Genomic DNA, 71570 nt, shown 5'->3' on the forward strand with positions numbered 1-71570 from the left:
CTAGTTTGAGAGATCTTATTATAAAAATGTATGACTCACGTCAATGCAATATGGTCACATGAATAAATTATATCCCCAAAGACCAAGAAAAGTTTTTCAGCATGCTTTAACCTCACTTGCATGTATCTCGAAAAAATTCTTCAAAGGTCACCCAACATAGTATAGCTCCAAAGAAACCACAATTAACTTTGGAGTTCTTATGACTGAATCACTCAAAATGAAGGTGCACCTTTGTTGGTATTGCCACTAACTTTTAATTCTTTTAAACCTTTCTTAGACATTCTGTTCTTAAGATTGCTGTTATTTGAACGTGATCTTAGTTGATTCATGTACCTCTTTTTCTTGAGTATCACAATTAAAAAAATAATAATAATAATAATAAATAAATAAATAAAGAGAATTTTGGTAGAAAAGAAAAGGCAAATGGTCTTTGATCTAGTCACCTAAAGGCATTTTTCTTTCGAAAGCTCATTGTCCTAATCAAGAAAACTAGGAAACAAAACATTGTCATAATCTAACATAGGACTATAAAATAAGATGAAATGCAACTAACTTAACATCGGTTCCTTGATCTTCAAGCATTGTGTCTGTCATTCGTACATGGAACTCTTATGCCCCTCACACGCAAGTAGAAGAAGCAAACTCGTGCATATGCGCGGGTTAGGTTCATCAGTTGGGTCGAGTTCTCGTGCAACCCCATGCACCTTTGAATCCAGACTAAAGTGGAAATAGAAATTTCTTCCCCGTTTTTCTCAATATGATGTGTGGCTTCACTAGCACCCGATACATGTCATAATCCTTGCCACTTATGATCGTCCATTCATCGTCTTACACATTTCTCTCTATTTTTTTTTTTCTTTTTTTCATAGCTTTTACCAGGTAGCTCGACGAATTAACTTGATTGTTACATCAAAGTTGGAGAGTTTTAATTCATATATTTAAAGAGATTTTCTTGTAATTTTTAATCAACTACAATAAGAAATAAATGTGCTCAAAGTTGATCCAAAAATAGAAACCATACAGTTTTTAACTTAAGCGGGAACTCAAACTTTTGATCCCAACTCTAGCTTCCTTCGCAAAACTACAAATTTCTTCCAATAACAACTTATCAAAAATTTAAAAGAGTTGCTAATTTATTCGGGGATAGTTCAAACTCATCTCTTGAAATCTAAGTCAACCTATATGAGTTCATGGTGTTAAACGTAGAATAGATCATATATGTATATAGTAAGATAATCTAGTGATATACTAGTTTGTTACCAAATCTATGATTTACAGGTTTGTTACCAAATCTATGATTTTATGGTTTTGTAACCAGATCTATGATTTACTGGTTTGTTACCAAATCTATGATTTAGAATATAATGTTCATTATACACATCTGTAAATACATGAGGTCGTGACCCTAGGTCATTGTGCCATTCAACCTAACATGGTATCAAAGCCAAGGTTTATTTTTTAAATGTCTATCATATCTTCTTCCTCCTCTCCATCCACCATCTCCAACACCGTCTCAACTACCATGGCGACCTTTGGCCCAATCCCTCTACACCATGCTGTCACAATTCGTCTAACCAAAAACAACTTCATCATATGACGCGCCTAGCTCCTCCCCTACCTACGGAGTACGAAGCTTATGGGCTACCTCAATGGCACCAATGTCGCACCTGCCAAGCTGGTCCCTTCCTCAAATTCTGCTGATGTTGACCTAGTCTCTAATCCGGCCTATAATCAGTGGTATGATTAGGATCAACAGGTCCTTAGCGGCCTTCTCTCCTCCATGTCTGAGGAGATTCTTCACGATGTGGTTGCCGCTACTACGTCCAAGGAGGCGTGGAATACCCTGCAACGGATGTTTTCGTCGTCAACTCGTGCACGCACTATTCAGATTCGTGTTGAGCTCTGCCTTGCAAGATGATGATGTGATCGCGTATCTTCTCACTGGTCTTGGCCCTGACTATGATCCCTTCGTCACTTCAATGACTACCAAGAGTGAAGCCCTCAGGCTTGATGATGTGTTTGCACATCTAATGACGTTTGAAGCTCGCCAACTACAACACCAGGCTGAACTTCAGTTAAATCCGGGATCTTCTGCCAATTATACTGGTCGTGCTGAACTTCAGTTAAATCTTGGATCTTCTGCCAATTATGCTGGTCGTGGTGGTCAGCGAAGAATCGTGGGCGTAGGGATCGTGGTCGTGGTCGTTGTCAAGGTTATGCACCCTCTCGTCGTGCTGGTGATCGTCGTGGCACTTATGCTCGTCCTTCCTGCCAGATCTGCGGCAAAGTGAGGCATACTATTATCCGTTGCTGGCATAGGATGGATGAGTCCTATCAAGATGAACCTTCTTCTGCTCCTCCTACAGCACTGGCGGCTACTTCCTCTTACAAGATTAACCCAAATTGGTACAGCGACACAGGCGCTACGGATCATATCACCAGTGACCTGGATCGTCTCGCTGTGTGTGAACGCTATCATGGAGGTGAACAAGTTCAAGTCGGCAATGGAGTAGGTTTGCGTATTTTGCATACTGGTCATTCTTTAATTAATACTGCTACTCGTTCTCTTGCATTGCGTAATATTTTGCATGTGCCTGAAATTTTCAAACATCTTCTTTCCGTTCATCAATTTTCTCGTGATAATGACGTATTTTTTGAATTCCATCCTTGGCATTTTTCTATTAAGGATCGACGGTCGAGGAAAAGTCTTCTAGATGGGAGGTGTGAATCTAGTCTTTATCCTATTAAGCCATCCGATATCGATGATCTCAAGCATACCTTGGTGAGTAGATCTACTACTCACGCCCATTGGCATGCACGTCTTGGACATCCTTCATCTCAAGTAGTAAAATCAATTTTGCGTCTCAATAATATGTTGTGTGCTAGTGAGTCACCTTTGTCAGTTTGTAATGCGTGTCAGTTAACAAAAAGTCATCAGTTACCATATACTAGTTCTTCCCATAGGTCTTCGTCACCTTTGAAACTTATTTTTTTGGATGTTTGGAGCTCGCACCTCCATCTGTTGGGGGCTTTAAATATTATATTAGTTTCATTGATGATTTCAGTAAATTTTCGTGGATCTATTTGATGCATGATCGTACAGAAGCTCCTCGTATATTTTTGCAATTCCAAGCTCATGTTGAGCGCCTCCTAGATACTAAAATCAAGTGGGTTCAATCTGATTGGGGTGGGGAATATCAGAAAATTCATAACACATTTTTTCGTTCCCTTGGAATTTCTCATCGTGTTTCGTGCCCTCACACACATCAACAAAATGGGTCTGCTGAACGCAAGCACCGTCATATTGTTGAAACTGACCTAGCCCTTCTAGCTCATGCTCATGTACCTATTAAATTTTGGAACGACGCGTTTCTTACAGCCACATATCTCATCAATCGTCTTTCTACTCGTGTCATCGATAACAAAGGCCCCTTAGAGCATCTCTTTCATACCCCACCAAATTACTCCTTATTAAAAAAAATTTGGTGTGCTTGTTGGCCTCATCTTCGTTCTTATAACAAACAAAAGCTCTATTTTCGATCAAAGAAATGTGTCTTTCTAGGCTACAGTTCTTTACATAAAGGGTAGAAGTGTCTTGACACCGATTTTAGTCGTGTCTATATGTCTAGAGACGTCATATTTGATGAAAATGTTTTTCCGTTCAAGAGAGCCCCCACTTAATTCTTCCCCAATCATGCAGTCGACGCATAATGCCCCTGATTTGTGCACCTTGCATTTGGGTAATAGCAGTACTAATTTGGAGAATGATCACATGCATATGTCTGTGCCTACTAACTCTTTGGATGCAGAAAATTTGGTGTCTACATCAGCTTCAGAATTGCCACATCAATCCTCCGCATCGCTGCCGCGCGAATCGGCGTTGGTTGTTCCGCCAATGATTGGGGCCTCAACTCCTCCGCCAGCATATGATATTGCACAATGCCCGGTCGAATCCTCGGCCGCTGGTCAACGAACTGCTGTAGTATCGGTTGCTCCCCTCACAACGGCTGATACGGCTGTCCCCTCAAATGTGGATCCTGCACCTACTACTCATCCGTATGGTACTCGATTGAAGCACAATATCAAGAAACCCAAGGTGCGTACAGATGGAACAGTAACATATCTTGTAGCTCGGTCTTCTGCCTCTGAACCTACTTCACATATTACTGCTATGGAGCATCCCCTCTGGCGTCAGGCAATGAATGATGAATTTCAGGCACTTCAAAAAAATAAGACATGGCACTTAGTTCCTCCTCGTGCTGGTCTTAACGTTATTGATTGCAAATGGGTTTTCAAACTCAAGCAAAAGCCAGATGGCTCTATTGATCGCTACAAAGCACGCCTGGTTGCTAAAGGTTTTAAACAGCAGTATGGCGTTGATTATGATGATACCTTTAGTCCAGTTGTTAAGCCCACTACCATTCGGCTCTTATTATCTCTTGCTATTTCTCGTGGTTGGGCTATTCGGCAGATTGATATTCAAAATGCTTTTCTTCATGACTTTCTTAATGAAGATGTTTATATGAAGCAGCCCCCTGGATTTGTGGATTCTCAACACCCTGGTTATCTCTGCAAGCTGGATAAGTCGCTTTATGGCCTTAAACAAGCATCGCATGCTTGGTTTTCTCGCCTTAGCTCCAAACTATTACAGCTGGATTTTACACCTTCAAAGGCTGATGTTTCTCTTTTCATTTTTAACAAGATGGGCATTCAAATGTATATCCTCATCTATGTTGATGACATTATTATCATCAGCTCATCTTCTACACCTACTGAGAAACTTCTTAGCAGCTTCAGGATGATTTTGCCGTCAAGGATCTTGGAATTTTAAGTTATTTTCTTGGGATTGAGGTCCGCCATACTTACAATGAACTTATTCTGACACAACATAAATACATTCAATATTTATTGTCTAGAACCAATATGCTCACCTCCAAAGGTGTGCCCACACCTATGCTTCCTAGTGAGAAGTTGTTATTGGATGGTGGTGGAAAGCTTTCGCCTGAGGATACTACTCGCTATCGGAGTGTCGTTGGTGCTCGCTAATATTTGTCTCTAACACATCCTGATATATCAATCTGTGTCAACAGAGTGTGTCAGTTCATGTCCTCCCCGACATCTATACATTGGGCGGCAGTCAAACGAATTCTCCGTTATCTACATGACACTATTGATATGGGTTTGTTTTACAAAGTCCAGCACTAATTTGTTGAGTGCCTTTTCGGATGCTGATTGGGCTGGGAATCCTGATGATCGTCGAAGCACTGGAGGCTATGTGATCTTCTTTGGTGGCAATCTTATCTCTTGGAGTTCGAGGAAACAATCGACAGTTTCTCGTTCTAGTACGGAGGCCGAATATAAGGCAGTTGCTGATGCCACTGCCGAATTAATTTGGATCCAAGTTCTCTTGCGTGAGCTCGGCATCTCGCAAGCGCGAGCGCCTAGCCTGTGGTGTGACAACATTGGTGCCACCTACCTGTCCACCAATCCAATCTTTCATCGACGAACGAAGCATGTTGAGGTTGATTATCACTTCGTTTGTGAACAANCGCCTGAGGATACTACTCGCTATCGGAGTGTCGTTGGTGCTCGCTAATATTTGTCTCTAACACATCCTGATATATCAATCTGTGTCAACAGAGTGTGTCAGTTCATGTCCTCCCCGACATCTATACATTGGGCGGCAGTCAAACGAATTCTCCGTTATCTACATGACACTATTGATATGGGTTTGTTTTACAAAGTCCAGCACTAATTTGTTGAGTGCCTTTTCGGATGCTGATTGGGCCGGGAATCCTGATGATCGTCGAAGCACTGGAGGCTATGTGATCTTCTTTGGTGGCAATCTTATCTCTTGGAGTTCGAGGAAACAATCGACAGTTTCTCGTTCTAGTACGGAGGCCGAATATAAGGCAGTTGCTGATGCCACTGCCGAATTAATTTGGATCCAAGTTCTCTTGCGTGAGCTCGGCATCTCGCAAGCGCGAGCGCCTAGCCTGTGGTGTGACAACATTGGTGCCACCTACCTGTCCACCAATCCAATCTTTCATCGACGAACGAAGCATGTTGAGGTTGATTATCACTTCGTTTGTGAACAAGTATCGACTCGTCAGCTTGATGTTCGACTCATTTCTTCCAAGGATCAGCTCGCCAATATCATGACAAAGCCATTACTAGCTCCTTCTTTTAGCAATTTTAGGCGCAATCTGAACTTAGTAGTACATTGTCCAGATTGAGGGGTGTTAAATGTAGAATAGATCATATCTGTATATAGTAAGATAATCTAGTGATTTACTAGTTTTTTACCAAATCTATGATTTACTAGTTTTTTACAAAATCTATGATTTACTGGTTTGTTACCAAATCTATGATTTCATGGTTTTATCACCAAATCTATGATTTCATGGTTTGTTACCAAATCTATGATTTAGGATGTAATCTTCATTATACACATCTATAAATACATAAGATCGTGACCCTAGGTCATTGTGCCATTCAACCTAACACACGGCACCAGATTAGAACACCTTGATCAGCCTAATCTACCTAGCATTCATAATTAAGCCTCCTATTTAGCTTACCATACTTAATTTGGCTAAACAATGGTTGTACTCCTTCCAAATGCTTTAAAAATGCAAAAATCAATTCTTAAATGGTCAAAAAGAGTAGAAAAGAGATCCAAAATAGGGGAACATGGTAAAAATTGATAAGCTGAGCCGACAAGCTGATCAGAGTTGCCGAGAGCTAGCAGAAAGTCACCAGGAAGCTGTTGAGAACCCGTTGGGAGCGGTCAGCTCAGTGAATCTATGGATGCGTCGCATGTGAGGGGTTGCACTGGGCCGACAAGAGTTGTTTAGTCGAGGAACGAGTTTTCAAGGTTAGTCCGGGTTGTCGAGTTGATCTAGGTCACAAGTTGGCAATGCGGGTTTAGGCTGCGGGCTGTATATGCGTGCGGGTTACGCAGGTTATGGGTTTGGGTTGAGCTGGGTGCCCCTCCTTCCAAAGCTTAGTTCGGTTTCCAAACATGAGGCTTGAACCCGCACATTTTTCCTTTTCCAAAATGCTTCACATTTCTATTAAGTAAAATAACTCCACGACTTCATGAACATATAGGATGTGTGAGTGTAATCGATTTTATTTCCGCTTCAGTTCAACCATTATTCACTATATGAATGTGTGGAAATGGGTCGAATAACTAGAGACATTACACGATCATTTATTTCTTGGTACCCCATGCCATGTCCATCTCCGTATTGGTACATGCATTGAGCCATTCTAGCAAGATTTTTAGCTCTCTCGATGAACAATTGAGGAAAGATAGAATTCTCAACTTCAGCCTTATTTAACTTCTTCCATGTCTCATCAATCAAACGCCTTACATGCTCACGAGCTTTACTCTCTGAGGCTCCCGTGTCATTCATGTAACATTGTATCGATTTCGGAATATCACCTCTTTCTAACTCATCCTGAATGACATTTATCCATCATAGGATCATGTTAGTTGATAAAAGTTTCAAAATGTTAAATTTAATAACTTACACAGAATTTCATTAACTCGAAGATAGTTACCTACTCACATACTTAATTTTTAATTATGGCAGTTAAAAAAAAGGTTTCTTTTAAATAAGGCTTGTTTACATACCGATGATGTTCCTAGATCATTAGCAAGTCGCAAAATTGTGGAAGACCAACGAATTATATCAGCATATTCTACCAAGCTCTCCATGTCTTGGAGCGTTGGGGATGTCACGAAAGCATATGCATGAACTAATATAACTGGTCCAGATATTGAAATCCATGCATTGTCTAAATATTCTTCCAACATTGGTTTATAGCTAGTGTGATACCACTTAGCCTCCAACATATAAGCTTTGCACAAATCTGCCCACTGTAAAATTATCTTATAAAGTAAATTACGTAACAATTTTGTTGATCTTAATCAAAAGAAAAATTAGAAATACTTATCATAATTAAATAAATACCGCTTTCTTAAGGTATTTAAGCACGTTAATTCCTTTGTCTCTTAGTGCTTCAAAAGCCATTTCATTGATAGAATTGTGGAGACTAAAAAAACATATTTTCATATAGTCAGGTAATTGATCCACTGCACCAACGTCCCACCTAAAATCATATTTTAGAAGAGGATTATATATATAAAAAAATCTTCCGATTTTAATCGAGAAAATTTAATTATCTATTAAAAAATAAATGAATTGGTAAGCAAAATAATATAACAAATAGAAATTAACACCAAGATTAAACTTTTACTTATTGTCATAGATTTATCGTTTGCTTACCTCTCTACAGCGTCGGTAAAGAGCTCGAGTTCATCTAATGTGCCATAGAAATCATAAATATCATCTATTGTTGTTACTAATGCATTAACTTTTGTGGCCATTCTTCTAAAATATGAGAGCTCGGGTTCAAATCCAACACCCACGGTCCAGAAGAAATTTTCCATCAATCTATCTCTTGCAAAGCTCAACTTTTGGCCAAATCCAGTTCTCCTCCACCAACTGTGTAAACATGCTAATATAATTAAATTTATTATAACATATCAAATAAAATAAAAAGATTTGTGTATATATTTTATATATTTAAGTTGTCACAATGATAAGCCTATTTTTCGACTGACCCGATACAAATATGGCCCAAACGAATAAGACTAACTATGACTCAACACGCTCTGATCTAAAATCCAATTCAATGAATGAATGAATTAGATTCAGATTGCGTAAAGGCTATATCGAGATTGGATTAGCCTTTAAGAATTTCCCAATGATGAGGTTAACCCATAAATAAGAGGGAACGTTAAAGTATTGATATAATTAAATTTATAGCAATCTATAGATTTAAGGCTTTTTTTTCCGTAAAAATATGATCAATTTTTTCAAAGGAAAAGGAAATTTTTGAGTTGATATGTGATTTAAAAAAAAATCGATAAAGTATATCATAGCTCATTATTGTCTATGCTCTAAATATGTTTATAATAATCTTACCTTGATGCATATTTCAGGTCTTCTTGGTGGATAGATTGAACTCGATTGAAATCTAATTTGGCAATTTCAAGAAGAATAGGATTCATATCCACTTTTCTCTCGTAGATATCAACGAACCATCTTGTATCCAATCTTGACATTCGCCAATGTAAGGGAAACTCCAATGCATGTCTAATAATGGACGCTTCATGTTCATCCTTGCACGATCTCATATATTTTTTCAAATAGTTGATTGTGAAATGTTTTGCTGTCTCTAAAATGTTCTCACCTTCTATACATAAGAACGAAGCTTCATACAAAGATAACATTCCATTTAAATCTTCATAGAGTCGTGTGCTAAAGTTTTTCATCTCATCGTTGTAGTTATTGAAAACCTCTGTAAGTAAAAAAAAATAATGAAAACATCATACATATTCACAAGTAATATTAAGTGTTCGAACAAAATTAATACCTTGTGAAACTTTGAATCCATGTTGTCTTAGTAGTCTAAATTCAAGTGATGTTGCATACAAATTATTCTTTTTCCAATCATCACCTTCATATCTCTTTTCATATGTTCTTTTCAACACATCCTTAATCTCATTCTCAAAATGATATGAGATTCCAAGTCGTTGTAAAATATCAATCAGCTCGAGTTGCTTTAAAGGGTCGTCTATTATTTGGCTCATGATAATACCAATCTCTTCCTTTAGCTCATTCAAGCGTTCTACGTACATTTCTCCCTAAAAACATCATACATATCCACAAGTAATTGTCGAATTCTTTTCAAAATTAAATGTAAATAAAACGAAAAGAGTAAACAAACAAAAGATTTCTATCGTTCATACCTTGAATTCACTTTTTAATGATTCAATGAACTCAGGTTTCCAAATAGGAGGTTTGTAATTTCCTGACCGTCGTACAATAGTTTGACTTGACATTCTTACACTGCCATGTACTTTAAGAGCGGGAGGGACAAATGAACAATTGAGATCAAAAGAGACTCGTTTGATGAAAAGACTCGTCGTAAAAGAAGTAAAAGATTGGTGAAGAGCCATTAACAAAGAAAAACGAAGATCAATGAAATCAAATTTTGTTAATTTATTTAATGGCGGTAATTCTTTAAGCGAAACGACCTAAAATATATAGATGATCCAATTATTGGTGTGATCTTCCATACTAGATTTGAGGCAATCTTATTTATATTATTTTATTATCAATTCATTCTTCAAAATAATATATAATGTTTTGGTTCGAACTCATCATTCTCCAACTTGCTATATTTATGAATTAAAAACAATATATTTACGTCGGCTTTCTAATTTTATGAATAAAAAAGGCAAAGATATTTATGTCAGGCTTCCTATTTTGTCGGCATGACACTGTCGAACTAATAAAACACATAATCATTGATGAACTTTAATTTTGTAAATCACAATTATATCCTTTGAAATGACTCCATCATATGGGTGTCAATCCCGAAACTCGAGAATCCAATCCGACTAAACTCGAAATATAAGGGTTGGATTGAGTTGTATTGGATTTCGAATTTGAGTTGGGTCTATTTTTTTAACCCGATCTGATTTGGGTTGGGTTTGGATTTCAAAAGAAAATGATTGGGTCAATCCGATCCAACCCGAAATTGAAGCTCAAAGGCCCAAAGTCAAAACCTAATCTGTCCTCTCTACTCTCAGTTGTGGCACCTTCCCTTTCTGCTCTCTGCTTTAGGCACCCTCCCTCTTTTGATTCTCTCTCTGGCCTCTGCTCTCTACCTCTGTCTCGTTATTTTCTTATATGATTCTCTTAGCCTCTTCTTTATCTGTTTCTCTCTCAGCCATACAAACTTCTCATCCTCTTCTCTCACAACCTCACCTCATTCCCTTTTTCTCTCTTTCATAGCCTCACGCCAAAATACAAACCTTCAGCCAAAATACAAATCTCTCTCGACACTCGGTCTCTAACAAGGAATTTGATCTCAATAGCATTCTCTCGCATTCTTTGTCTTGTTTCTCTCTCGCGCGCCGTCTTTCTCTCTTTAGTCTCCTGGAACGCCATCATGAGTAAGTTTTTTCTCTTTTTGTTATATCTTCTTGTAAAGACTTATTGTATATTTTAACTGTGATGCATTCTATGGTAATTGTTCATATTGGGTTGAATGTTTGAATGATAATAGTTCTATTTATTTTTTATGGATGGAAAACAATAGTGCAACTGTATGTGCAAGTAGCTCTAGTAATTACAATGCATCAAAGCCACCTTTGGCTGCACAATCTGAATTTAAGAAGAAGAAACCCAGTAAATCAACCGTGTGGGATCACTTTACAAGATTAGAGAACAATAATAAGAGGTGCAAGTACAACTATTGTTCTAAGGAGTATGCTTGTGACACTAATTCTTGTGGAACTAGCACGTTATGGAAGCACTTAAAAAATCAATGTAGAAAGTACAAGGTGGAGGACAAAGGACAAAGGACAAACCACTCTAAGTTTTCAACCTTCAATAGATGGAAGGGGTGATAGTAATATTGTTACTTCATAATTTAGTCAAACAAGATGTAGAGCATCATGTGCCAAGATGATAATTATGGATGAGTTGTCCTTTAAGTTTGTAGAGAAGGAGGGTTTCAAATTATTTTGTAGTATTGCATGTCCTACGTTTGACCCTTCGTCAAGAGTAACCATTGCTAGAGATATATTTCAGCTCTATCTAGAAGAAAAAAAAAAGAAGTTGAAAATTTTTTTAGTCCGTCATTCCAAGCGGGTTTGTGAGAAGGCTTAGAAGTTGGAATTCATTTGTCTTAGATGGAGAAATATTACACATGAGGTGTTGTGCTCACATAATTAATTTGATTGTAAATGAAGGGCTTAAAGAAATGCATGACTCCATTTCTAGTGTTGGCAATACTCTGAGGTACGTTAGATCATCCCCAAGAGATTGACAAAATTTAAAGATCGTGTTGAACAATAAAAAAATTAAATGTAAAGCACTTGTTTGTTTGGATGTGGCTACTCGATGGAATTCCAGTTATTTGATGTTTGATCATGCCTTGAAATTTGAATAAACTTTCAAAATAGTAGAGGAAGAAGAATTATATTACGTTGATTACTTCAAAGAGGGGATCATGGAAACAAAAGAATAGGGCCACCAACCATTGATGATTGGAAAAACTTTACTGTATTTGTAAAGTTTTTGAAGGTTTTCTATGATGTCACTACGAAGATAAGTGGTTCTTTACATGTAACTTCTAATTCTTATTTTCATGATCTTTGGAGTATTCAAAAACTTTTAATTGAGTAGAGTACAAATGTAAACTATGTTAGTAACATGAGTTCAAATATGAAAGTTAAGTATAACAAATATTGGGGCTCAGTGGAAAGAATTAATAAGTTGATATTCATAGCAGTGGTACTCGATCCTCGTTACAAATTGGATTACATATCATTTTGCTTTTCAAATATTTATGAAGATGCTATGGCTAAAAGTGATGGTGGATGACATAAAGAATTATTTAATTCTTTTATATGATTACTACAAGTTTTATGATAATGCTCAAGATCATCACCAATCTGAATCAAGACTCACTTCTAAGTCCATGAGTATGGAGATAGACACAATTGATGAAGTGAATTTGAGTGGTTTAATATTAGTATTATCAAGATACGANGAATCAAGACTCACTTCTAAGTCCATGAGTATGGAGATAGACACAATTGATGAAGTGAATTTGAGTGGTTTAATATTAGTATTATCAAGATACGAACGAAGAAGAGAAGAGCAAAATTCACTCGAGTTAAAGAATGATGTGGATCGATATTTATCTGACCCTAGTGAAAAACTTATGATAATTTTGATGTTTTGGCATGGTGGAAAGCAAATGAATTTAAATATAGAGTTTTATCGAAAATTGCCCAAGATGTTTTGGCCGTTGCAGTGTCGACTGTAGCTTCTGAATTAGCATTTAGTACGGATGGGAGGATTCTTGATTCTTTTAGGAGCTCTTTGACACCTAAAACAGTGGAAGCTCTAATATGTACACAAAATTGGATCGGTAAAAAATCAGCATCGTTAATATTCCTCAACAACTTGAAGATTTGGAGATTTGTTCTAAGATTGAGACAGGTAACTCCAAATCTATTTACTGTCTATTTGTTAAGATGTATTCTATATTGTTATATCACAATTTATATTTTATTTTTGGATGATTTAAGACCCTCAAGCTCTAGCAATGTCATGCAAGAATAATTATTTTTCAATGTAAGTAAAATATTTGAAATTATAATATGCTCTCTCCGAACAATCTTAAAACGATACTAACTTTCAAGATATATATATATATATATATATATATATATATATATTTTCAGGAATTAAGAATGCAATAGAGGGTTGGATAGTTTTAAATTTTTAGGCATTTTGTTGAAAGTTTAACTTTAGAATTAATTCATTGAATATTATTTACATATTTATAGGTGAATTTTTAGGCATTTTGTTGAATGATTATATATTGTGAACGTAGATAATTTAATTAGATGTGGTAATTTTGAAATTGATTCATTGCATATTCTTTACATATTTATAGGTGATAATATGAATGCAAACGAGGGTTTGGTACTTTTGATCTACAACGTATAGGTAGTAATTGTTTTATCATTTTAGGTCATATAAATTAAATTTTTTTTGGACCAACCTGAAAACAGAGGGTTGAAATTTTTTTGGGTTGGAACCAACTCGAACTTTTAGGTTGGGTCAAAAAAATCCTTCAACCCAACCCAACCCGAACCCAACCCAACCCGGACCATATACACCCTTACTCCATCATATCAAAAAATTCACTTTTTTTTTTTAATTATATTAATAACTATTTCTTGGGATAAATGTTTTTTCTTTTTTCTTTATACTTTTTCAATAATAAACATCGAGATGACTCATGGTTATCTTAAAATATTTGAGTTTAATTTCTATTTGGTTGTATAAAATTTTAGTTTTAGTTTTAATTTTCATTTAATTTTCTTGTCTAAGAAATGTCACTACATGCATGTATTTAATAACATACGTGAAAATTTAAATAAAACGTTTCAAACCAAACAATGGACCTATACATTTAGTTTAAAGCATGAAATGAAAATAACTTCGTCAAAATAAAACTTTAACATAATGTTTGAGTGCGAAAATGAAAAGTCACATATAAAGCTACTAACCGAAAACAATGCATACTGTTATTCTATCTTAACTTTTATGGTCGGTAATATCCCAAAATGAAGATAATTAACTTCAATAAGAATAAGTCACTCAAGTAAGACTTAAAGAATCCAAAGAAAGGAATTACCAAATTGAAGCGACTAGGGTCTTAAACAAGCCATTGTTATACCCTAAGAGTAATTTTAAGAATTTAAGACTTTTGGAAAAGGATCGGCAAGGGAAAAATAAATAAATAAGTTTAAAGGACAAAAAGGTCATTTTACCCACCGGTAAGGAATTTTTTAGATTTTTAATTCCTTATCTAAAAAGAAATTTAAGATGCTCAAAAACAAAAAATGATGATCAAGAATTTTTAAAAAAAACTTTGGATATTTTTGGAGAAAAATAATAATACAATATTCGAAAAATGGAAAATTACCAAAATGTCACTTAAGTTCCACTTAATTATGAAAACCATTGAAGAAAAACTGCAAGCGGGTTTGGGTCCAGAACCGTCCATTCTAATGAAACGATCTGTATTTTTATATCGAACCATTACATTAAACGGAAATTTGGATATGTTCAACAGCACTCTACATTATTTAGATCCAATGGTAGAAATTTAAAATAAATGTCGGTAGCACCCTCATCGGAGTAGATATTTTTTACGCAACTTCTAGAAACATTTAAAAAAAGGAGAAAAATAAGCACGCTCCTAGAACAACCAATGGCAGTGCAAACTTGATTTGCAGATAAAAAGTTATGAACAATGTTTGAAGACAAGAATACGTGATGAGAATTCCTAAAACTCTATTTTAAATCTTTTTCTTCCTTGGATTTCTTCTAAATTTAAGGGGTATAATTCCTAGGCATTCTATATGGTTCCAACAAGTTTGGCTAAAGAATGGACTAGAAACATGTTTTCTGCTAATTTTTGAAGGTTATAACGTAAGCTATAGATCGGTATGAAATTGATCTCTACTTCTTTTTGATTCTTCATCTCTAAACGTTTTATGAAGAAATTGAATCCATTCGAGGTATATATAGAGCTTTACAAGGGCAAAACAAGAGGTATATGATAATACAAATATGTGATTTTTCCAACAAAGCCCAAAGTCAAAGGTCAAACTTTGACCAATAAACGTCAAAGATAGCCACATGTTGACCTTTCTACCCTTTGTGATCAATTTGGACCCCTTATAAACGGGTTCTCATGAATTTCTTTATGGCTCCGAAACTAGACTAGAAGTTGAATCTAACAAAGAAAATTTGGAATAATTTGGATACCGGAAGCTCGAGAAAGAAGGTCTTGAACGTCAACGACGAGATAAGTAGCCATCTTAGACTTTTCTTAAAAAATACTCGTAGAAATCATTTGGAGTTTTGTATGAACCTTAAACATATGAATTAAGGATATAGGAAAGAAAAACTCAAAGAACATAGAGTTAAGGCTCATCAAATTTCTCAGATTTAAGTAACATTAAAATAACTGAATAAATGAGCTCCGTTCCCCACGAAATTTTAATATGGAGCATATTATAGCATGTTAAGATTATATATGAAATTTGGTTGTCATTGAATAAAGATAAGTAGCTAAACCAAGTAACGGTGTAAAATGATCATAATGTCCCTAAGGTAATTTATGTTTGATTCATGATCTAAATGACCTCGAAATGCTATAAAACTTTTTATTAGACCTTCTTTTATGGTTTTTGATAATGGAGTGAAGTTTGAAAGATATTGGAACATGTTAAATAGCTAAACCAAGAATTAGAAGTAAAATGATCAAAATACCCCTAAGACACTATATGTTATTTTGAGTTCTAAACATACTCTAAATGACTCGTTACTTTTTATAAGGTTTAGGTTTTAGGTTTTGCTGGTACATCACTATTACCGCTACATCAAAATACCCTTAGGTACACTTTGTAGTAGGGGTGTACATGGTCCGGGTTGGGTTGGGTTGATGGATTTTTTTGACCCAACCCAAAAGTTCGGGTTGGTTGGATTTGTAACCCAACCCAACCTAACCCAAAACTTTTCACAACCCAACCCAACCCAACCCAACCCAACCCTCTATTTTCGGGTTGGGTTCAGGTTGGGTTGTCAAAAAAAAAATTTTAAGTTTTATTTATCCACAATTTATAATTATTTGGATACAATCTTAGATCAAAGATATTAAAAGATCATAAACAAACACAAATCAATCCATAATTATTCACACAAAAAAAAAAAATCAAATAAAAACAACACGTGAAAATTGTAACATACTAACATAGTTCAACATTGTTATAAAACTAAAGATGGTGAAATGCCAACATAAATTGATTAAGGTCGGAAAAATATAAGGATATATCATGAAATTAAATAAACAATCAAAATGATTAGTTTAAAGATATGATATATAACAAAAATAAAAGAAAATATAAAAATATTTTAATTGAAATATGCTTAGTTATGCGTGATCTGATAAAGATAGAGAGCCCAAAACTATTAAGAAATATATATATAGTGATATAATATTGTTTGTTAGTTTATTTATCTTAAATAATATATTATAATTTATAAATATTGAATTTAACATTTGTTTCAAAATAACTTAAAATGTAGGTATAAATCATAATTAATAAATTCTCATAAACCATATTCCTAAATTAAATGTGTGTTAGTTTGTTAATTTATTAAAAATAGTATAAAATGTGTGAATAGTATTACATAATTAATAAACTTATCATAAACCATATTTCTAAATTAAATAATTGTTTGCGAGTGTTTTATCATAAACAATATATTTAAAAATAGTATATAATGTATGAATAGTTGTATTTGTTTCGAAATAATTTAAATGTATGTATAAATCATAATTAATAAATTTAACTTAAACCATATTCTTAAATTAAATAATATATTTAAAAATAGTATAAAATGTGTGAATAGTTTTGCTTCAAAATAACAGCATGTATAAATAATATTTTTTATCGAAAAATCAATTAGATTTCGTACCTTTCGCTCAATCAATGAAAAAATGGGTCAGATTCTACATGATCAAACCTATGGGACTTAAGTAAGGAATGATCGAAGGGAATCAAAAAAGAAAAAGAAAGAAAGAAAGAGGAGGGAGAGGGAAAAATAAGTAAATCAAAATGACAAGAGCCCAGATTACAAATCAATGAATGAAAACGTGACGAAATTGGTCCCGGGCACTCTTCGGGACGGAATAGAAGAGGGGAGGAGANGCGAGTTCAGTGCTTTGCTGCTTACGCTCCCCTTTCTCTTCTTCTCTGTCGGAGTGGCCAACCCACTCAATCTCTACAACTAGCTCATTTCTCGATGAGAGGACTTTGAACCTGACTGCTCAATCCTCTGCTGAACTCCGGCTCCTGAACCTCGTAAAGTATTGGTCGAGCGTCTTTGATCCTACACCTATTTATTTCGGAACAGTAAACACTCAATCAACTCCTTATGAATTAGGCGCTTTACTGTCATCCTTTGACAGTTAAAGAATAGAAATTCATACGGCTCAACCAACAAAGAGTCAATTCTTTTGCTGTCCAAACCATATGGAATCTAACTGAATGAAATTTCTCATAGATCTAGTAATAGCCTTTTTCTCGAGTTATAAGCAAAAGAGGTGAATTATCTAAGTTTCAAACTTCTTGCTTCATAATTCAGTTTGATCTATCTCTCATCTATCAATTGATATAGAATCCTTGAACAAAGCCTTTCGTTCATAAGACGGAAAAAGAAGCTGGAAACTCAAACTATTGAGATTTAGTAGTAGCTGAGGATCTAGAGATTCGAAGAACCGTAACCTAAAAGATCTAAAACATCAAGGAGTTGACCAAACAGTTACTTTGACTAGTTATTCAAACACAGTCAACTCTATGGCTGGCTTTCTTTAGTCTTGACTTTCTGTATCCGTATCACCTACTCCGTAAACTATTCTTCTATTTACCTACTCAGTAAAGGGGAATGAATTTCTCTTTTTGGGAAGTCTCATGATCATCCAATTCTTTGTATAGGGAAGTTTACCTCCTTCAATCAAAGAGCTACTGAACCTCATGGAACCAAATATTATTAATAATTATATATTATAATATAATATTATATATAAATATTTTATATAATTTTATCTTATAAGCCGAAGCTGAAAATAACCGCATGTATAAATCATAATTAATAAATTTAGCATAAATCATATTATTAAATTAAATAATTATTTGTACGTAAACAATATATTTAAAATAGTTATATATATTAGATTATTCTAATATGTTTTATTTAAAATAGTTATATATTAGGTATTCTAATATGTTTTAAAAAGAGTCCTATATTATCATAAACCATATTCCTAAATTATTAAATAATTGTGTGTTAGTTTATTTATCATATATTAAGTTATTCTAATATGTTTTAAAATAATATGAAATATTAAGGTATTTTTAAAATATATATATATATATATAAAAGAAATATGAATTTACTTGGATTGGAACTTGGCGTAAGTCTTCTTAGATTGACCAAAGTATCACTCTGGCAAATTCAATAAGGAAAAATTCTTAATTTATTTTATATATTTAAATTTGGCTCGGGTCAACCCGATGGTTTTGCCCATGAACCCGAAAACCAAACCGATTCAGTTCGGGTTCAAAAAAATGAACTCAATCCTACCCGAAATGCTAATCCAACCCAACCCAATTCTTATAGTTCGGGTTGGGTTGGTACGAGTTGTTGGGTTGTCGGGTTGAATGTACACCCCTACTTTGTAGGTACACCATCACTATTTCTAAGGATATAAAGATAGGTTTAAGATTTCAAATTGAATAGAAAGTTTGGAACTGTTAAAGATATTTAGTAATAAATTATAGTTTACCATATATATTATATTTGATATTTTATTATAAGGCAAATATCTAATATTTGTCTTATTGCCATAAGTATCTTTTCATTTATTGTTATTTCTATTTATTACTATTTTCGTATCCTTGTAATTTATTTGATTATAAATAATAACTCTCACACCATTTAGGTGTGAGTGGATTCAGCAAACATTCTCATGGTATGAGAGCTATTTTGGTTTAGCAAGCTGGATCCTTTCTTTTCAATGGCTTCTGAATCCTCTACTGTTCTTCTCCACCACCCCTGCTGGCTTTGACGCTGCAGGGGCAGTCTTCATGGCTGCCGCAGGCGGAGCCAATTGATTACTCTTCGGCTCCACCCTTTTGACCTCCAAATCATCCTTCGCCATACTCTGTACATACAACCTCACCTTTTCCTCTTTCATTTTCTTCCCAATTTTTCCTTTATCCTTCCTCCTTCAGAAAACCCTAATCTTAGTATCTTCGTCAGCATTCTCTTCGGAAATATACAGAATCTCAATAAGCCCATCGATCTTATGCAGAGATTTACCTTTGAAATTTGGGCGCCGCACTGGCCTCTTCGCCAACCAAGTTGCCGCCGCCCTTCTCGCCAATATTGGCTCCTTCGCCCAATGTGGCGACTCTTCCAGCTGCCCTTCTCGCCAAAATTGGCTCCTTCGCCCACTGTGGCGACTCTTTTGGCTTTAACATTGTCTTTGTCCCTTGCTCTTGGTTTCCCCTTCTACTTCTTGGGGTTAGACATATTCTCACCTAAGCCAAGGCAGCATCGTCGCTAAGCGACAATCCCTTTTTATGGGTTAGACATATTCTCGACGAAGCCAAGGCAGCATCGCCGCTGAGCGACAATCCCTCTGCAGTTTTCGATGGGCAAGAAAGCGTTTCTGTACGCCTCCTCTGAACCAGGTTGTTGACATCTTCACGAAAAGTGTTTCTCAACTTCTTTGAATTTTTTAGATCCAAGCTTCACGTTCGTTCAAATCCGACGCTCAGTTTGCGGTGGGGTGTTAAAGATATTTAGTAATAAATTATAGTTTACCATATATATTATATTTGATATTTTATTATAAGTCAAATATCTAATATTTGTCTTACTACCATGGGTATCTTTCCATTTATTGTTATTTCCATTTATGGTTATTTCCGTATCCTTGTAATTTATTTGATTATAAATAAGATAACTCTCACACCATTTAGGTGTGGTGGATTAATGAGATATTCTCAGGAACCTAAACTAAGCTAGGGACTGAGAAACACCTAAAGAAACCTATTTCCAATCACGCTGTGCTTTCAGAGGCCTATGTTTTCATCTTCTAGGTGGGTAGCCATTCTTCAAACCTCACCTGCAGAAATAAAAGTGTGGTATACATAAAGGAAAAAGGAGAAGACGAACGACGGTTAATCCCTCGAAACGCGATGTCGGTGAACTTCGATTTGGGTTTTACGATCAAAGGAGGACTTACTCACGCCATAGGAAAGACGACCAACGAATCCAAGAGTAGAGAGGGATTTGTGGGCTTGCCTCCTCGTAATTATTTTTCCATCGGCATGTTTGGGGTTATGGAAAATTGAGGTGTAAAAAGGGATTTGTGTTTATAGGTACGTCTGAGACACTAAGGCATCATGGAAGTGTGAGGCAAGCCAATAGGACTCACGGTGGTCGAGATATGCAGCAAATCCACAGCCAAAGCCAAACGGCCCGATACCCTCAGCCTAATCGCGCAGCAGACATGTTCATGAAGCCCCAGCCGAGGCCTATTGCTACCCTTGCCTTTGGGCCCACGCTCAATACGCGCGACCTGTGATACCGAGAACCCGACCCGAAGTTCGCGCCTCAACGTGAACTGCAACCCGCACAAGTCAGCTCCACACCGGCACGTGTCTTATCCTCAGCCACTCTACTCGATCAGCTTGGCTCGGCTCCGGCTCAGCTCCGTCTCGTACCCTATGTTTTGGAGCCTTCTAAACTGAATTTGACCTTATTTAAGGCAATTAAGGTAAGTATGTAAAGCCCCTAGTTTTCTCTAACCTAATTAGCGACGTTACCTTGTACTTGTATAATGAAAGAGCGAGAGTTTACGTGAGACAATCTCAATAATGAGAATATGTTCATTATTATAAGTAGTTCATACCAGCCTAACCTAGAAAAAATCAACAGATAACTAGAAGAAATGGAGTTATACTGACCTCAGATGGTCGGAACAACGGTGGGAATGGCTCCAGAAGGGTCGGAAACTAGGAATTGGTATATTATTCATACGTCGAGCCGCTAAGCCACGCCGCTGAGCCGTGTCAAGCCTGGAGTGCAACGGAGCCGCCGATGAAGCTGACCACTGACGGCTGACGGCACAGGGTTTCTGGATGCGTCTAGGCGTCACTGGTTTTGGGTCGAAATGGGACGCGGCCCAGTGGTGGTGTCGGTCGAGACGACTCACGGAATACTCGAGGACCGACCCGTGCCTGCCGCTTTGTCTTCCTCGCCCGAGCCTCGACAAACCCTGATCGCAGGTCCTGGTTACTGTCGTCGGTGGAATCATCGTCATCCGTTCGTCCCTGATGTTGCGTCTATCCTTCCTTGCCCTAACATACCTCAGCGTCGGTTTGCTCCTATCTAAGGACTCACAGAAGTCTAAAGTCTCGCGACATTTTCGATTCCTCGCCTAAACCTTTCGGCTCCTCTCTCACAGGTACGATAGTGACTCGAAAAAAAAATACGGCTACTAAGGTGCCTATGGTTTAATATGGTCACTCAAGGCATTGCCCTTGCTGGCAAGGCATGCCTCACAGGAAATCTCGCGATTTCCGGCANTTTTTTTTTTTTTTTTTTTTTTTGTGAAACCCTTATCGTTACAAAGTAAGAGCCATTTTTCTTAGTTTTAAATTAAGTTAGGAATTCGACCTTTACTCGAGCTATTGAGTGAATATTCAAATAGGTGAAACCTCAATATAAGTGAGAACGAAATTGAAGGACGAGAGCATGCTAAATTAGGAGGAGAACTTGGCTCGATTGGAAGACTTATCTTATATATGATAGCACATGCCCAATGGCCCTTGCACATGTCATGTACGTTGTTATGGTATTAAGATGTGTTATGATGATGCTATGATGATATGATGATGTGATTTGATATGATATTATGATGTGTTACGATGATACTATGGTGTTGTGATGATGTGGTGTACTATGTTACTGTGATACATTAGGATGTTGATATGATGTGATGACATGAGATGCATGATGATGATATGACATGATACGATGATATCTCGTGTTACAATGATGTACATGTATGAAATGTCATATTGCATGATGATGAATTTTCTAATACATAACCACTAAATGATATTATAAATGATGAATATGTTGGATTGGCATGACAACCGGTTAATAGGGTTTTAATAATAAAATTATTTAATTTATAATTATTAAAATTCTTAGAAATAACTCGAGGATGTAATTATTACTAGTATATAAAAATAATTCAATTCAAAACAATAAACAATTATGAAAAACTTAGAACATACCAGAAATCATCATAGTAGTTTTGAAATTAAATAGGAATAAGTTAGAAAATATAACTTCGTAGTTTTGTAGTGGTTAGGTCAAACTCGACCTACTCCACTCTCAAGTGCCTTCTAGGAATTTGAATGAAGAACTTTCTTACTCTTTCATCGAATCAGAGCCTAACTGTTACACAGCTCTTTTTAGGAATTCGAGAGCAACCCCAATCCTTTGCACGATGTTACAGGTATTGGAATTTTGTAAGAACACACTACATTCTCTAAAAGAGTAGATTTACCCGTTTAGCACGGGCAACTATTTCCTTACAATACAATAAAACTCGCAACTATTTCCTTCACAATACAATAAAATTGGAAGGTCGGAGAGAGCCACTAGAAGAATTTACAAAATTGAGAATTAAAGAATTATAACAGCTGCGTGTAAAGACAAGACACCATACACCGTTGATAGCGACATCACAATAAAAAAACCATAACACATGCATAGCAATTGGATTTAATTTTGTAGATCTTAAATTATTTCAGAAATTACTGGGTGACATTTTAAATTATTATTTTTACCGATTAATTTATGCGTATGCAGCTATTTTAGGTCAGTAAAAAAGTCTACTAGGTTAGTTACGTGAAAAGTGCATTAAACACAGGTAAAACGGAAGTAAATCTCTTAAACTGTGGCAGTTAAAACGGAAAGGTAAAACTACTCCAAATTTTACGGTGGTTCTTATGGTTAACCGTGGGCCCTCTCACTCTATATAATCCCACCTGCTCCATGCAATTGAACGTACTCCACTCTTCTCCAAAAATCCAAATTTAAAAAATTAAAATTTTTTTAAAAAAATAAATAGAACAGAAATATGAAATATTGCATTGATGCTCTCGCTCTCACGAGCTCGGTGATTTTCCTAGCCGCTTTTGCAAGCGTCTTTGCTGCTACACCACCTATTCCTGCCGAAAAATCGAAACTAGACGCTTGGTATTCCAAAAATGTGAAGCCCTTAACCGATCGCAAGGGGGAGCTTGATCCAGCCCTTGTGGCTGCTGAAGAACGCGCTACCGTGGTTAAAGTAAGAGCCGATGGAAGTGGAGATTTCAAGACGGTCACCGAAGCTATCACTAGCGTTCCTCCTGGTAACACCAAACGTGTCGTGATTTGGATCGGAGGAGGAGTTTATAAAGAGAAGCTTACGATTGATAGGACTAGGCCATTTATTACCCTTTATGGCTCCCCTAATAATATGCCTAACTTGACATTTGACGGAGATGCTAAAACATACGGCACCGTTTACAGTGCATCTTTGAGCGTTGACTCTGATTATTTCGTTGCTGCCAATCTCGTCATTGAGGTAATTTGTTAATTAAACGTACTTTTGGTTAATTGGGTTTATAAGCTAGAAATATATCGAGCTTATACTCAAAATGGACAATATCATATCAATACTATACCACCATATCATTGTGGAGAATTGTGATTCTTAACTCAGTATTAGAGTCATGCCCTTAACTTATCCATGTTAATAGCAAAGAAATTATATGGGGAGAGTCATTCATACAAGTAACTTAGCCATATCAATAGAATCCTCAATTTTCACTTCATGCGGCTCGAGAATCTCCTCCCCTCTTCCATTCAATCCCAAAGAGTGATCGGGACCAATTCAGTCACGTTTTCATTCATTTGGAATCTGTGCTCTTCTGAGAATCTCCTCCCCTCTTCCATTCAATCCGAAAGAGTGACCGAGACTAATTCAGTCATGTTTTCATTCATTTGGAATCTGTGCTCTTCTAAGTAATTTTTATTTACTTATTATTACCTCTCTTTTTTTTTATTCCATTTGAACAGTCCTGAAGTCCCATAGGCTTGATTGGGTAGAATCTGACCCATTTTTTATTGAGCTTGATCGGGTAGAATCTAACCATTTTTTGAAATCTTTGCTTTGTCGTGCCCTTAACTTAACCATGTCAATAGAATTATAAAAGTGTCCAACTAGAAGTTGTTCTAATCATTTTATTAATTGGGTTTTTGTTATGATCCATTTGAGTCATGATTCCTAACATTCTTATCGGGTTTTCGTTATAATCTATTTAGAATTCATCTCCAAGACCAGATGGAAAAAGGAAAGGAGCTCAAGCATTAGCAGCTCGACTAAGAGGGAACAAAGCCGCAGTTTACAATTGCAAATTCATAGGGTTTCAAGACACCCTATGCGACGACGATGGCTTACATGTCTACAAGGACTGCTTCATTCAAGGCACCGTGGACTTCGTCTTCGGCAAGGGAACATCGCTTTTCTTGAACACGCAGCTCGACGTGGTGGTGACCGACGACGAATTGGGAGTGATAACAGCGCATTCAAGAGAAAAGAAAACGGACCCGAGCGGGTATGTGTTCGCGCATTGCAGCATTACAGGCACGGGCGGGAGGAACACCTTTTTGGGAAGATCTTGGAGGCCATGGTCTAGAGTTGTGTATGCCTACACCACCATGGCTGACATTATTAACCGTGAAGGGTGGAACGACATGAGAATCCCGGCTTTCCACAGTACGGTGTTCTTCGGAGAATATAAGTGTTCGGGGCCGGGATCGGAGACGAGCGGCCGAGTTGATTTCAGCAAGCAGTTGAGTAATAATGAAGTGAGGCCGTTTATCAACCTTGGGTTCGTGCAGAGTGAAAAGTGGCTGCTTCCTCCTCCCCAACTCTAGTGGCTTACATATTTTTAAGACTGCGGAGTGGCAATGTGAGTTTTGTGGGAGTTTTTGAGTTTATTTTTCATTTAATTTCTAAATATTAAAATCTTCAATTTTGACTTTAATTTTGAGTTTAGCTTTGATATTTTACATTTTTACTATTCACTATAGTAAATTAATTTAAAATACTGATCAAAATGAAAATAAAATATAAAATAATATAACATTTTAAAATTAAATTTAATAACAAATTGAAATTAGATACCAAACTAGTTAGATTTCGGAAAGCTAGAGTTCCTTATAGAATCCTTTTACAAAGAAAGCACTAACGAATTGATTCAAAATGGCTCTTAGATCGAATTTGGAATTTATACCAAGACTCACTGCAGAATTCTTGCTTAATCATGGCCAATCCAATGAATCGCTTGATCATGTCTAATCTAATTAATCTTGGTCATGGCTAATCCAATTAATCGATTTTAACATCAAAGCAAAAGTAAGAGCCATGATTTTAACAGTAAGAGACATGATTTTAACATTAGAGTGGCAAGAGTTAGAAATGTACGATTAATTCGGAAATTGCATCATTTTCTTAAATTTTCATTGAAAACATATATATAGCTATAAAATACATAGCTACATCACAAATTTTCATTGAAAACATATATATAGCTATAAAATACATAGCTACATCACAGGGAACGCATGAAGCCTCGAGTATGCCAGGGTTGATTGTTCACTGACCATAAAATCCCATAGGTCTCCAAGGGGAAGCCTCGAGTATGCTATTGTTCACTGACCATAAAATCCCATAGGTCTCCAAGGGGAATGTCTCAGGACAAGAACCAAGGTCTTCGATACAAAATCATGCCCAAAGTGGGGCTAACCCTCAAGAAAACGACATTAAAAGAAGATAGCAAGTCATCCCAAAGGAAATAGAAAAGTTGGGAATTAAGGTTGAATTAAGTATTAAGGTTTTCTAGCCATAAAGAGTTGAGGCATGAACCCACTTCAATTTTGTAAGATTATGGATGGAACGATGGAGTATAATTAAGATAGAACAAGTCATAGATATGCGAGCTACCAAGTCAAGAACATTAATGTTTTCGGTTGAACGAATTAGTTTTGATCGTGTAAGAGGAAATTAGTGGGTCATGTAGCAATGTATTGAATTTCAAGGACTTAGAAAAGGTACGCTTTTAGAAGTAAAGGTTCTCTCGAGTATAGGAGCCAAGAAGGACAATATATCAAAAATTTCCCGAAGTTTCAACATGATTGTTACGAGTGATTGTGAGGTATTTTGATCACTACTACCCACGACTTATATAATTTTCATGAACTAGATCTTCAAAGAATTTCTTACACGGTTTGTAAAAGTGGATATCCTGAATTAGAAGTTTAATTAAGCTTTAAAAAGAGTAATTGAATGGACCCTTAAGCTAACTTGATGTTCCTATATAGTAAGCGTCACGTCAAGCCCTCAGAGTACATAGAAGATTTACGCTGATGTGAGGTGTAGAAATTTGAAGTTCGAGATAGGTGACAAGGTATTCTTGAAGGCGTCCCTGATGAAAGGTTTTCTAAGGTTTAGACGAAAGAGTAAGTTGAGCCCACTCTTCATCATACCCTTCGACATTTTGGAACAAATTGGATCAGTGATGTCAGATTACCGGTTCCTCTCTATGGTACATGACCAGTATTCCATATAGCCACGCTCTATAAGTACTTGACCGACTTGACACATGTGATAGACTATGAACCTCTGCAGATAGATGAAGATTTAAGTTATGAAGAGATGTCAGTAAGGATCTCAAGTTCCAACCACCTATTTAATACTTGAGATTTTTAAAAAGCCGTAGATACCAAAATTGCGGATGAGACCGAAGAGAAAAATGCTTTTAAAAATTTTCAGAAACTCAAGAAAATAGTGAAAATTAAAAAAATCAGTAAAATTTAAATAAATGGATGTTAAAATTTAAATAAAATAGGAAGAAATCGTAAATCTGATCAGATTCTAGAAAAAAAATTTAATGCATGTGAAGGAGACCAACCAGACGACGAAATATGTCACACAGAGATGAGGAGAGTGTGTTGGTCGTCGACGATGACACGTATCAAATGGTGAGACTAACAACGCATTGCAAGGCTAGCAGCAACCCGACTACTAACCCGATCCGACTCGCTCGCCCAATTTGAGAATCGAGGTGCGATCATGTTCAGCGCCCACAACCGATCCGACTCACTCACCCAAAGAGAATATGCATGACTAGAATACAAGTTAGAAAATATGGATAAGTATGTTATGAATGATGTAAGAAATTACCAAAATGCCCCTATGATGAGATTTGTGATAAATGCTGCTTTATATGGTTTTCGTTGTGTTAGAAGGGAAGATGGGCTATTGTGATATGTGTTCTGGGTGATTGATGAATGTTATCTCCCCGTTGAGACTGTTGTATGTGTGCATGATAGAATATGTGTAATCTCTAAGTGTTTGACTGGTGTTCTTCTTATTGAGCGTGCTTATCTGCACAAAACTAGGGCGTTAGAGTTAGGTTGGCTAAACGATGACTTAGGTCTAGAATCATGAGCAATGACTAGAGGATCTAGATCCTAATGCTCCTGGACTAAAAAAAACTTGAGAAGTCAAAACAGAGTAGCATGGAGTCAGGAGTTCACATTAAGCCACGAAGCTGCCTAGAAATACAATAGACCTCCTCAGCTCCAAAATTTAACTAAGGTAAAGTTTAAATTGTGGATTACGTGGTTAGGTGATCGGTAGGAATGTCTCCCTAGCAAAGCATGCATGAGAACTCAATTAAGATTAGGGCTCTATAGCTAGTGTGGTTTACATGTTGATCCATGAGTGATAAGAGGTTTAGACCCGTGTGCACCTAGAGATTGGTTTAGCTCGATGAGCTAACCCTAAACATACTGGAAACGAGAGATGAGATTTAAATGGCCTTTATGCCCATGGAAACGAGAGATGAGATTTAAATGGCCTTTATGCCCATAAGTATCTAGCGTACCTCTACAACATTCAGGAATAACAAAGGTAGCTTTCTAAGCCGACGGCTTGAGTTCCGTATGCATCCTCCATGATTTCTTATTTTAAGGGAACTTACAAAAGTAAATAAGGGCATTCAACTTTAAAACTACTTGCTGAAATAGCTCAAATCCATATACTGGTCTGACCTCAGATAGGTTCATTTTCACACATGGAAAGTTGCTGATCTAGTGTCACCGCCTTGTGGTCAACTCTAGTGTGAAAATGAAGTAAATTGTCCATTGTTGACACGAGACAGTTCGTTCACTCGACGTGGGTGCATGACCCGAGTGTCCTGCTGATCATAGGAGTCACACAAGTTGTGTTGGCTTGCTACGAGAGGAGGGGTTATGCTGAGGGTGTTTGAACCGTGTTGTGAGATCCCACGTCGGTTAGAAAAGAGAACGAAACACCCATTATAAGAGTGTGGAAACCTCTCCCTAAGAGATGTGTTTTAAAAATCTTGAGAGGAAACCCGAAAGGAAAAGTCCAAAGAGAACAATATACATGTCATGATGTTTCAAACGAAGCTTCTCATTCAAGAAAATTGTTCCAGCAGTAACAGATGAAGCGATAGAAACTATTATTAGCATAAGGAAGACAATGCACCAGAACCATTAGAAATGTGACAGTAAAAGCATATATTCACCAGAACCATCAGCTTCGTTTCTGGTTTGGATGACAATGCAGCCGAAGTTTACCATCTATTTGAAGGAGTTTCCGATGTCGATCACAAACCGATATCGAACATCAGCTTTTGCAAGCCTTTCGATGGCCGAGTTAATGTTGTCCATCTGAATGAGTTCAATATCTGCAGTGATGTTGTTCTTAGCACAGAAATCCAACATCTCTTGTGTCTCTTTCAGCCCTCCAAAGTTGCTACCGCCAACCATCCTCCTGCCTGTAACCAAAAGTTGAAAAAAGGCAAAGATTTTTCTTCAGTTTAGCACCAAAAACTATGAAACAATTTCGGTTTCTACACGAGACATCGATTTCGCCTCACCGAGAACTAGAGAAACAACTGGCAGCTCTAGAGGCTTGTTAGGCAAACCCACAGTGACCAACTTTCCATTCAGCTTTAGCAGGCTGAGCAACGGAGCAAGAGCATGGATAGCGGATACAGTGTCGATAATATAATCCATCGTCCCCATGGCAGCCTAAACAGAACGAAGAAGCATTACATATAACTAAGATCACATTCATATTTCAAGAACAATGATAAATCCAAAGGACTAGACTGATTAAAAAATGGTATCGACCATTCGAAGGACTAGACTTATAACAGCTCAAACCCACCGCTAATAGATATTGTCCGCTTTGGCCTGTCACGTATCGCCTTCAGCCTTACGGTTTCTAAAACGCATCTACTAGGGAGGTTTCCACACCCTTACAAGGAATGTTTCGTTCCCCTCTCCAACCGACATAGGATCTCACAAGACTGATTAAAATAACGTGCAGACAAAAAAGGGAGTAAATATATAATCCAAGACAAACCAATGGATCATTAGTAACTACTTAAGAGTTGGTTTAAGAGAGAGAGTGTGAGATCGCACATCGGATGGGGACAAGAACGAAGCATTCTTTATAAGGGTGTGGAAACCTCTCCCTAGAATACGCATTTTGCTCAAAAAGGACAATACCTGCTAGCGGTGGACTTAGGCTGTTACAAATGGTATCAAAGCCAGACACATGACGATGTACCAGCAAGGAGGTTGAGCCCCAAAGGGGGTGGACATGAGGCGGTGCGCCAGCAAGAACGTTGGGCCCCATAGGGGTGTGGATTGGAGGGTCCCACATCAATCGGAGAAGGGAACGAGTGCCAGCGAGGACGCTGGACCTCAAAGGAGGGTGGATTGAGAGATCCCATATCCGTTGGAGAGAAGAACAAAGCATTCTTTATAAGGGTGTTGAAACCTCTCCCTAGGAAACGCGTTATAAAAACCTTGAAGGAAACTCAAAAGGAAAAGCTGAAAGACGACAATATCTGCTAATGGTGCACTTGGGCCGTTACATCTAAAACTTTAAAAGCGAAATCCAAACATAAATGAAAAATCGAACCTTCAACTGTTCGGGATCACTTGAAACAAGAAAAGCATCAGCACCGAGCCTGTCGATGGCCTCCTCCTTCTTTCTTGGAGAAGTACTAATGACAGTAACTTTCAACCCAAATGCCTTACCAAACTTAACAGCAACATGACCAAGACCACCAAGTCCAACCACACCCATATGCTTACCAGATTCAGTCATTCCATAGTATTTCATAGGACTATAAACTGTGATTCCAGCACAAAGAAGTGGAGCTCCAGCATCAAGAGGTAAGTTGTCGGGAAATCGGAGCACGAAATGCTGATTGACGACGATCTTATCAGAATAACCACCATAATTCTTCACTCCATCATATGAATGTGAGTTGTAAGTATATATCAACTTGGGGCAGTAACTCTCCAAGTCCTGATCACAATTCTCACAACTTTTGCAAGATCCAACTATGACACCAACCCCAACTTGATCGCCCGCTTTGAATTTCTTCACATTATTCCCAACAGAGGTCACAACACCAACAATCTCATGCCTGAAAAACATCAATCCTAATTCTTATCAAATTCTTCTACGAAGAATCTAATTGTGATTTGAGTACAAACTAAAAGTAGACACAAGTACAAAGAACTAGCTACCCTGGGACTATTGGATAATTTGTGATACCCCAATCATTCTTGAGCAAGTGCAGATCAGAATGGCAAACCCCACAGTAAAGGATTTTGATGCTCACATCATCAGCACCATTAGATCTGCAGACAAAACAATAATTCAAATGATACCAACTATTAGCACGGGGTTAATTAGTTTACGTCAGAATAGCACAATAAACGTTCTAGCATCAAGAACAGAGTATTAGAATTGCTTTTGAAGGAGTAAAAACTGCTTTCAGCTAATCAAGAACAGAGTATTAGAATCGCTTTCGGAGGAGTAAAAACTGGTTTCAGCGAATCAAAAGAACTTCTAAAAAATTTCGTGGTGTTTAAGAGGAAGAAATTAAATGGAAGATCTGAAATATGTTTCTGTAAATAAAAGTTATAATCGAAATGCTAAATCGTCGAGAAAACGTGATCCCAGTCAAACTCTACCTAAGATCCAATAATTTAAAATCAAATTCTACCTACGATCCAATCATTGAATATCACAATTAATTAATAAACTACGAACACGTACAAACGCAACAGAGTACAGAATCTTCCCAATCCTTCGGAGAGAAACAAAATGAAACGACTGAATCGTTAAATAAGTGATCAAGAACACAAGGAGGTGAAGAGGAATTGACCTTCGAGAGAAATGAAATGGAGAGAGTAATCCGGATGTATCTCGGGCAGCCCATCCAAAAGCCTTGTTTGGGTGTTCATCTTCCGGAGATTTCGCCATTTTAGCGTCGGATTTGAGATTCCAGAGTTCGATTTACAGTGTTTTTTTGGGGCTAAATGGGCTGTGCTTATAATTTATGAGTGTGCCCCCCCCCACCCACTCGTGTCAATTATTAATTGGTCCACATTTCAATAAATATCATTTAATCGGACAAATATTTGTTCTTCATGTGTCCTATCTTCTTTTCAAAAAAAAAAACAAAACAAAGATTTTTTTAGTTCCAACAGATGGAAGACTCTGTGTTTCGTTACGATTATATATATATATATATATAGAAGAGATTATATATATATATATATAGAAGATATTTTCATTAATGGCTAAAAAAGACTCCAGAATGCAACACTCGAAAGAAACACAGGTTTATGAACTTCATATTTCATAACTCAACTCAGTTCCCCAAACGATTTCTACAAGTGCTCTAAAGCAATACGTGAGTTCAGTTCAAAACATTTTGAGACAGTTCAGTCTATATTCGATATGGACACTAGAACATTAAGAAAATCGAGAAGGACGCACCTCTAATGGACTAGTTATTGTGCCTACGACAAACGTCCGGTACATTGAATTGAATTGAATTGTTCAACCATGGTAAATGCTTATCAATGAAAACATATTATTATAATATAAAAAAACATAATAATAAAAGGTTTCAACGTGATAGATCTTTCATGAGAGTAAAGCACATAAAATGACATTTTCTGCATTATTTTCTTCTCATTGTAGCCCAAACCTATTATTGTACCGTCGATTTGAACGAGTTTACGATGTCGATCACGAACCGATATTTAACATCAGCTTTCCCGAGCCTTTCGATAGCTGAGTTAATGTCATCCATCTTAATGAGCTCAATATCAGCTGTAATGTTGTGTTTTCCACAGAAATCCAACATCTCTTGTGTCTCTTTCAGTCCACCAAAGTTGCTTCCAGCAATCAATCTCCTTCCTGTAAGCAATTTTGAAAAGGAAAAAGATTTAAGGGGTAGTTTTTGTTAGCGTTATATCAAACTAGTGTCACAAACGGATCGATAAATTTTCTCTACCAGAGACTAGGAACCCGAGCGATAGTTCAACTGGTTTGTTAGGTAACCCGACCGCGACCAACTTTCCGTTGAGGTTTAGCAGACTAATCAATGGATCAAGAGCATGAACAGCAGATATTGTGTCCAAAATGTAATCCATAGTTCCCATGGCAGCCTACACCAAATGAAGTAAACGATGATTAACGTATACGACATGATACTTCGTGAGTCGGTGATTTAGACGAGAAATAAAGTCATCGAAGAAAAGAAATGTTGAAATATCTACGACTTCTTAGAAATTTGAGTATCATGTTCGGGAAGGAAAATATATATTTTTGCCTAACTAAAATTAAAATCATCCAACAATCTATAGTCAACTCATGATAAAGTAGGAAGATCATCCCTCGACTCAAAAGCTTAAAGTTGATATCCTTAACACTTCCCCACGAACAATTTCTGTTTGAGTTGATATTTTCAACCCTTCCTTTCAACAAGCCTATTTGTGAGATCCCACGTTGGTTGGAAAGGGAAACGAGTGCCAGTGAGGATGTTGGGCCCTTAAGGGAGGTGGATTGTAAGATCCGACATCGGTTGGGAAAGAGAATGAAGCATTCTTTCTAAGGGTGTGGAAACCTCTCCCTAGCAGACGCGTTTTAAAAACTTTGAGGGGAAAGCCGAAAGGAAAAGCCCACAGAGGACAATATCTATTAGCATTGAGCTTAGGTTGTTACAAATGGTATTGAAGAGAGGGACGAGAGCAAGCAAGAACGCTGGGCCCCGAAGCAAATGAATTGCGAGATCCCACATCGATTGGAGAGGGAAACGAGTGCCAGCAAGGACGCTGGGCCCTGAAGGGAGGTGGATTTTGAGATCTCACATCGGTTGAGGAGGAGAACGAAGCATTTTTTATATGGGTGTGGAAATTTCTCCCTAATAGACGCGTTTTATAAACTCTTTGGGGAATCCAAAAAAAAAAAGTCCAAAGAAAACAACATCGTAAGTTTGGGCTATTACCCTATCAATTGATACTATTGTAGCTCAAACACGACGTTTGACTCTAATACAATACTAATCTATTACTAGAACAAAAAGATTAAGAACTAGGATGAATTCAATCTTTTATTTATAAAGTTGGTTCGCTCACGTACCTTCAATTGATCGGGATCACTCGATACAACGAAAGCATCAGCCCCGAGCCTGTCGATTGCTTCCTCCTTCTTCCTAGGAGAGGTACTAATAACAGTAACTTTCAACCCAAATGCCTTACCAAACTTAACAGCAACATGACCAAGCCCGCCAAGTCCAGCCACACCCAAATGCTTACCAGGTTCAGTCATTCCAAAATATTTCATTGGACTATAAACAGTAATTCCAGCACATAGGAGAGGAGCCCCAGCATCAAGAGCTAAGTTCTTAGGAAATCGAACAACAAAATGTTGATCGACGACGATCTTGTCGGAATAGCCACCGTAATTCTTCGATCCATCGATTGCAGGAGAATTGTATGTATATTCCATCTTGGGACAGTAACTCTCCAAGTCTTGTTTACAATTTTCACAGTTTCTACAAGATCCAACAATGACACCAACCCCAACTTCATCGCCTGCTTTGAATTTCTTCACATTTTTTCCAACAGAAGTCACAACACCAACAATCTCATGCCTGAAAATCATAAATCCTTTCAACCAATGTCATATAATAGTAAATTTGAACTACAAGCTAATGTACAACTAACAACAGAGCATATACCAATCTTTTAACAATTGTAAACGGACTTATGCATTAAAACAAGTCATAAATAGCATCCCAGTCCAAGCCCACCGCTAGCAGATATTGTCTGTTTTGGCCTGTTACGTATCACCGTTTGCGTTACGGTTTTAAAATGTGTTTGCTAGGGAGAGGTTTCCACATCCTTACAAGGAATGCTTCTTTCCCCTCTCCAACCGATGTGGGATCTCACAATCCACCCCCCTTCGGAGCCCAGCGTCCTCACTGGCACACTAACCAGTGTCTGTCTCTGATACCATTTGTAATAGCTTTAGCCCACCGCTAGCAAATATTGTCCACTTTGGCCTGTTACATATCGTCGTCAGCCTCACGATTTTAAAACATGTCTACTAGGGAGAGGCTTCCAACATCTGACAATGAATGTTTTGTTCCCCTCTCCAACCGACGTGGGATCTCACAATCCATCCCCTTAAGGGTCTAACGTCTTCGCTAACACAACGCCCGGTGTCTGGCTCTGATACCATTTGTAATAGGCCAAGCCCTCTGCTAGCAGATATTGTGCACTTTGACCCGCTACGTATCGCCTTCAGCTTCACGGTCATAAAATGTGTTTGCTAGGGATAGGTTTCCACGCCCTTACAAGGAATGCTTCATTACCCACTCCAACCGATGTGGGATCTCACAATCAACCCCCTTTGGGGGCCCAGCGTCCTCGCTGGCACACCGCCCAGTGTTTGACTCAGATACCATTTGTAACGGTCCGAGCCCACTGTTAGCAGATATTGTCCACTTTGGCTCGTTACGTATCGTCGTCGGCCTCACAGTTTTAAAATGCGTCTGCTAAGGAGAGATTTCCACACCTTTATAAGGTCTGTTTCGTTCCCTTCTCCAACCGACGTGGGATCTCACAATTCCACGAGCTTTTTTCATCCAACTTCTTCTAATACTCCACATAACAAATCATTAAAACATTTTTTTTCTTTTCTTCTATCATACCCAGGGACTATAGGATAATCTGTGGCCCCCCAGTCATTCTTGAGCATATGCAAATCAGAGTGGCAAACCCCACAGTAAAGGATTTTGATAGAGACATCATCATCACCATTTTCCCTGCCAAAAAAACAAAATATAATAATGAGCTCTAGAATAAAGGAATAAAAAAAATTACAGAGTAAACTTTAGCTGATTAAGAGTGATCTTCAACATTTAAACCTGCTTAGTTACCTTTCTAAACTTCTGTTAAAAAATTTAAAGCATCTAATCAGAGGAAGCAATTCATGGAATGAGTTTAGGAATTCTAGTACACAAAATTGGAAGTAATGCATTGATTTTTGGAAAAACAATCATCACACAAATAAGTAAAATGCTAAACCACCTACTAAAATTAATCATCTATCAAAGATCTAGCCGAGATTATTTGTGAGATCCCACGTCAATTGAATAGAAGAACAAAACATTCCTTATAAGAGTGTGAAAACCTCTTCTAGTAGATGCATTTTAAAACGTTGAGGGGAAGCCCGAAAGGGAAAGCCCAAAAAGAACAATAATATCTACCGGAAGTGGGCTTGAGTTGTTTGAAAATGACATCAAAGACAGAAGTCAAGCAATGTGAGCGAGGATGTTGGGCTCCCTAAGGGAGTGGATTGTGAGATCTCACATCTTTGGGAGCGGATTGTAAGATCCCACATCTTTAGGAGCAATTCCTTATAAGAGTGTGAAAACCTCTCTAGCATACGCGTTTTAAAACCTTGAGGGAAAACTTAAAAGGGAAAGCCCAAAAGAGGACAATATCTACCGGTAGTGGGCTTGAATGGTTACAAAATGATATTAGAGACAGAAAACAAGCAATGTGTTAGTGAGGATGCTGGAGGGCTTCCAAAGGGGGTGGATTGTGAGATCTCACATCTTTGGGAGTGGATTGTGAGATCCCACATCTTTAGAAACGAATTGTGAGATCCCACGTCGGTTAAAGGGGGGAAAACACATTCCTTATAAGGGTGTGAACGGATGTATTTCAAAACCTTAAAGGGAAACCCGAAAAGAAGAGTCCAAAGATGAAAATATCTACAGATTTGAGTTATTACATTTTGTTGGATCAACTAAAGTATAGTTTAATAGGTCATAATATCATCAACCAATAAAGGAACAGAAGAAAACAAGATTTAATGAGTAAGAAAAAGGTCAGTAGAAAAAGGGACTGAATCTCCCATTATTTCGGGTCAATTTCTCCAAAAGGAAAAACCCTACCAAATAATTTAGAATGCCATTAACGACTAAACTAAGGAGCTTAAACATCCATTTCATCCATTTTAAACACACAGAAATTTCCAGGAAGAGATAGCAAAATCTAGAGATTATATTTCCATAAGAGCAAGAAATCGACCTTCGAGAGAAACGGAAAGGGGAGAGTAAGCCGGAAGAATCTCGAGCAGCCCAACCAAAAGCCTTGTGTGGATGTTCATCTTCCGGTGATTTCGCCATTGTTTCCCCCCAAAATTTGAGGCGCAGTTTTTTGAGCACAGAACAGAGTTCTTTCTGTAAATGAGGGCCGCATGTGAACTGTTTTCTTGACCCATCTTTATGATTTTTTGACGGAGGTAGGTGTAAATCAATGGTTGTACAAATTTTTAAATAAAATATTATTTATATAACCTACCTCACGTGTAATTGAATTCAAAAAATATTAAATTTGTGAGATCGATATAGTTGAGAGGAGAACCGAGTAAATCTCTTTCTAACAGACGCGTTTTAAAATTGTGGGGATGATAGCAATACGTAACGGGTCAAAATAGACAATATCTGTATGCAGTGGGCTTGAGTTATTACAAACCTTACAAATGGTATTAGAGCCAACCACGGAGTGGTGAGCCAGTGAGGACATTGAGCGCCTAAAGAGAGTGGATTGTGAGATCCCACATCGATTTGAGAGTGGAATGAATAGTATCAAAGCCACACACCGAGCGGTGTGCCAGCGGGACATTCGGCCTCTAAAGAGAGTGGATTGTGAGATCCCACATCAGTTAGAGAGTGGATCGAAGCACTCCTTATAATAACCCAGTATTGAGAGGGGATTAGGGAGCACATGAGTAATTCAGCTCATAATGAGTGTCACTGACATGTGTAAATCTCTTTCTAACAGACGCGTTTTAAAATTGTGAGGATGATAGCGTAACGGGCCAAAGTAGACAATATCTGTATGCAGTGGGCTTGGGTTATTACAAACGTTACAAATGGTATTAGAGCCAAACATTGAGTGGTGAGCTAGTGAGAACATTGAGCCCCTAAAGAGAGTGGATTGTGAGATCCCACATCGATTTGAGAGTGGAACGAATAGTATCAAAGCCACACATCGAGAGGTGTGCCAGCGAGGACGTTCGGACTCTAAAGTGAGTAGATTGTGAGATCCCACATCAGTTGGAGAGTGGATTGAAACACCCCTTATAATAACGAGTATTGAGAGGGGATTAGGGAGCACTGAGTAATTCAGCTCATAATGAGTGTCACTAGCATGTGTAAATCTCTTTCTAAGATACGCGTTTTAAAATTGTGAGAATGATAGCGTAACGGGCCAAAGTAGACAATATATGTGTGCAATGGGTTTGGGTTATTACAAACATTACAAATGGTATTAGAGCCAAACACCGAGTGGTGTGTTAGTGAGGACGTTGAGCCCCTAAAGAGAGTGGATTGTGAGATCCCACATTGATTTAAGAGTGGAATGAATAGTATCAAAGCCGCAACTGAGCGGTGTGCCAGCGAGGACGTTTGGCCTCTAAAAGGAGTGAATTGTGAGATCCCACGTCAGTTAGAGAGTGGATCGAAGCACTCTTTATAATTACCCAGTATTGAGAGGGGATTAGGGAGCACATTAGTAGTTTAACTCATGATGAGTCCATTAGCATGTAATGAGTAACGTCACACTACTGTAAATTCGTTTGAGATAGACAAGACATCATACAACTAACTTAGTAGTTGGAGGGGACACGGGATTGCTCCCCCAAATTTAGTGTGACTTTATGGTTCGTTACTAAGGGTTACCATTTAATCTAGGATATCAATCATTTATTATCGTGGCAATGCAAGTGTTGTCTAAGCCAATACCAACTTCTTGCCGACAAAAAATGAAACGGATTCCAGCAGTGGGGCCCACAAGATTAACGGACCATAACTCGTGATAATGAACCGGAACTCGGCCGTGGGGCCTACTAAAATTTTTAAAATTACAAATTTATTCTCGAGCTTTGTTATAATATTAAATTTTGAATTTTTAAAAATTATTTTGGTAAGATTTTGTTTATGAAATATATTAATTTATTAAAAAAATTATAATCCTTTAATGAATATTATATTAAAAATAAAAAATTTAGAATAACTATTTTTTAAAAGAATAATAAACGGAAATCTTACTCCATCCTATCCTATGCACACCTCTACTTGTGAATTTATATTTAATTACTTTCAATTTTAGGTTAAATTTTGAACGTTAAGAGTTTCTAGTTGTAAAATTTGAGTAAAGAAAAAGTACATGAATGAATCGAGACTATATCTGAATAAGAGCGATCGAGAAGAAGACTTGTGTATGACAAATTAGCTACTTACCGAGTAAATTAGCTACTTACCGACTTTTCTTTTCGGATAAAGAAGACACAGGCCAACTGAGTACGAGACCGGCGGGTTAGAGACTATAGAGAAAACTCCCATGAATCGAGCGGTTCATGATTTTGTAGGAAGGTGTTTCACATGGGAGAGCATAAGTGTGATAACGTGGGCGGAAGAGAGAGATAAAGTGGTAGGTAAGCAAATAAAATAATAAATGCCTAAATTAATATTTTTTTAAAAGAAATCCTTTTAAAATTTATATAATATCCTTAAATTCTTATTAACATCTTTTTAAAAAAAAAAAAAAAAAACTTCAAAAACAATTTAATTTTTTTTAATAAATTCAAAAACATCCATTTAAAAAAATTTAAAATATTTTTTAAAAAATTGGATGAATATTAATTAATTATTTAATTTTTAATAATAATTTAGATAATTTTATTTATAATTTAATATTATTCATTTATTAAAAATTTGAGATTGTTAGTGTAATATTGAAAAATATAGCTGTCTTGTCTTGGTATCACAGTTGATACAGTCCATTTTGTAATTGTTATAAATATTTTGATATCCCTCGTGTGGAGATACCTGAGTACGGGTATCCTATACAATGTGTAAAGACTACTTGTGCTATCCTACACTAACAACAGATGAAAAAAGAAAGAGAGAAAAGAGGAAGAAGGAGAGCTCCGAACCCAACCCAATCATACTTGACTCGTCCGCACATTGCTCGTGCACCTAAATATCTCCACATGAGGGATATCAAACCCAACCCAATTCAAATTATTGTGTTAGTCTAATGGGTTAGCGAAAATGGAAAACATCTACTATGACCGTGGTTGGGTGGTTCTCATCAAATGATATGAACTTCTTAGATATTTTTACCTTTTCGAACTTAATTACAATAAATGATGATGTTTAGATATAAATAATAAGCAAAAGAGAGTGAAGAAAAAAGCTAAACTATGATCATCATTTTAGCATACATCGTCATCATCGTAAAACATTATCAAACGTCATCATATAATTCATACACATCATCATACATCATATGTCCTACATCATATTAATAAAGTATAGAGGACACGTGCCAGTGCAACGAGACACATGTCGTCATACATCAAACAATTGCCTAGCCTATCCTATAGTAAGGCTACTTACTTGGTTGACCTTAGCCGTCGTTTTTCTACTTTCGGATTTGCTAAGCTTTTGTTCGTTGAAGTTGCTCCAAACGTTATCGGTTGTCGTTTTCTATTATAGCGTTCATTTCATTTCATTAACATTTCACATTTATAATGTAATTTAACTTGAATTCATCAAATAGTGATTATTTATCTTAAATATGGTCAAATCAGCTCTGAGAGGGTAAAAAAGTAGGGGTCCATATCAGAATTGCCAAATCGAGCGTTTTAAGCCTAACGACTATGCGCAGCCAAGCTGAGCTATGAAGGTGAGGGGTTCTTTTTCCTGCAAGTTGATGTGTGGCGTAGTAAGGCGCTGACGCGTGTGTAGGCTAAATTGGGTGGAGGTGCGGGTCAAGTGTCGATTGCTGGGTCGCGGCGTGGGTGCTGGGCTGCTGTAGGTGGGTCTTAGGTAATTGGAATTCTCCATGGACTGTCAGGCTTTGGGCTGCCAGCGTTGCGAGTTGGATAGGCAGATGTGGGATCGCGGGTACTGGGCTGCTGAGCTAGGCTGCAGACGTGGGGTTGGGTTGGCTATTATAATTGGATCGTGAGCGTGTGTTGGGCCGAACTCTCATCGTTTTCCTCCTCTAACTCTTTGTTGGACTCTGTGCTTCTCTTCCACGAAGTCTTGTGGCTTGTAGATGCNGTATGACAAATTAGCTACTTACCGAGTAAATTAGCTACTTACTGACTTTTCTTTTCAGATAAAGAAGACACAGGCCAACTGAGGACGAGATCAGCGGGTTAGAGACTACAGAGAAAACTCCCGTGAATCGAGCGNGTGGGATCGTTGGTGGTCTTTTTCGTGTCGTGAACCAAGCATTGGTCATTGAGGTGTGAGTTCGTGGATTGTTATTTATAGGTTAGTCACCGATTATACATAGAAAAGCTATATATGCTAAATGATATGAAGCAAAGAGCTATATATGGTAGATAGGGTGTTTGATTACTCCATCGCTAGAAGGAGGGTTTGAACCTCCGACCTTGTGGTTAACAGCCACACGCTCTAACCAACTAAGCTATTCCAGCCAATTATTTAAAATTGTCCGAGCCCACCACTAGTAGATATTGTCTGCTTTGGCTCGTTATGTATCGCTGTCAGCCTCACGGTTTTAAAACACATCTACTATGGAGAGGTTTTCCAGCGTCCTCGCTGGCAGTCTACTAGGGAGAAGTTTCTACACCCTTATAAGAAATGTTTCATCTTCTCTCCAACCGATTTGGAATCTCACAATCCACCCCCTTGGGGGCCAACGTTTTCGCTGGCACACCGTCTCGTGACTAGCTCTGATACCATTTGTAACATCTGACCCAATTTTAATTGTCTCATCCAGTTTGAGGCTCTTTGAATGTTTCAACTATGTGTTGGATTGGTTTGCCCTTTTTAGACCACTTTAGCACTATTTAGCCTTATTCCAACCAAACTAAGCGTGCTTCAGGTTAGTTGTATTCCAATATGGTTATTTTGGAACGTACTTCAAGGAATTAAGTAACTAAGGGTTTATAAAGTATTCAACCATCGAGACCTGTGAACTTACGGTTGGATGCTATAAGCTAAGTCAAGAGTATAATGATTATATATAGGAATGTATGTTCTTATAGCGATGANTTTTAAAAAAAAAAAAAAAAAACTTCAAAAACAATTTAATTTTTTTTAATAAATTCAAAAACATCCATTTAAAAAAATTTAAAATATTTTTTAAAAAATTGGATGAATATTAATTAATTATTTAATTTTTAATAATAATTTAGATAATTTTATTTATAATTTAATATTATTCATTTATTAAAAATTTGAGATTGTTAGTGTAATATTGAAAAATATAGCTGTCTTGTCTTGGTATCACAGTTGATACAGTCCATTTTGTAATTGTTATAAATATTTTGATATCCCTCGTGTGGAGATACCTGAGTACGGGTATCCTATACAATGTGTAAAGACTACTTGTGCTATCCTACACTAACAACAGATGAAAAAAGAAAGAGAGAAAAGAGGAAGAAGGAGAGCTCCGAACCCAACCCAATCATACTTGACTCGTCCGCACATTGCTCGTGCACCTAAATATCTCCACATGAGGGATATCAAACCCAACCCAATTCAAATTATTGTGTTAGTCTAATGGGTTAGCGAAAATGGAAAACATCTACTATGACCGTGGTTGGGTGGTTCTCATCAAATGATATGAACTTCTTAGATATTTTTACCTTTTCGAACTTAATTACAATAAATGATGATGTTTAGATATAAATAATAAGCAAAAGAGAGTGAAGAAAAAAGCTAAACTATGATCATCATTTTAGCATACATCGTCATCATCGTAAAACATTATCAAACGTCATCATATAATTCATACACATCATCATACATCATATGTCCTACATCATATTAATAAAGTATAGAGGACACGTGCCAGTGCAACGAGACACATGTCGTCATACATCAAACAATTGCCTAGCCTATCCTATAGTAAGGCTACTTACTTGGTTGACCTTAGCCGTCGTTTTTCTACTTTCGGATTTGCTAAGCTTTTGTTCGTTGAAGTTGCTCCAAACGTTATCGGTTGTCGTTTTCTATTATAGCGTTCATTTCATTTCATTAACATTTCACATTTATAATGTAATTTAACTTGAATTCATCAAATAGTGATTATTTATCTTAAATATGGTCAAATCAGCTCTGAGAGGGTAAAAAAGTAGGGGTCCATATCAGAATTGCCAAATCGAGCGTTTTAAGCCTAACGACTATGCGCAGCCAAGCTGAGCTATGAAGGTGAGGGGTTCTTTTTCCTGCAAGTTGATGTGTGGCGTAGTAAGGCGCTGACGCGTGTGTAGGCTAAATTGGGTGGAGGTGCGGGTCAAGTGTCGATTGCTGGGTCGCGGCGTGGGTGCTGGGCTGCTGTAGGTGGGTCTTAGGTAATTGGAATTCTCCATGGACTATCAGGCTTTGGGCTGCCAGCGTTGCGGGTTGGATAGGCAGACGTGGGATCGCAGGTACTGGGCTGCTGAGCTAGGCTGCAGACGTGGGGTTGGGTTGGCTATTATAATTGGATCGTGAGCGTGTGTTGGGCCGAACTCTCATCGTTTTCCTCCTCTAACTCTTTGTTGGACTCTGTGCTTCTCTTCCACGAAGTCTTGTGGCTTGTAGATGCCTAAAACGACAAATCTATGAGCTTCTTCAAACCTAAAAATTGAATCTGGATTCCGACACACGACGTTATTCAAGCGTATATAAAGCTTACCTCTAGTATATGTGGGATCGTTGGTGGTCTTTTTCGTGTCGTGAACCAAGCATTGGTCATTGAGGTGTGAGTTCGTGGATTGTTATTTATAGGTTAGTCACCGATTATACATAGAAAAGCTATATATGCTAAATGATATGAAGCAAAGAGCTATATATGGTAGATAGGGTGTTTGATTACTCCATCGCTAGAAGGAGGGTTTGAACCTCCGACCTTGTGGTTAACAGCCACACGCTCTAACCAACTAAGCTATTCCAGCCAATTATTTAAAATTGTCCGAGCCCACCACTAGTAGATATTGTCTGCTTTGGCTCGTTATGTATCGCTGTCAGCCTCACGGTTTTAAAACACATCTACTATGGAGAGGTTTTCCAGCGTCCTCGCTGGCAGTCTACTAGGGAGAAGTTTCTACACCCTTATAAGAAATGTTTCATCTTCTCTCCAACCGATTTGGAATCTCACAATCCACCCCCTTGGGGGCCAACGTCTTTGCTAGCACACCGTCTCGTGACTAGCTCTGATACCATTTGTAACATCTGACCCAATTTTAATTGTCTCATCCAGTTTGAGGCTCTTTGAATGTTTCAACTATGTGTTGGATTGGTTTGCCCTTTTTAGACCACTTTAGCACTATTTAGCCTTATTCCAACCAAACTAAGCGTGCTTCAGGTTAGTTGTATTCCAATATGGTTATTTTGGAACGTACTTCAAGGAATTAAGTAACTAAGGGTTTATAAAGTATTCAACCATCGAGACCTGTGAACTTACGGTTGGATGCTATAAGCTAAGTCAAGAGTATAATGATTATATATAGGAATGTATGTTCTTATAGCGATGAATATTATGAGATGCTAGAATAATGATGTTGATGATGCATGAATGTGATTCATGTCGTGATATGTGATGATATTAGTCACACTAACAGAAAGGTTAACCATGAAAGAAATGATCCTAATACATGAATAGACATTCATTCTCTCTTGTTCTTTGTGTTCTTCATCTAGATTGAGTGTGTGAGTTCTTCGATTCTAACACCAACTTGCAGTAGAGATAGGAGAAATTTACCACAATTTGTAAAGATGGAATGCTCAAGCCTCAAAGATCGAAATCGAGAAGTTTAACGAATCTTTTCTGGAAGATATAGATTAGTGTTTTGTTTTAAGGTATTTTGACCAAAGCAATTTTGAAGATTATCTATACTAGAAAACTCTTCACACACCCTTGTCTGGAGTGAAGGAAGATTCCATGACCATGGAGAAGTGGAAGCTTAAGGATTGGCAGGCTCTAGAGTTGATCTAGTTGACACTGTCCAGAAACGTGGTATTCAACATTGTTAAGGAGAAGACAATATTGGATATGTTGAAGGTGCTATCAAATATGTACGGAAAAAAACAAAGAAAAAGCATAACCATAAATTTGGAGATGATAATGATTTTGTAAATTCAACCGAAGATACTATAGATGCTCTAATCCTTAGTGTGGATAGCTTGGTTGAATAATAGATTTTAAATTTGGGTGCATCTTTTCATTTGTCTCCAACACAGAACTATTTTGAAGCTTCAAATTTGAAAATTTTGGGAAGATATATCTTGCTGACAACAAAGCCTTGGAGATGGAAGAAAAAAGGGATGCCTGCATACAAACTCAAACAAAAAAAGGATGAACATTAAAAGATGTTAGATATATNATTTTAAATTTGGGTGCATCTTTTCATTTGTCTCCAACACAGGAACTATTTTGAAGCTTCAAATTTGAAAATTTTGGGAAGATATGTCTTGCTGACAACAAAGCCTTGGAGATGGAAGCAAAGAGGGATGCCTGCATACAAACTCAAACAAAAAAAGGAGGAACATTAAAAGATGTTAGATATTTTTCTCATCTTGAGAAGAATTTGATCTCTATTGGTTAGTTGGACAACACAAGTTATACAACAAAGTTTGGGAAGAGTTCGAGAAATATTGTGAAGAGTGTTATGGTGGTAGCACGTGCCACAAAAGTTGGAGCGTTATACACCACTATGGTGTATAAACATGACTACGACGACTAAAAGTGCTTCTAGTTCAAGTCTATGACATAATAGATTTGAACATGTGAGCATTAAAGGAATGAAGATGCTAGTTGTGAAAGCAGTTTTAAGGGAATTAAGATTATTTCGATATGGGACTCTTGAGCATTCAATCTAATGATCTTATTGAAAAACAAAACTTTTGGATATAAAATATTCAAGAAACTCAAGATAGGAAGAAAATAAGATTTGGTTTACCTTAGTAACGGCCCAAGCCCACTGCTAGTAAATATTGTCCGCTTTGACTCGTTACGTATCGCTGTTAGCTTCACAATTTTAAAATGCGTCTACTAGGGAGAGGTTTCCACACCCTTATAAGAAATGTTTTGTTCCTCTCTAACCGATGTGGGACCTCACAATACACCCCCAAACGCTTATAAAAAATGCTTTGTCCCTCTTTCCAACCGATATGTGACCTCACAATACACCCCCTAACCCTTACAAGAAATGTTTTGTTCCTCTCTTCAACCGATGTGGGACCTCACAATANACCATGAAAGAAATGATCCTAATACATGAATAGACATTCATTTTCTCTTGTTCTTTGTGTTCTTCATCTAGATTGAGTGTGTGAGTTCTTCGATCATNATACACCCCCTAACCCTTATAAGAAATGGTTGGTTCTTCTCTCTAACAAATGTGGGACCTCACAATACACCCTCTAGGGGCCTCACATCCATGTAGGAACACCATTCAGTTTCTAGCTCTAATACCATTTGTAACAGTCAAAACCCACCGCTAGCAGATATTGTCCACTTTGGCTCATTACTTATTGTCATCAGCCTCACAGTTTTAAAACGCATCTACAAGAGAGAAGTTTCCACACCATGTATTATAAACTATATAGAATTACAATCAATTTAGCTAGCTTTAGGGAGAAAAAAAAATTGCTTTTTTTACTACACTTTTCAATAAAAATAACATACATGACTTTATATAACTTTAAAATGAAACCCTCTCGACTTTCCATAATCCATTTAAAGAACGGTAACCTTTCTATTTTAGGACTATAATTAGTCATTACGTAAATATAACCTAAAAAGCCTACACTAAAAATCTAGAAACAAGACATATATACAATGGATGGTCCTACAACATAACGAGGTCTGTCAGCAGCTCCATTAACTCTCATTATACACTTAATAATGTGTTGGTTCTCCTATGATTCGGGAAACTTAAAACGGCTTAAAAGATTCTAATCATCATATCTTAGGAAATTTTGGAGCAATATACGGAGAGTTATACCTGGCCACACCTGAGTCCTCCTTGACCAGCAACAATTATTCACTACAAATTGCAGCATAGGTACTCAACACAGCACTGCAAAATGAAGAGAGAATTCCAGACCCTACCAGAAAGGAAAAGTAATGAGTAGTAAACTTCAAATCTAAGCCATCTAAACTAAGCTTTACAGACATTCTAATTGCTTGTAAATTTGGAGGGTCAGAGGATGATATGGTGTTCCATTCCCATGTCGACGTTCACTTTACGAGGCCAATAATCAATTCCAAACAATGTCGTATACCAGATACCAAATACCAAATACTTATTTCCCTATGAAAAAAAAATTCCATGATTCGATGAAGCGTTATGAATTGACTGAACATGCACAATTCAATTATGGATCCGTGACTCGTTCGATTTCTTTAACGTGCCAAAAATCCCATCAATCAGCTCTACATCGTCCTTTTCATCCGTGTCTGAAACAAAAGAATAGCTCTTTTGATGTCTTTGCTTTCTAGCAAAGCTCTCTGTAGTTGCTTCACTTTTGGCAGCTAAACTAGAAAGCTTCGAACTATTTTCAGAACAATCGATCCTCTCATCGCTATTTTCCGACTTGTCTTTCCTACTGTCTTCTTCGCTGCTATACCATGAATCGAGGATCTGTATTAATGAGCTTTCTTCCTCGTCTGTTCGTTGCTTGGCTTGCTCTTCTGATCTGTGTGTAGCAGGACAAGATTCTCCATCAGATTCTGTTAATTCATCCTCTGGAAGGACAGGTTCATAATCAACCATTGGTCTTTTCTCTGTCGCTTCGGCTGTGTCACGAATCAATGTCGATTCTGCTTCATTTATGTTGCTCCAATCTGTGCAGGCTGGACCCAATTCTCCCCAGGAGGACTCAAAATCGTCATCCTTTCTAGGCAGGACAGATGAGTCATTACCCGAGGTTACTACGACATGGGACGTCTTTTTCTCAGGATCGCTGAGAAGAGCGGTTTCCAACTTCGAAACTTTTGGGGCCTTACTGGTGGGAACTATCAATGTGGATGCTACTGCCACTCCAGGCATTATCTGTAGCAAGGACGCCAACTTATGGTAACCAAGCTTCTGCAAGTTAAGATGATACCCATACTTCTCAAGAAACAGTTTTCTGAAAGCCCCCATCTTATATCCTTCGGGGTGATCCCTCAAGATCTCATCCACGAGCTTTCGACAGTCGCCTAATATCTCGCTTCTCGTCCTCTCTGGAAACTTTCTTCTAGTCATAGTTGTATAATATCCAGCTTGAGGAATATTTTCATTTTTCTTATCAGAATCTGAATCATGTTCTGCAGATCCCTGCAAGCTGCACTGTGACACTTTGTTCATAAAGATTGATGCCAACCCATTTGCATGATGCAACTGTTTCGTGCAAGAGCTTTTCCTAGCAACAGAGAGAGTGAGCTTAAAAGGATTTGCTTCCGACGGGCATTCCACAACCCATTTCTTATCTGATATTAACAATTCCAAAAAGTCGAACAGATCACTAATGCTTAAAGATTTAAGAACCGGAGGCCCTCCCTCTAGCAGATTTTCAGCTATCTCCGACCTGAAACATGTCGGAGCAGGAAAAAAAATTACAAATTGTAAACCCTATAATATCATACGAAGACATACAACCATTAAGTTATATAATGTAGAGCTGCAAGTAAATTATAGCTATATCAAATACTTCATATATTTGATCAATATCCCTCACCAAGATTGAAATCTCTCCTAAAAACATTTAAATTTGGAGAGGTTGAAATAACTGGCCACAGGGGAAAAAGACCATACAAACCATAATGGGCAGAAACCCAACAGTTAAGTTACTGATAATGCAAAGAATATGTGGATACATGAGAACAAAGAGAAAGTCAAACCTGGTTTTCGACCGCGAAATAATCTGAACTCCTTTAGGTGTTTCCATAAAGGATTGGATATCTTGCCAAAAAGAATTACTGGAAAAAAGATGGTGATTCTCAGATTGATTCTTTAACTGGTTACGTTCACAAGAACGCTCGCTGACTTCGCCGTTTTCAGTATTCTTTCCCCAAAACTTGAACCAATTTCTAATACTACCAAGTAATCCTGGATTAGAACTAGATTTAACATCATATTCACTAGCAACTACGGCTGTTTTCTGAAGCTTAGCAGACTCATGATCAGGTGAATTTGAAACTGCATGCACACAATTAGCATCTTGACTCATTGGCTTCACAGTTTTTGCCATCCCAAGGAGGCCACTACAACTTTTATGCTTGGAAGTATCATCTGATGTAGAGCATTTTTCAGAAATATTATGGCTTCCATTTTCAGAAATATAGTTATTATTGCTTAAAAGCCTTCTCCATATTCTTCTAAAAAATCCCATCTCGGACTCCGAAAGCTGTCCAATTGAAGGATTCTTACTACTCTCAGCTTCAAATTGACTGGTTTGCTTTGAATCTTCTATAGCATGTGGCTCAGAAACCGGGAATCTTGATGATTCCCCTTCCATACCTTCACCAATAGACATACCAAATTCAGAAGATGGTTTCACCTTCAATTGTCTGTCTTCGGCGCTTCGTTCACTGGATGGAAGGACTGATTCACTGATCGATTCCGTTGAGGAATCATTATTATTTAAATTTGCTCTCATATTAGGATCCTGCCCTCCATTGCCATCACTAGATGTACCTCTACTGCACTCTAATGGTTCTATGGGCCTTGGAGTGACTGGACAGACAATACATTGGCCATCACCATTTGTTTGAAGCTTTAAAATGTGTGGCACTGACAAAAGAAAGCGATAAAACTTTTTGTAACCATAAAAGTCCTTATCCATACTCTTTCCCAACTCGGAGCGAAGTTCTGTAATAAGGATTCCCTTGGGATGCAACTTCAAAATGTTGTGTAATTGCCTAATGACTGTCTTTGGAATGGGACGAGGCTTAGGGTCTGAACTGAGCTCGGAAACCTCGGCTCGTAAAGAAGACGGTTGCTCATTAACTGGATATGGGTCTTCAAGAGGAACCTTATAATGGCCATACCAAGAACCATACGGACCATCAGGTGGTCGATTAAAATGCCTTCCGACTAGATTTTCCCCTCTAATCAAAGTATTCCAATGCCACATGATGCTTGCAGCACTGCATAAAACACCAGGAGCAGTGTCAGGGCTTGCTAGCAACACATTGTAATTATTCATTCTTAAGCGGTGCAAAATGCTGGCAAAGTCCCTGTCGCCAGAAATTAGAAAAAGATGTGCTGGTGGAGGATTTTGAGAAACCCAGTACATAAGATCTACAAGAAGAGACCTATCAGCACTGTTCTTACCACCTACATCGGAAAAATATTACAAGGTGAAGTTTTTCAAAAGTTTTACCAAGAACAAAGAAATTACAAATTTTGATGTAAATTCCATTACATTAATCACTAAATTTTGATGTAAATTCCATTACATTAATCACTAAAACAAATTTGGAAAACTTTGCCACAGCTCTCTTCGGTTACCCAAATCATTCTAACTATTGATTGGCTCTGCTGAGGATTATTGAGAGGAATAGTCCCACATTGGCTAATTAAGAGGAAAATCATGGATTTATAAGTCAGGAACACTATCTCCATTAGTATGAGACATTTTGGGGAAACCAAAAACAAAGCAAAAGTGGACAATATCATACCATTGGGGAGGGTCGTGATTCCTAGCATGGTATCAGAGCCATGCCCTTCACTTATCCATGTCTATAGAATCCTCAAGTGTTGAACAAAGAAGTTGTGAGCCTCGAAGGTGTAGTCAAAGGTGACTCAAGTGTCGAACAAAGGGTGTATTTTGTTCGAGGGGCTACAGAGAAGGAGTCGAGCCTCGATTAAGGGGAGACTGTTCGAGAGCTCTAGAGAAAGAGATCTCCTCATAATTTATAGCAATCCGTGTAACTATAATGTTAAGCACTTAAGTGTAAGCCTATTCTAGTATATATGCGTAGGCAGCATTTATAATTTCATACATACTCCTAATCAAACTCGTATTGCGAATTCAGCATCCTAATATGGCTTTGCACATCAAAATTGAACAAACATTAATCAAGGACTAAATAGCATATTAAACTGAAACTATACTACGAAGACTAAATTAAACTACCGCATCTCAATCATACAAACGAATATGAGAAAATTAGAAAACTTCCAATATGATACAATCATGGAGATATGGATTATTTTTCCACTCCAAAGAATAAATTTGGAGAATGAATAATGTAGCACTCCCAATGAATCCAACAATTGAATGAGTCCAATAATATGAGAATCAAAATGACTATTAAACTCAGTACACAAAAAAGGGGTAATAAATTTGAACAAGAAAAGCCAAAATCCAGTACTAGATTGATGAACTAACCTTTTGGAATGTGGGTCAGGCTAATCCCAGTAGAAGAGAGAGCCTCTTGGTTGGCCCTGGAGAGCTGTAAAATGTCACCGAAAGCAGTAATCTGAACAGGGCCTTTGATGCCATTGGCCCTTACCGCGGCAGTGATCAAATGGGCGACCTTAAAGACGTTCACAGCCGCGGGAATGTTGCAATTCTCGAAGTCCCACCAGACCGAAACCCTCACATTTCGAGACTCTTCGTCGTGCCGCCTCAAAGACGAAGAAGAAGTTGAGAATTGAGATAAGCTAAGAAGGAGAACGCGTGGTGGAAAAGGAAGGGAGGAGGAGGAAGAAGAAGAATACAGAGAGGAAAGCGAGAACGTTGCAGAGGAGAAGCGCCTCATCATTGGCGAATTGAGAACAACAAAACAATGGCGGATTTGGGAAATGGGGGTTTAGACCGATCGCTTGCTTCTAAACCCTAAACACTCAACCAGAGGGCAATTGCGAAACATAGTCCCAAAAAAAATTATTTATTTTAGATTCAATTTATTTATTTAGATTAGTAATTTTTTTTATTCAATTTTTTTTTTAATAAAAATAAAATGTCAGCTCTATTTATACATTTAAATAATAAAAAAAGATTAAAGATTATTGAAGAATAAATAATAAAAAAATAATTATGAAATTAAATAAAAATAAGATAAATACGTGTATACTTGTATCGTAGAAAATAAAAAAATTTAAATTTGTTCCGTTCAATTCAATCTAGTTTTAGAGAAATTCATTGACCAAATTATACGGGTTGGTTTGGATTGATTGAATTTTTCGGAGTCACCAAGTTTTTTTAACCACTTGTTACCAATAGGACGGTAAGAAATGACTCTACAATCTTCAAATTTCTAGTATCCTCGAAGTGTTTAAATTTAACTTTTACATTTTTTTTTTTTTTGTTATAGATTTTAGATTTTTTCTACGTATTTTTCCCTTAAAATCATTTTTTATCATAAACTTGTCGATTATATCAATTTTAACCATAAACTTTCAATTTTATCATACATGACAAATGGTATCAATTTTAACTCTATGACCACGAACGAACAGAGTCTTGAGTAAGGAATTAATAAAATCCAAATTTAATGGAATTTGTATCACTAAAAACTATGTGCGATCATAGAAAACATGAGACAAGATTACGTATACGTGAGTATGAAAATCACCATAAAAGTCGTATAACCTATTGTTTTTGTATGGTCAAGCACTAAAATTCGAAAATATAAGAACAACTTATGATATTGAGCTTGAAGCCTAATGTTTGTAATGGTCAAGCATAGAGCATGTGGTGGAGGTATGTATTATGAGTGAATAATTTCCTTTGAGTTTTGTTTCTATAGTTTTAAGGAAATATTATGAACAATTATTGTGAAGGAACCGAAAAAGGATAGCTAGTGAAAGACTAAGTTTTATTTGAGCCCCAAATGGGTTATGTTTCACAATCGTACTCTTGCGTCAGCTGGGCAGCGATTGTTCGATACTTGTTCTAACCTAGTGAACAAGACAACTGTGAGAAATTTAGATTTTGCGGACAATGTCGACGTATACTTGAGCCTCGAGTCACATTTGAGAGAAATCTTTTAGAAAACGTGAGCGAGGAAATACGTTGAAAACAATTTAAAAGAAAACAATGTTATAAGCTAAAAGCAATTAGGCAACAACGACTTTGATAACATATAACCCTGGTAGGAGAAAGTGACAACTAATCATATCCTCTTATAGTACATTTTGGGGCATTTTAGCCCTGGCGGGTGTAGACATGATTTTAGTGAACGATCATACACCCCCGTATTGACACAACATGAAATAGTAAATGTCTATCTAAGATGAAAGCATGTAAAAGAAGTTTGAAACGGGCATGCGGCCATGGACAACACGTCCTGGAAAAGCATGATCGGGACATTCGACATGTGGTCATAGACGACACACCTTGGACAAGAATGATCGTGACATCTTCTCCTACTCGATTGGTTGATGTTTCTACCAAATGATTCTTCGCGAACTCAGCGATGTAGGTTGAGGCTGACTTCAGGCCTCTTGATGCGCTTCCAGTTGACCTCAGCATTAAGGAGTCTCTTCCAATCGGCAAGTAACTGTTGGGAACCACTTCTTGATTCGTTGACACTTTGGCGTCTTCTCTATTGGAGTCCCTACTACTTTCTTCACTTGAAAATTTTTCTTCTTTACATGAGGTCGTGTTGCCTCTTTAGACTTGATGTCTTTTTGGACAAGATAGTAACATTTCAAGTTACTGATGTGGACAATAGGGCTAGTCCGCATCCATGGGAGCAATTGAATCCCCCTTTCCGACCTTGTGGATAACTTCGACTGGTCCATAGTATTTTCGCACTAGTCTTTGATTCTTATTGTTTTGACCTTGGAGTTTACCTACTTCAATTTGATCAAAACTTTCTCTCTGTCTTGAAATTTTCATGTCCGACCCTTCTCTTCATTCACCTGGATGGTATTTTTGGGTGAACATGGTGCTGGCTTGGTGTTTCTCTCCAGCCCTTGGGTTATCACTAACAGGGTCTTTGTGGGTCTAATGGACCCGACTATGAGCAATTTATTTAGTTGCTTGTAGAATTCAACTAGCTCAGGCATAGCCGTAAGACGTTCATTTGTGGACGGCGATCTCGCCCCTGATATAACATCAGTCTCATGATTTATCTGCCTAGGTGGAGATAAATGATTTTTCTGACTTCCTTGTCTCATGTCGTCGTGTTTCTGTATCGACCGCGAGACTTGTGTTGGGGTTGCTTCACTCGAGCTTCCCTCTTCATATACGGTAATGGCAGTGAGCATAGGGTTGTCATGGCTAAGATTCTTTCTCAATTATAGTGTCGACTGTTAGATAAACCTGTGGTCTTTTAGATAAACCGTTGATTATTGCCATGACCGTCGACTGTTAGATAAACCGGCGTAGAGTTCCTCCACGTCCAATGGAGTGGCTTGATTTCAGCTGGCCACTTCGGTCATGCTTAAAGTGTTGTTGTGTCTTTAATTACCGCTATAAAAATGAGAAAAGTTGCATGGTTTAAAGCAGCACAAAAAAAGGAAAAACTCAGACTCCATTTCTCGATCACTTCTGTTCATCATTCCTATTCTCATTGATCGCAGAGGCTCCGGCTGAGAGACAACAAGTGGTATCACAGCACGAGTTCAAGGTAGAATAAGATGCACCAAAACACGAAGATGCACATGTCGTGGGGTCCATCCTGGACAGGCTCACGCACTCCTCCACGCTGCCGCTAAGCGCCAGCGTCTCTATCACCGCCACCAAGAGGCCAGGGCCATGAAGACGACACCGAGTCATTGTTGAGCGTGTGATCAAGGAGACGACCGCCTCTGTGAAGTACCCAATGCTGACGAGGTCCAACTACAAAGAGTGTGCTTTGTTGATGTGCGTCAACCTACAGGCGCAAGGGCTATGGCACGCCATTGAGCCGGAGGAAGGAGAAGCGATCGAGTACCGGGAGGATCGGCTGGCATTCGTCGCCATACTACGGGTTGTGCCTCTAGAGATGCTAGCGTCTCTCTCCACCAAGCGCACCGCGCAATCGGTCTGGGAGGGGATCAAATCCCACCGGGTTGGTGTGCAGCGAGTGCGGGAGTCCAACGTCGAGCAGCTGCAGAAGGAGTTCTCAGAGATCCGTTTCAAGGATGGTAAATCCATCAATGATTTTTTCATGCGGATCACGGTCTCGCCAACAGCATCACCACTCTCGATGGGAGCATGAGCGAGACGGAGATCGTGAAAAAGATGCTGCAGGTCGTCCTTGATCACCTCGAGCAAGTCATAATTTCGATTGAGACATTGCTTGACATGAATGACCTAACGGTGGAAGAGGTGACCGGAAGATTGCACAACGTCGAGAAAAGGAAGAAGAATGCCGCTTCAGCTGTCGACAAGTAGGGTCATCTTCTCCTCCTCACTGAGGAGGAGTGGCTTGCACGCCTGAAGCTCCGTGACAACTCAGGCAAAAAAGGCAGCAAGAAGCAGTAGAAACCACGCGGGCGCGCGCGTGGGACAGAAGGGGAGCAGAAGAAGGATTCCCCTGATGGTGGGCCAATCCGGTGCTCGAACTACGGGAAGAAAGGCCATCTGGGCAAAGATTGTTGGAGAAAGCTTAGGAACAAGGAGAAGGCCCATGTGGTCCAATCCGAGGAGGGAGAGCCGACACTTTTCATGGTGAGCACATCGGTGCTATCTGTCATCCCCAATTCCGATTCCAAATCAACAGAAGCAATCAACAACGGCGTTGCTCCGCTGAGCGTCGTCGGTGAGGGGTCGACAGATTCCAAGGAAGAGCTCCAGTTGTGCGTGGCAAAGACACCGGCTGGAAAACTGATTCAGCTAAAGGAGGAGCGAGTGTTCGCTTAGATCGGCGAAAGGGGCGAGCAGCGCGAGCACCGACGATGGGTCCTCAACACAAGGGCAACAAATTGCGGGATAGTGAAGTTCGGCGACGGCTCCATCGTCGAGATCGAAGGGTGTGACACCATCCTGTTCGTCGGCAAGGGCAACGAGCACCGCAAGTTGACTAACGTCTACTTCATCTCAAGGCTCAAGGCTAACCTTATGAGCCTGGATCAACTCATGAGGCCGGTTGCTACATTTACATCCAGCGCGGGTTGCTCAAGATTTGCGACGATCGACGATGGCTCCTCACGCAAGTTCGGCGCACGGCGAACCGCCTCTACATCTTGGAGTTGAAGATAGAACAGCCGGTCAGCCTCTCGGCTAGGATTGAAGAAGCAGCTTAGAGGTGACATGCAATGTATGGGCACCTGAGCTTTCCTACTCTACAGAAACTACACAAGGAGTATATGGTGTATAGTTTGCTGGCAATTGAAGGCATGAACATGTTGTAAGATGGGTGTCTCGTCGGCAAGCATAAGCACACCCCTTTTCCATCTCAGGCATCTTACCGCGCTGGTGAGCCATTGGAGCTCGTACACGGTGATCTCTGTGGGCCCATCAAGCAAGCGACCCCAGACGACAAGACTCTCTTCCTCCTGCTGGTCGATGACAATAGCCGTTTCATGTGGTTGATCCTGCTGCAGGCGAAGAGTGAGGCGGTGGAGGCAATTAAGTGCATTCAAGTGCGTGCAGAGGCCGAATGCGGGAAGAAGATGCGAGTGCTATGCACAAACCGAGGCAGAGAATTCACTTAGGCGAGCTTTGGCAAGTATTGCGACGAGCTCAACATGCAGCATCACCTAACGACACTTTACTCCCCCCAGTAGAATGGGGTGGTGGAGCATCGGAACCAGACTATCGTTGGGACGGCAAGATCACCGCTGATGACTGCCGAGATGTAACGATTCAGATTTTCCATTTTTGCCTTATTTAGTTAAGATTTTATTTTTATTTCTTTTATATTTTATGTTGGAATTTTATTTTTGCTGCCAAAATGAAAATATATTATGCTATGCATTTATTCTCGCTGGGAAAGATGCACGATTTCTGACAAGGAAGTTACTACCTTAATGAAAAAGTTATGAAATCTTTTATATTAGTATATTCAACTCTTCTCCTTCCTTGAAAACGACTTTTTCTCTCCAACCTTGTTCGTGTTTTCGAGGGTGTCTGAGGGTACGGAAAAATCAAAAGTGTTAGCCGGTGAAACGTGTGGGTTGGTTCACTGGTTCTTGCTCGGCGAGTTCTCGAAAGTTGCTGTTTTAGAGGAAGAGTCGAGTGGAAGTTAGCGTCGACGTCGGAATCGCTATGTCGAAGAAGGCAAACCGTCGAAAGTGAAGGAGGAGGACACCACGTGACCATCATTAGAAACGGAAGGGATTGTGTCGTCGGCAGCGGCGACACATCAAATTAGGGTTTCATGAGGGTTGGGGCGAAGAAGACGCAGAGTCGGGTCGGGTTTCGGCCTCTGAACCGGCCCACGAACGAACGCGGGCCCTGTGCGTTTCTGTCCAACACGGATGCGCGCTACAGCCTTGGTCTCGGTTCCGCAGCGTGCTCTCGGCTCGGCTTGACGTGTACGGCGGCTCGACTCTGTCAAATCCTGCGGCTCGGCTTGGCGGCTTAGTGGGCCGTCTCGGCAGCTCGGCTTATCTGCTCGGTATCACTATAATATATCAATTCCAAGGTTTTTGGTCCTTACGAAGCCGTTTCTGCCCTTAGATTTACCATCTGAGGTCAGTATGGTTTCTAACCGTCAAAGACAGATTGTGTTGGGAGTTTATTTTGATAAATAACATGAGATTTAGCTAGGGTATGTTATGAAAGGTTCCTAAGTTTTTATGTGGTTATTATAGGACGTATTTAACCATTGGGATTAGCTTGTTGTGAGTGACTTCGGTCAAGGCCATCGAGGTAAGTGATCTTACTGTTAGAGTTAGTTTACTATGTATTGTATGATTGTGCATGCCTTGTGGCCCCTGCATGCACCATGTTTTATTATGTGATATGACTGTATGATGTATGAATTATGTGACTGTTTATGCTATGAAACATAATGGATTATGTTGACTGTTGACTATTTATGTTATGTAAAGTTATGAATGACATGTTAGTAATATATGCCATGAAAAGGCTGATCGATGCCATGGATACGCATAGTATTATCGAGTCATGTCATGAGATGCTTATGCAACTGGAATGTACTTCATGTTATGTAATATGCCATGTAATGTAAGTCATGTGAGATTCCATAATTTAAGAAACGTATATGCGATGTTAGCAATGCTTATGTAATGCCATGTTAGATATGTTAAGGGATTTCATGCATATATGTATGTCATGTGCATCAGGATTCTTCCCCTTTATGATACGAAAGAATGAATTATGATATTTATGTTCGCCGTGATATCATGCGGGCCCTTTTGTGTTATGTAGTGTCCGGTGACATGTAACACTTNAGTCAGGCTCAGGGGGCACGTATAAGAGCCCGCCTGGTGGGTTCATGTACACGTACATGGGCCATGTGTGAAGGAGTACCACACATCCAATCCTACCCGGAATAGAAAAGCGCCCAAGGCTATGTAAAGTTTATGAAAAGTTAGGTCCCTCTCATATGTTGCATGTGTTTGCATTTCTAACCCCAACAGTGGGGTGACTTACTGAGTATTTCATAAAATACTCAAGCCACATGCTACCTACATTTTCCAGGTAAAGGCAAGGCGCCAATGTACAGTTGACGGCTGAGCTGAGGACACCATGGAAGTTGGAGAGAGAATATTTTTAGGAGTTTACATTTATTTGATTGTTTTAAGTTAAAACATTGAATATTGTTTTATTTAGATTTATTTTGAATTTAGTTACCGAAGGTTTTATTTTTGGAGATAGGTTTGTTTTGGAACTATGAACTTTATGAAAGACTTTGTTGTGTTTTGCCAAGGTTATTTATGATGAGCTTCCGTGTAATGAATTATGTATGCATGGGTGACGTCACTAATTAAGTTTAGAAAATTAAGAGTGTTACACGGATGCCTGGGAGGTTATGGGGAAAGCCGGTCATGACGGCTGTCTACCTCTTCAACCGGTCGTCAATGCAAAGCCTCGAAGGGAAGACACCACACGAGGTCTGGTACAACAAGAAACATGTGGTACATCATCTCCGAGTATTCGACTGCGTCGCATATATGAAGATCACGCATCCCCACCTCGCCAAGCTCGATCCCAAGGGGCTGAAGGTCGTCTTCATTGGCTACGAACCCGGGAGCAAGGTGTACAGGCTCTATGATCCTTTGGGGGGGCGAGCTCACGTGTCACGCGACGTCGTCTTCGACGAGAACACCTTCTGGTGGTGGAACGACGTGATTGAGACAGACCAGAATCTAGATCAATTCACAGTGGAGTACCTCATCATCGAGCCGGGAGAAGGAGGAGCGCAGCACCGGGCACTATCACCGCCGCTAGCAGCTGCACCGGACACGCCTACGGCAACATTGGCCGCAACTCCTGCTACGCCCCCTGAACATGTGGAGTTCGCAACACCACATACTGCAGATTCAACGTTGGATGCCGATCACAATGATGGTCCGGCGGCCAGGTACTGGAAGATTGAAGACCTACTAGGAGAAGGTGAACCACCAGGACTGGCGGCATGTGAGCTCGAAGAAGAGGTGGCCGAACTGTATGCCATCAGAGTGGATGAATCGAACTCTTTCGCCGAAGTAGAGAAGAACCCATGGCGGCTTAAAGGCAATGCAGGAAGAGATGGCGTCCATCACTGAGAACAAGAGGGAGAAGTTGTGAAGCATAAAGCTTGTCTGGTGGCGAAGGGCTACGTCCAAAATCAAGGGGTGGACTTCGAAGAGGTGTTCGCGCCTGTGGCAAGGTTGGAATCCATCCACCTGTTGCCGGCGATCGCGGCACATCACTCTTGGAAGGTCTACCATATGGACGTGAAGTCTGCTTTCCTCAAAAGAGAGTTGAAGGAGACCGTCTATGTCCGATAACCACCTGACTTCCTCGACAACAACCCCGACAAGGTATTGCGCCTGCAAAAGGCACTCTACGGGCTTCGGCAAGCACCATGAGCCTGAATCGCGAAGCTTGATAGTACCTTGCTATCGCTGAAGTTCAAGCGTTGTGCCTCTGAGCATGACATGTAACGCGCGACCACGACGAGCAGCAGTTGGTCGTTGGAGTGTAGGTCGACGACCTCATAATCACCGGAGGCGACATGAAAGTTTTTGGAAGATTCAAGAGGGAGATGTCAAAGACCTTCAAGATGAGTGATCTTGGCGAGCTCATCTACTACCTCGGCATCAAAGTGCAGTAGAGTATTGCCGGCATCACCATTTGTGAAGGTGTGTATGCGAAGAAGCTGCTGGACATAGCTGGGCTAGCAGAGAGTAACCTTACAAGGACGCTAATGGAGGCCCGACTCCAGCTAAGAAGGCCGACACTACGCCGGTAGTCGACGCCACCAATTACCGCAGCATCGTCGGGAGTCTGCGCTATCTAGTAAATACACGTCCTGACCTCGCCTATTCTATTGTATAAGTGAGTAGGTTTATGGAAGCACCTAGGGAGAAGCATCTTGTCGCTGTCAAGCGCATCCTGCACTATGTGGCCGGAACTAGAGGCTGGGGTGTGAGATACTATGCAGGGAGAGGAAAGAAGAAACTTGAGCTGGTTGGCTATAGTGATAGTGACATGGCCGATGACGTTGATGATTGTAAGAGCACCAACAAGTTGATTTACGTCCTCTCAGGCGGCGCGATGTGCTGGCAATCAACTAAACAGAAGGTAGTTTCTCTTTCTTCTTGAGAAGTAGAGTACATCGCCGCTTCGACAGTGGCCACACAAGGGGTCTAGCTTGCGCGCTGATGAAGGAGCTGATCGGAAGAGAAGGAGATCCACCAATGCTTTACGTGAACAACAAAGCTACGATCTCCCTGATCAAAAATCCAGTTTTGCACGACCGGAGCAAGCACATAAAGATCAGGTTCCATTACATCCGGGAGTGTGCAGATTGGAGGTTGATCAAGATTGACTTCATCCGTACAGGGGAACAACTTGTAGACATCTTCATCAAGTCTCTGACGCGGGTGAAATTTGAGGAACTTCGCTCGAAGATTGGAGTTCAAACAAAAAGGTTGTTGTTTTTCGATAATCGGGCAGGGAAATCCTTTTCTTTTCGGTGAGAGGAAATCGTTGGTGGGAAGTTGTTGGAAGAAAATAAAACGCGTAAAATAACAGAGAGAGAGAGAGAGAGAGAATTGCTGAAATTTTGACTGTGCTTAAAATGAGGTGATTTTTTCCTATTAATAGATTCACCTATTTAAACAATTAACTATCCTAAAAATGCTGGAGACTGGTCAACTAAATCTGTGCCATTTGTTTTGAAATGGCCGCCTACAAAATTGGTAATCCATTCGACGTGTTTGTCAAATGGTCAAAGGAAAATATTTAATAAACTAATTAAATGTGTAAACCTAAATAAGGAAACCAACAAGCTTTTATCTAACATTCTCCTCCTAAAACTTGTGGTCAAACTAATTAAAACGTGTAAACCTAAATAACCCGAGCTCTTGTTCGAGCTCCACCTCCGGTACCTCTTGTTCGAGCTGGCGCACCTGCCAGTCCAGGTGGTTCACCTCTTCCCAGTAGGTCTTCAATCTTCCGGTACCTGGCCGCGCCTGCCAGTCCAGGTGGTTCACCTCTTCCCAGTCAGACTTCCATCTTCCGGTACTTGGCCAAAAGGCTAACTGGTTGCTCTATCTCCAACTCTAGGATGTAAAGGCAGTTTGTCGTGCACCGAACTTGCGTGAGTAGCCGTCGTCGATCATCGCGGATCTTACGTAACCCATGCTTGATGGAAATGTGGCAGCCGGCCTTATCGAGTTGACCCAGGCTCACAATATTAGCCTTGAGCCTCAGGATGAAGTAGACGCCGGTCAGCTTGTGGTGCTTGCCTCCCTTGCCGACGAACAGGATGGTGCCGCGCCCTTCGATTTCGACGACGGAGCCGTCGCCGAATTTAAACATTCTGCGAATCCCTGAGTCAAGCTCGGAGAACACAGACTTGGCCCCAGTCATATGGTTTGTTGCCCCCATGTCGAGGACCCATCGTTGGTGCTCTTGCTGCTCGCCTCTTTCACCAATTTGAGCGAACACTCGCTCCTCCTTCAGTTGAGTTGGCTCCCCAGCCGGTGCCTTTGTTATGCACAGTTGGAGCTCTTCCTCGGGTTCGACGCTCACCGAAGCAGTTATGCCGTCGTCGATTACCTCTGTGGATTTGGGGAGCTCTTCCTCGGGTTCGACGCTCACCAGAGCAGTTATGCCGTCGTCGATTACCTCTATGGATTTGGGGAGCTCTTCCTCGGGTTCGACGCTCACTGGAGCAGTTATGCCGTCGTCGATTATCTATGTGGATTTGGAATCGGAATTAGGGACGTCAGGTAGGACTGATGTAGTCACCATGAAAAGAGTCGGCTCGTCCTTCTCGGATTGAGCCACATTGACCTTCTCGGTCATCTCCTTGTTCCTGAGCTTGCTCCAGCAATTCTTGCTTAGGTGACCTCTCTTCCCACAGTACGAGCACTAGATTGGCCCGTCATCAGTCAGCTCCTCCTTCTTTTGATCCGCCTCTTTCCCGCGCATGTGCCGGCGAGATTTCCATGGCTTCTTACCGCCTTTGCGACTGGAGGCCCATTGCTCTCGCCGATTTCATCACGGAGCTTTAGGCGTGCAAGCCATTCCTCCTTAGTGAGGAGTAGACGACCCTCCTGGTCGACAGCTGAAACGGTATTTTTCTTCCACTGCTCGACGTTACGCAGTCTTCCGATCACCTCTTCCACCGTTAGGTCGTTCACGTCAAGCAATGTCTCGATTGAAATCGTCTCGCTGATGTTCCCACCGAGAGTGGTGATACTATTCGCGAGCCCCGTGATCTGCATTGAAAAATCATCGACGGATTCGCCGTCCTTAAAAGCGAATCTTCGAGAGCTCCTTCCGCAGCTGCTCGATGTTGGATTTCCGCACTCGCTGTGTACACTGACCCGACGGGATTTGATTCCCTCCCAGGCCGATTGTGCAGTGCGCTTGGTGGAGAGAGATGCCAGCATCTCTGGGGGCACAGATCGGGTAATATGGCGATGAACGCCAGTCGATCCTCCCGGTACTCAATTGTTTCTCCTTCCTCTGGCTCGACAGTGTGCCATAACCCTTGCACTTGTAGGTTGACGCGCATCAGTTGGACCTTGTCAACATCGAATACTGAACGATGGCGGTTGTTGTCTCCCTGATCACTCGCTCATCGACAACTCAACGCCCATCATCACGGCGTTGACCACTTCGTGGTGGTGATGGAGATGCCGGCACTTGGCGGCGGCGTGGAGGAGTGAGCGAGCCTGCTCGGGATGGACCCCACGATGTGTTTATTTTCGCGCTTTGCATTTTCTTCTACTCAAACCTGAGACCTGTGTGTTGTTAGGTCGACGTTCTAACCACTTGAGCTATTCAACTTGACTGTTGATAAGGTTGGCTCCTCCGCAATGATATACTACCGATGGCTTCAACCTTGCTCTGATACCATTTGTTGTTTTTCGATAATCGGCCAGGGAAATCCTTTTCTTTTCGGTGAGAGGAAATCGTTGACGGGAAGTTGTTGGAAGAAAATAGAACGCGGAAAATAACAGAGATAGAGAGAGAGAATTGCTAAAATTTTGACTGTGCTTGAGATGAGGTGATTTTTTCCTGTCAATAGTTCACCTATTTAAACTATTAACTATCCTAAAAATGCTGTAGAGTGGCCAACTAAATCTGTGCCATTTCTTTTGAAATGGCGGCCTACAAAATTGGTAATACATTCGCGTGTTTGTCAAATGGTCAAAGAAAAATATTTAATAAACTAATTAAACGTGTAAATCTAAACAAGGAAACCAACAGGCTTTTATCTAACAAAGGTAGATATACCACAGGTTTTAGGAGGAGATTGACAAACCTGTGGTCTTTTAGATAAACCGTCAATTGTTGTCATGACCCTTGACTGTTAGATAAATTGGCGTAGAGTTCGGCCACGTCCAATGGAGTGGCTTGATTTCAACTGGCCACTTCAGTCATGCTTAAAGTGTTGTTGTGTCTTTAATTAATGCTATAAAAATGAGAAAAGCNAGAAGACAAAAAGTAAAAGAATGGAAATTTAATTAAAAATGAGAACTCAAAAAAAAAAAAAAAAAAAAAAAGGAAAAACCTAAATTCTATTCCTCAATCACATATGTTCGTCATTCCCATTCTCACTGATCGCAGAGGCTCTGGTTGAGAGACAACATCGACATCATTTTCATCCCACCTGACTGACGGGTGTTTGTCTGGATAATTGTCTGGTTGGACTCCGTTACTGCTAAACATTTTGCTAGGGGCATGAGAATGACTTTGTGTTCTAGTAGGAAGTCCATCCCTAACACGATGTCGAAGTCTTCCATCTTTACTATCACAAAGTTGGTTTGTCCTGTCCAAGTCCCTAGCTTGATCAGAGTTTCTCTTCACAACTCCTAAGACAGGTAAAGTTGCCGAATTGATGACTTTCATCTTTTGTACGTCTTGATGCCAAAGAATATTCAGGCATTTTTCTTCGGTCTTGATCATGAAGTTGGGGGTGGCTCAGAGTTGAAAATAGTATTTCTGTCTGCTCTGTGATTAACCTAGGCCTCGACATACGTAAGACCATATTCTACTCGCTCTTTTGTCTCTTTCACTTTCTTTTGAAGAGCAGACAAGTACTTTAGTGCTCCCACGTAGGAGTACTTAACATTCTCAGCTAACGGTATTTCTGTTTCTAATGTCTCATACTCGGCATCTAAATTTGCTGAAGGAGACCTTTCTAAGGTTAGAGGAGATAAGTAAAAACAATGGTCAAAATAATTCTCTTGATTTGGTAATCGATAACGAAATTACAGTCGTTTGTTATACTCCAGGAATGAGGATTCATGTAAAATGTGAGGAATTCGAGTAATTTCACAAATTTGATTGTTAAGACGAATAATTAGCAGTATTGCAAACAAGACTTGTAATAGAACTTCGATAACTAGTAGAGTATGAACCATTACTCGTTGTTGAGCTATCTTATGGTTTTCAAACCAATGGCGTTTCTTCGTCAAAGTTTTTATGAAATAAAGTTTTCACTCCTTTGATTGAGTTTTGCTTGGAAGGCGTATAATGGCACCTTCTGTGGGCATTTAGATTTTTGATGGGCCCCCTTGCATATGAAGCATGATGGGGATCTTGGCTTTGACTATGATTATTCTGGCCGTGGAGTCTCCAACATGGAGTCCTACCTCTCTGTTGAGACGACTCTTATTCCTCTTCTCTACCTTCGAGTCTGTCACTTCCCCCACCTTTGGGAGAGTTTGGTCGATAATTCTTATTTTCACCACTTGCAGACGCCTGGCTCTGTCCTATCTCTAGGGGTTGATCAATACTGAGATCAAACATTTGTGGTAGCATAGGCCATGGAAAGGTCTTGAACTCTTTGTTCATAGAGCTTGGTTTTCGCCCACGGTTTTAGCCCCTCAACAAAACCGAATACCTTATTTTTCTCGGCCATATCACGAATATCTAACATAAGCCCATAAAAACTGCTTAACGTAGTATTGGATACTGCCAGTGTGCCTCATCTCTCTTAACTTGCTTCTTGCGATTATTTCAACATACTCTGGTAGGAACTGAGAGAAAAATTATTGTTTCAAGCTATCCCAAGTGTCCATAGTACAATAACCATCTGAATGTCCATGTACTTGGACCTCCACCACAGCTTTGTGATCTTCACTTCTTCTACCATGGTATTTGTGGGTCAAAAGTACTGTTCGAGGTCAAAGATAAAGTTCCCTAGAGCCTTGACATCTCGAACCCCACAGAAGGGCTTGGGCTTTGAGACCTTTATCTTGTTAAATTGTATTACACCCTGGTTGAGGTTTTGTTTCCCATCGCTCTTATGGCTTAAATCCGTCACTTCAACACTGACCATTCCAAGAGCTGCTTGTTAGATAAAATCTTTGTTTTTCCTTATTTAGATTCACACGTTTACATTAATTCTCCGTTTGACCATTTTGACAAACACGTCGAATGGATTAGCGAATTCTTAGACGACAATTGTGTAGGAAGTGGCACAGATTCAGTTGGCCACTCTCCACCCATTTTTAGGATAGGTTATATTTAAATAGGAAATCTGTTCGGAAGATTTGACAACCTTTCAAGCACGGTCAAAATTTCACCTTCTCTCTCTTTGTTATTTTTACGCATTTTATTTTTTCTTCCAACAACCTGTTGTCGAAGATTTCCTCTCACCGAGAAGAAGGGATTTCCCTCGCTGATTATCCAAATCCAACAAGTGGTATCAGAGCCAGGTTGAAGCCATTGGTGTATATCATTGCGGAGGAGCCATCTTATCAACAATCAAGTTGAATAGCTCAAGTGGTTAGAGTGTTGATCTAACAACACACATGTCTCAGGTTCGAGTAGAAGAAAATGCAAAGTGTGAAAATAAGCACATCGGGGGGGTCCATCCCTCGAAAAGGCCCATGTGGCTCAATCCGAGGAGGATGAGCCGGCCCTTTTCATGGTGATTGCATCAATCCTACGTGGTGTCGAACCCGAGGAGGAAGCGAGTGCTCGCTCAAATCGGTGAAAGAGGCGAGCAGCAAGAGCACCGGCGATGGATGGGGTCCTCGACCACGGGCGGCAACAAACCATATGATCGGGGCCAAGTCTGTGTTCTTCGAGCTTGACTCGGGGATTTGCGGGACGGTGAAATTTGGTGACGGCTCCGTCGTCGAGATTGAAGGGCACGGTGTCACTGTCCTACATTCTTGACCATGCGGCGTCATTAAGCCCCATGTATATTTTTCGCCCCGGCTTTGTGGCTTAAGATATAACACAGGTTTTAGGAGGAGATTGTTAGATAAAACTTTTTTTTTCCTTATTTAGATTCACACGTTTACATTAATTCTCCGTTTGACCATTTGACAAACACGTCGAATGGATTAGCGAATTCTTAGACGGCAATGTCATGGGAAGTGGCACACATTAAGTTGGCCACTCTCCACCCATTTTTAGGATAGGTTATATTTAAATAGGAAATCTGTTGATAAGATTTCACAACCTGATTTTCAAGTGCAGTCAAAATTTCACCTTCTCTCTCTTTGTTATTTTTAACCATTTTATTTTTTCTTCCAACAACCTGTTGTCGAAGATTTCCTCTCACCGAGAAGAAGAGATTTCCCTAGCTGATTATCCAAATCCAACACTACTCTCGAATCCTTAAACATTTATGAGACCATCTAAAACGATCGCTTGTTGGGTCTTGTCTAAGCCCTCAATGCGTTCTTCCATTCGAGCAACAGAGCTCGTTGAGCTATCCCTACGCTCGAAGCCACCAGTAGTCGTGGCCTTGTCTTCTAGGACCTCGACCCTAATCATTAATTCACGGACAAGCATTGTCTCAAGGCGGCCTGCCATCTCATCGATCTTGGCGGCTTTAACGACAATCTCATTCATGCGAGACTCCAAAAGTCCCATTCCGTTGGGAACTTCACTCATGCAAAGAACTGCTCTTCGATTTCAGTCAATCGACCAGTCTGAGACTTGCCCAGTTATTTTGCAATGGACATGTTTGTCTACTACTTTTCAAGAAGTCGACTCGACTTTGATACCAATTGTCACAATCGCACTATTCCGACGGCGGGACAACGATTGTGCGACACTTGTTCTAACCCAACAAACAAGTAAGCCGTGAGAAATTCAGATTACACGAAAAACATCGGCGTATGCTCGAGCCTCGAGTCACATTTGAGAGAAACATTTTAGAAAACTTGAGTGAGGAAATAAGTTGAATATTTTTTTTTTTGGAAGAAAGTAATGTTATAAGCTAAAAGAAATTAGGCAACAACAATGACTTTGATAGCATATAACCGAGGTAGGAGAAAGTGACAACTAGTCATATCCCCTATAGTACATTCTGGACATTTTAGCCCTGACGGGTTTAGACATGATTTTGGTGAACGGTCATACACCACCGTATTGACACAATATGAAATAGTAAAGGTCTATCTAAGATAAAAGCATGTAAGAGGGGTTTGTAACGGGCATGCGGCGGTGGACAACACATACTAGACAAGCATGACCAGGACATCTGACATGCGACCATAAACAACACGCACTGGACAAGCATGATCGTGACCTTGGGCGCACAGATAAATCGTTTGATAATTAAAATACATTCACGTTCTATGGGTTTCAAAGGCTTGATTGCATGTGCAAAAGGGAAAAAAAAAACGAAAACAAAAAAGGAGTGTCCGCTTGTGATTCGAACACAAGTGCTTTACAGAAAAAGCAACGAAAATTCAAGAAAATCTACATCTACCCGAACTCGATGTAGTCTAGGGTGGTGATTGTGAGGGACATCTAAGTGTAGTCGAGGCATGCGTGAAACCGCATGAAGAACATCTTTAGTCGTGCGTAAAGATGCATGAGGCATATGAGTGACATGGTTTTCTCCTATTAGACCTTCATTTTTTGTGTGATCAAAGCTAATCCAATCATGACTTTGACTTAAGCGCTAACAAACAAGTAAGTGTCGTGTTGGATTTCTTTCAAGCTGTACTAGTAGGAATTGCTACGATATGCTAGTATGCAAGTATGATTATCTTATATAGCTAGAGTACACATTGCTACGATATGCTAGTATGCAAGTATGATTATCCTATATAGCTAGATTAAACATGATTAGGACATTAAAATTATATGCAAGATATATGGTTATGTGCAAAATGACTAGAATGCCTCTAGGTCGAGAAACTTAGTACTCTAAGCTATATAGGAAGATTTTGTAATACTAGAAATTCTGATTTAAGTTAATAACTAAGATTTAGGTGATTGTCAAATTTATATCCCTATATAAGCATGAAAAGAGGATTTAAGTTAAGACTAGGGCGCAATGACTAGAACAATTTTTTGATGTTTAAGTTAAGACATTTCCAAAAGAACGAGCACCCATAGTCATGAGTTAAGATCAAAGAACTAAACTATAGTGCTTTCCGAATATAATTAAACTATAGTGCTAGTAAAGATAGTCCTGGAAATGAGAGTTTCAAGTTATAAACTATCATGATGCTCTAAAGCACCTAGTTTACCACACAACATTCAGGAAATTCTAAGATAACTTAGCATGCCTAGTAGCTGTTGTGAACAATATCACTGGGGCCAAGGCCACTTCCTATTACATAGATGATGTTGAGGTTCATGATGCCATATTATCCTTCGCGTGAATGATTTATGATGAGGTCAGGTCTTTCAAAATTAAGATACTGGTGATTCACTTCTTAGGCAATTTAAGTTAGCTACGCAAGAAGATCAGAAAAGTTGGTTCACCTAAAAACTTAGTCAAGTTGTTTAAGAAATCATGTTGTGCCTGGGATAGGAGAACAACTTCTAATCCCTAATTGGGTTTATGACACACATGAGAACTATCTCATGAACTCATGAACTTCATGTAAGACTCCAAATAAGGTTAAGATACTTAGGTAAGTTAAGGGTCCAAAGAAGAGATTTTCCATGTTCTAGCCGGGAATTATAAGGACTAAAGGCCTTTAGAAAAAGTTTGACAAGGAAAAAGTATGCATAAAGGGCAAAAATGTCATTTTCTTAATTTTAAGAAAATTTTCCGATTTTTCTCAAGCCGTAAAAAATGATCACCTAAATAATTTTTTAAAAAGTTTTAGATTTTCATAATAAAATATTAAAAAAAAAACTACAAAAATGTCCATGAAGTTCAATGGCTAGTACTTGAAAATCTAACCGTTGGATCAAGCTAAAATTTGAATATACTCAAGAAAACTCGAGGCCCTTTATGTAACGAATCTAGATTTCTACTTATCGAAAGTCGTTACAGTCATCATAACGTAATCATTTTATACGAAAGCAAGCATTTAAACTTTCTCATAAAACATAAACTTCATCTTAAAACATAGTCATGTACTTACGTGCTCCAAACATCTTTAAAATAACAAAACAATAAAATAAATGAAATAAACATTTAAATTAAAAACATCCAATTTTAGCTTAAGTCTAAGAAAATAAATCCAACTACCCTATGCATGTGCCACGGTCTCCTAGTTGCGACGCCACTGTCAGCCGTACAGGAGAGCCTTGCTTTTACGTTAAAACGACACAATAATAAAACAAATGAATTAAATAAACATTTAAATTAAAAAATCATATTAGCATGTGTCACGGTTTTCTAATTGCGACGCCACCATCAGCCATACAAGGAGCCTTGCCTTTACCTGAAAAATAGAGTAGTACATGGCTGGAGTATTTTATGAAATACTCAGTAAGCGACCCCCTATCGGGGTTAGATGCAAACACATACAATTTCGTGAACGAGACCCCTATCATAACAGTCTATTTTCCTACGATAGCTATCCTAAACGGGCAATTTGGACGTATACTTAATTTTTCTACACATGGTCTACACGTGCGAGTATGGACCCACTAGTCGGTTCTCACACCTCCTAGGCCCCTTTCTGGTCGGACGAGTATTCTTTAGTACCTGTTGATGCAGGACATCCATTAGGAATAGCGACTGTCATGGTAACATTATGATAAACATAATAATTGTTTCCCTCCCTTGTAGCGTATGTGTCCATACTATCGTGAAAGGAGAAGGGGTATCCCCTGATGCATGAACACACAATCATTCATGGGATCCCAACATTTTTTCGTTTTCATTATCATATAATACAACCTCGCTAGCGTTTTCTTTCATATCATATCATTTATCATATCATTTCATGCGTGTGCCGAGGTTGATTTCTTGCTAGTTCATCATTTTACATGTCACTCATATCACGTATCATTCATGTTGCACATAAACTATAACATAACTTGTCATATCTTTGCACGTATCAATTCACATCATGTACATATCATACCATATCATATATCATAGCAGTCATATAACATAACCCGTGTATGCCTTCCACATATCACACTATAACATATCATATCACAAAATATCATATCATAAACATATCAATCTATCACCTATATCGTATCGTAACATATATCATATCATTCTCATATCATACAATAAATCATATTATTTCGTAAACACTTCATAGTCATATCATTCTATGTGCATATCCTAGTCATATCATTATATAAACAATTCACACATATTAAACACACAACATCAGTTTTAACCATGCCGATAGTAAGACCACTTACTTGGTTGGCCTTAACCAACGTTCTATCCTATTTCTGAGATTAGCTTGACTTGTCTCTCAAATTTTGTAACGACCTACATGTTGTAAATTGTAATAAAAATTGTCATAAATTTTTTTTATATAATTTAGTAATTAACTCTCCAAAATATAACCATTTTGAATAAATAAGAATATTAATTTGGTTATTTAATCTATAACCATTTTAATTAATATCTTATTATTTTTTTTTGTTACAAATCCTCATTTAGTATAGAATGCTTTTTTATTAATATTCTACCTAAATTATCCTTATATAAACGGTGTGTCTAGGAGGTTGAGGATATTGAGAATTTGATTGAGTTTGTGTCACATTGTATTTTTTGAGTGACATTTTGGTGAGAGACTTTGTAGTGTGAGAATGAGGTATTCACTTGTAAACACTTTGATTCTTAGTGATTGGTTGCTACCCGTGGATGCAGGAAAATTTCTTCTCTCCGAACCACGTAAATATCTTGGTGTCTCTTTGTGTAATTCCGTTCGTTGGTGTTGTGTGTACATTCGTTCCACTTTCGCTACAACAATCGGTATCATATTTTTGTGGTTGTAGCATTTGGTGCACAACAAGTGGTATCAGAGCCTTATTGTGGTATTTGGGATATTGTGAAAGTTTTGACCCATAGACCACTAGATGTGCTCACAATCGTGCTTATTTT

The 71570-nt window shown here is 38.9% G+C and overlaps 5 protein-coding genes and 3 non-coding genes across 9 annotated transcripts; 2 read left to right on the forward strand and 6 right to left on the reverse strand.

Annotated features, from left to right (window-relative positions):
• Window positions 1-1904: 1904 nt before the first annotated feature.
• Window positions 1905-2044, forward strand: LOC111777926. Its single transcript, XR_002812449.1, has one exon. It is a non-coding gene; the product is annotated as a small nucleolar RNA Z247 (small nucleolar RNA).
• Window positions 2045-7157: 5113 nt separating this feature from the next.
• On the reverse strand, window positions 7158-10036 carry LOC111777120 (terpene synthase 10-like). The gene is made up of 7 exons (XM_023656574.1): window positions 9827-10036; window positions 9451-9721; window positions 9000-9375; window positions 8298-8516; window positions 7983-8121; window positions 7643-7888; window positions 7158-7466 (listed from the first exon to the last, which is right to left on the reverse strand). Exons 1-7 carry the CDS (start codon window positions 10034-10036, stop codon window positions 7158-7160), a joined length of 1770 nt encoding a protein of 589 aa, XP_023512342.1.
• A 13373-nt stretch (window positions 10037-23409) lies between these two features.
• LOC111777132 (pectinesterase PPME1-like) lies at window positions 23410-25362 on the forward strand. Its single transcript, XM_023656592.1, has 2 exons — window positions 23410-23898; window positions 24639-25362. Exons 1-2 carry the CDS (start codon window positions 23410-23412, stop codon window positions 25251-25253), a joined length of 1104 nt encoding a protein of 367 aa, XP_023512360.1. The 3' UTR covers window positions 25254-25362.
• A 3432-nt stretch (window positions 25363-28794) lies between these two features.
• LOC111777134 (probable mannitol dehydrogenase) lies at window positions 28795-31754 on the reverse strand. The gene is made up of 5 exons (XM_023656594.1): window positions 31604-31754; window positions 30960-31073; window positions 30343-30856; window positions 29288-29441; window positions 28795-29185 (listed from the first exon to the last, which is right to left on the reverse strand). Exons 1-5 carry the CDS (start codon window positions 31699-31701, stop codon window positions 28989-28991), a joined length of 1077 nt encoding a protein of 358 aa, XP_023512362.1. The 5' UTR covers window positions 31702-31754; the 3' UTR covers window positions 28795-28988.
• Window positions 31755-32293: 539 nt separating this feature from the next.
• On the reverse strand, window positions 32294-37010 carry LOC111777133 (probable mannitol dehydrogenase). Its single transcript, XM_023656593.1, has 5 exons — window positions 36834-37010; window positions 35447-35560; window positions 33871-34384; window positions 32744-32897; window positions 32294-32646 (listed from the first exon to the last, which is right to left on the reverse strand). Exons 1-5 carry the CDS (start codon window positions 36929-36931, stop codon window positions 32438-32440), a joined length of 1089 nt encoding a protein of 362 aa, XP_023512361.1. The 5' UTR covers window positions 36932-37010; the 3' UTR covers window positions 32294-32437.
• Window positions 37011-41188: 4178 nt separating this feature from the next.
• On the reverse strand, window positions 41189-41262 carry TRNAN-GUU. Its single transcript has one exon. It is a non-coding gene; the product is annotated as a tRNA-Asn (tRNA).
• Window positions 41263-43657: 2395 nt separating this feature from the next.
• Window positions 43658-43731, reverse strand: TRNAN-GUU. The gene has a single exon. It is a non-coding gene; the product is annotated as a tRNA-Asn (tRNA).
• A 2988-nt stretch (window positions 43732-46719) lies between these two features.
• Window positions 46720-51627, reverse strand: LOC111777112. Of its 2 annotated transcripts, none has more exons than XM_023656555.1 (3): window positions 51158-51627; window positions 48663-50100; window positions 46720-48349 (listed from the first exon to the last, which is right to left on the reverse strand). In XM_023656555.1, the coding sequence occupies exons 1-3, from the start codon at window positions 51531-51533 to the stop codon at window positions 47152-47154; spliced, it is 3012 nt and encodes a 1003-aa protein (XP_023512323.1). In that variant the 5' UTR covers window positions 51534-51627; the 3' UTR covers window positions 46720-47151. The 2 variants fall into 2 exon arrangements, with proteins under 2 accessions (XP_023512323.1, XP_023512324.1); XM_023656556.1 differs by having other exon boundaries at window positions 48663-49910; window positions 51158-51263.
• Window positions 51628-71570: the final 19943 nt, after the last annotated feature.

The sequence above is a fragment of the Cucurbita pepo genome, chromosome LG16, assembly GCF_002806865.2.
Source record: "Cucurbita pepo subsp. pepo cultivar mu-cu-16 chromosome LG16, ASM280686v2, whole genome shotgun sequence".
NCBI lineage: Eukaryota > Viridiplantae > Streptophyta > Magnoliopsida > Cucurbitales > Cucurbitaceae > Cucurbita > Cucurbita pepo.

Coding starts and splice junctions, on each gene's coding strand:
- LOC111777112 (XM_023656555.1), bottom strand. CDS start 51,533: ATGATGAGGCGCTTCTCCTCTGCAACGTTCTCGCTTTCCTCTCTGTAT. Junction 50,101..51,157: donor CCTGACCCACATTCCAAAAG/GTTAGTTCATCA, acceptor TTTCCGATGTAG/GTGGTAAGAACAGTGCTGAT. Junction 48,350..48,662: donor ATTTCGCGGTCGAAAACCAG/GTTTGACTTTCT, acceptor GACATGTTTCAG/GTCGGAGATAGCTGAAAATC.
- LOC111777132 (XM_023656592.1), top strand. CDS start 23,410: ATGAAATATTGCATTGATGCTCTCGCTCTCACGAGCTCGGTGATTTTC. Junction 23,899..24,638: donor CTGCCAATCTCGTCATTGAG/GTAATTTGTTAA, acceptor TAATCTATTTAG/AATTCATCTCCAAGACCAGA.
- LOC111777134 (XM_023656594.1), bottom strand. CDS start 31,701: ATGGCGAAATCTCCGGAAGATGAACACCCAAACAAGGCTTTTGGATGG. Junction 31,074..31,603: donor CCATTTCATTTCTCTCGAAG/GTCAATTCCTCT, acceptor TTTTGTCTGCAG/ATCTAATGGTGCTGATGATG. Junction 29,442..30,342: donor GTGATCCCGAACAGTTGAAG/GTTCGATTTTTC, acceptor CGTTCTGTTTAG/GCTGCCATGGGGACGATGGA.
- LOC111777133 (XM_023656593.1), bottom strand. CDS start 36,931: ATGGCGAAATCACCGGAAGATGAACATCCACACAAGGCTTTTGGTTGG. Junction 35,561..36,833: donor CCTTTCCGTTTCTCTCGAAG/GTCGATTTCTTG, acceptor TTTTTTTGGCAG/GGAAAATGGTGATGATGATG. Junction 32,647..32,743: donor GCTCGGGTTCCTAGTCTCTG/GTAGAGAAAATT, acceptor AATTGCTTACAG/GAAGGAGATTGATTGCTGGA.
- LOC111777120 (XM_023656574.1), bottom strand. CDS start 10,036: ATGGCTCTTCACCAATCTTTTACTTCTTTTACGACGAGTCTTTTCATC. Junction 8,517..8,999: donor GACCTGAAATATGCATCAAG/GTAAGATTATTA, acceptor ATGTTTACACAG/TTGGTGGAGGAGAACTGGAT. Junction 8,122..8,297: donor TTTACCGACGCTGTAGAGAG/GTAAGCAAACGA, acceptor ATATGATTTTAG/GTGGGACGTTGGTGCAGTGG.